This window comes from Nothobranchius furzeri, chromosome 1 (assembly GCF_043380555.1).
Source record: "Nothobranchius furzeri strain GRZ-AD chromosome 1, NfurGRZ-RIMD1, whole genome shotgun sequence".
Lineage (NCBI taxonomy): Eukaryota > Metazoa > Chordata > Actinopteri > Cyprinodontiformes > Nothobranchiidae > Nothobranchius > Nothobranchius furzeri.
The window spans coordinates 38,448,421-38,520,509 of NC_091741.1; the positions used below are offsets into that span (position 1 = coordinate 38,448,421).

Genomic DNA, 72,089 nt, shown 5'->3' on the forward strand with positions numbered 1-72,089 from the left:
AGAAAATAGAACCGGCGCGAAAGGGCCGCGACATGCTGCTCCTGAGACGCGGCTGACTCGTGCTGCTGACGGCTCCGATGGAAAGGAGGGGTCAGCGTGGCGGGATTCTGTTAAGCGGAGAGGACGCAGAGCGTTGATCGTTGGTGCACCCGCTGCTTCCGGCGCACGATACATTCTCAAGGTGGTGCAACAAAACATTATTATTAACACATGATCATTCATTTCTGTTTATATCCTCCGGTACTCCGTCTTTTAATCGTTCCTGACGCGCTCCGCTCATCGTGTGCTGCGGTGATTTCACCTCACTGACGCAGCATCGAAAGGCGCTCTCCGCTTTGCGGTCAGGAGATCTTTGATCTGCTCAAAAGTAACTGATGAGGTGAAAAAGTAAGAATCCAGGAAGCAGTTTTTCTGGAGAGTTTAGAGGAGATGCAGGAAGATGAGAGACAGACAGGACAGGAAAATAGTTAAATAAAAACAAGAAAACAAAACAAAATGTAGGTAGATTTATCTCCACTACACGTTTTTACCTGTATAAAACAATAAGTGATACACGTGTAATATTTATACATCTGATACACTTCAGATCACCTTCAACACTCAGTCACACACCCAGGGCCGTCTCAAGACATTTTGGGGGCCAAGGCAAAACGGAGCACCCCCCAGAAGCCTCTGTGTAATTCCTACCCTGTCCAGGAGTGTTAATTATACCGTGTTTGTTAAAACACCTCAGACATCACTGACATGTTCTAACGTTGTCCAACCAAAAACAAAATTGTCGGACACGCCGTCTCATCTGCTTCTTTTCTAAACTCACACAAATCTGTCAGTAACAAAACCATCTGAACGAGACTATTTGTGGATTCTCTGAAAGTTTCCATGGAGTCCATTACAAGATTTTTTTTTTTATCATTGACCCGATCGTCTAATCTCACAGCTGAAACAAGCATCCTTAATAATCTGTGCAAAAATGTATCGTTATCGAAATGTCTGACCATTATCGTGATAATTTTGCCCGTGTCAATAAATTTGATAATGAAAAATGAACAGATGTGTGTAGGTTGGCAACAATCATGTCCCTTTAAGAAGCTGGACCACCTTGAGTCAGGTAAAAATGTGACTCAACGTAACACGTGACAGCCCCATCTAGTGGACAACTTGTGTGTCTGTGCATCCCCGTAGTTATCGTCCATTTATCGTTATCGAGGTTAAATCCTCAATATATCGTGATATTGATTTTAGGCCATATCGCCCAGCCCTGGTGTGACATCATCGATGGGCACAGATCTCCTGTCCTCTTTTATGGAAATGGAAATATGGTCACTCTACTATCTCCAGCAATCTGGACAAGTAGGCGGGGTACACCCTGGACAGGATACCAGTCCACCACAGGGCAACACACACACACACACTGCTCCTCCGTGCAGCCCAAAATATTACAATCTATTATTATTTTTATATTTTAGTTAGTTTTAGATTAGGTCATCAGCTGTGGTGGTTGTGACGCAGTGAATCTGTTTGTCTGAAACGAGCGATGAATTCAGATTTAAATGTTTTTCTAATTAAATCCTGTAAACATTTTTTTTTTCAGATTAAAGACTTCCTGTCGTACCTTCAGCCCGTTAACATCCTGCCAAGCGTCGTCCCGATCGGTCGCTCGCTGACTGAAGTCACTCACATGTGATTCCAGTTTAAAGAAAACTGACACATTTTGGATTGATTGCTTTGGTCTGAACATTAATCTCTGCTTTTTCCTCAGGTTGAGGATGATGAGCAGGAAACGATCTGATGAAACGATGTTTATCTACAAACCTCTGGGAGTCCTGAAGCGTAGCAGAGTGCAGCGGCCGTCTAACAGTAACACACACACACGCGCACACACACACACAAATACACACACACACGTCGGTCGCTCAGAGCTTCAGCTCTGATAAAATTCACAACAACAAACAGGATTCTCAGACTTTGAACCACTTGGATTATTTATAAAATATATTAAATGTAAATAAAAAAGGAGAAAGTATTTAAAAAATAATTTCTGAAGTAAACATTCAAATAAGCTACGAACATGTCCGACTAAAACTGAAACCCATCAGATTTTCAACAGATTTTGTTAAAACATTTTTGGTTTAAGAAACTTTTCAGGTAAAAGTTGAGTTTATTTGTGATGAGATGATTTCTTTACTCTCTTTAACTCGAGCCTTTTGGGAAGTTTTTAATGTTTACTGATGATGATTATTTATTTATTTTCTGTTCAGACTCTGAGAGCGACAACGAGCTGTTTGAAGGTTTGGACCTGGTACCACCGAGGAAGAAGATCAGCATGAACCAGGAGGCAGAAAAAGGTGAGTTTGGAGTAGGGGTTGTATCAGCTAGTCGACTTCACTGCTCTGTAGTGACTTTTTAAGCCATTCATCGACTAGTCTCTGTCACATGATGATGACCGACGATGCAGTCCTCGGAAAAGACAGCAGGTGACGAGCTCCTGCGTGTCGGGAGGCGACGCGCTGTGTCACAGCATCGGTATCTGACGCCCGCCGTAAAACGGACATTTGACCGATTTTGACCTTTACCCTCTAGCAATGTGACCTTCCCCTCACCCCCATCCTAACCTTAACCAGCTTGCGCATGCAAAGCTCTGATCGTTGACGCGCTCCAGACATCTGCGCCCTGAGCACGGCCACAGTAACATCAAATCAGGTGTCGTCACCTCAAAAACTAATTTAACACGCGATCGTTCATGTCGGCTCATTTCCTTTGATGTTTTCTGTCTTTTCTTCTTTTATTTGCGCCTGATGCGTGTCGCTGCTGTGGAGCGGGGCGCATCACCTGTTTTGTCCTCCGGTGTTTTCACCTCACTGAAGCGGCCGGCGTGCACTCCGCTGTTTTTGCGGTCGGTAGATCTTTTAGAACTGCAGTTCAAAGGTAACTCATAAGGTGAATATATATGAACCCAGGCAGCAGTTTTTCTTTAGGATTGAGAGGAGACGCAGGAAGATAATAAACAGGCAGGACAGAAAAATAGTCAAATAAAAACAAGTTAGTTTTTGTACCTGCTGGTTGCAACAAACAGACACCATTGAAGGTAATCAGATGTGAGGAACAGAAAATGAAATAATTATTTTAATGTTTAGAGCAGCAGGAACTCTGAGAGGCTGCAGGCGCATCAGTGAGTTTGCACACACACACACAGGAAAAAATACCCAAATGGCCCTGGGCCGTAACAGTCGACTTAAAAAAAAGAAGTCTTGCAGCCCCTAGTTTGGAGTTTTTTTTAGCTCATTTGTTCGCTGTTCAATTCAGTTTAGTATAAGAAAAGACTACACACACACACACACACACACACACACACACACAAATATAATCTTAAAGATGATCTCTATATTTCAACTTTAGAACCTCCATGACATCCTGGATTAGTGCAAACAACGAGTTGAGCTAAGGAGTTACTCCAGCATCAGGAAGATTTATTCTGGTAAATTGTCGGTTAAATATTTTCCAGAGTTATATCAGTAAATACACACACCAGTAAAACTGTAGATTACTGAACTATATTGGGACACATGATGGAGCTAAGACCAGCTGAGAACTCGTCAGCTTAGAGCTCCCAGTGGAGCACAGAAATGAAATATTCAAGAAAAGTAAACAAACTGTACCGATTTTGGTTCTGAAGATGAACAGAATCCTCCTCTGTGTCCAAATCAGGTCGCAGGTCTTCTGAGTCAAACGGTCTAAAACATGTCTGCACCTCTGGTAGTGATATCCAGCTGGCGGGGTCAGAGTTCGGTTGAACTTCTCCGGTAATCCAATATCTGTTCTTGTCGCCGTATCCCAGAGAAAAAACAAATCTGACCGACTAGCAGAGGCTGAAGCTACATCTGACTGATGACACATTGTTGTCTGCTATAACGCTAACGCAGAAACAGCGGAGCCAGACGTTGTTTACTACAGCTGTTTCAGCAGAGCTCCATGTGAAACGTCACCAGCTACCCAGGGCTTAGACCGGACGTTAGTTTCTGTTTTTCCCGCGCCGGTCACAAACATCAGATTTTCTTACAATTCCAGACGTCAAAATCCAAAAACCTTTTTCATCTGAGGTTTTAATACACATTTACACATGCTGTTCAAACGAATTTTGCCTCTGGCCGATATCTTTAAATGAGTGAGTGAACCCACTACCAAAGATGAACTCTGCTAACTTTAAAAATCAGCTGCTCTAAATAAGCATGAAGGTCAGAGAGGAGCTCTAGGATGGACATGGATAAAGGAACTGTAATGTAGAGGTAAAGTAGGGCAGGGCCGACGTTAGCAGCTGTCGTACGGTCCATCTGAAATGTTTGACTGCATTTAGCTTGTTATGTGCCAGGTTAGAGCACAGTCTCATGTTAGAGTTTTGTCATGCGAACATTGAGCTACCTCACACACTGATGGCATCTAAAAATTAACTTTTTTTTTTTCAAAATAAAGAATAATTTTAATCACAATTGAAACCTACAATCTGAGAAAAACTTCGTCCAGTCAATGTGCACGTCCTGTTCTCACTGATTGGATAGAAATCCTTCCATCAAGCTGTGTGTGTGTACATGTGTGCGCACACACGAGCGTGTTGTGAACTGGTGTTGTGGTTTTGCACTGATGTAACCATCTTTACGCTGACAAAAATGTAACTAAGTAACTTTGAGTACATTTTATTTACGATACTTTTCACTTTTACTTGAGTAACAAATTATGAAAGTACTGGTACTCGTACTTAAGTAGGAAACTTTAGTACTCTTTCCACCTCTGGTGAGCTAGCACTCGCTGCTGTTTAAAGGCTCAGAACTCCAGTTCTCTGTTTGACTTGATGAATCTCCTCAGATGTGAAACAGAACATCAGTGATCCAGTAAAAACATCATTTTAAGCTAAAACTTTGATTCATTCATCTGTAGTTTCCTCAGTAAACCATTCTTTCTTCTTTTGGTGACTTTAGAGGAGCTAACGGAGAGAGTGGCGCCCCCTGTGGCCGGCGAGGAACCGCAGGTTGCCTCTGACATGCAGCCTGTGGGACTGAACTTCATGGACTGCACCGAGTCCAACGGCGAAGAGGAGGACGACAATGAGGAGGAGGAGGGACAGGGAGACACGGTGAAGAACAAAGGCCCCAAATGGGAGGACTTCTTCACCCCAGAGGTTCTGAGTGACAGCCAGAACAGCCAATCCCAGTCCTGCTGCTCCGTCAGAAGCACATCCCCATCCAGAGCAACTGGATCACAGACGCCAGAGCTGTTCAGCGAGGAAGAGGAAACTCCCGACAACAACAAAGGTTTCAGCCTGAGTCTGTCGGCATCCAACCACTCCTCTCAGAACCTGGACTCACATTTAGACGACACACTGATCCTCCATCAGGACCAGAACCAGACCTCTGATGGTGTGACGCTCCAGTCAGAGCAGGAGCAGCTGTCAGCGTCGCAGACCTCATCAGACTTCGACATTCCCAGTACGCCGGAGTCGAAGGCGCCGCAAACCGCCGACTTGTTGCACCTGTACAGGAAGTTGGCTTCAAGGGAGGAAGTGGTCCTCAGAGAAGAAGGTCAGGGCTTTTCATGAGAGACGAGCATCAGTTACAAATGAGGAAATGTTTAGTTAAATAAAGTAAGTTTGCACTAAATTTTAAAAGGAGACCAAAAGCAGCTGTGTTTTCATGCTGCTGCAGACCTCGGCACCTCCGACCCACCTGCACATCAACACCAGCATTCCTTCTTCTGTGGTTTCCTCTGCTTCCTGTCGGGGTAAAAGTGGATCAACTGCTCCGAACCCTGAGACTTTTCTTTATGAAGCTGCAATAAATCTTTACTTTCAACTAAACGGTCGTTGTTGGTGAATACATAACTCCGCTGTTTGTGTTGCATCTGAATATTTAGATTCTACCACCGGGGGGCGCCAGAGATGAATGCAGCTCTGAAGATCTTTAGAAGAAGCAGTCAGAACCTGCAGGTGCTGAGGCGAGTGGACTTCCTGGTCCAGATGCAGCACAGCTGGTCCTGAACAGAACCAAGCCTCCGGGAATCAATTATCATTATTCCTGGAAAATGATCTATAAAGAGTTATTAGAGATGAAATTGTATTTAGCTTTATATTGAACAAGTTTTAACAGTAAGCAAAACAATGAGGCATCTAATTAAAATAAAGATTTTATTCTCACCAAACTTTTATGGAATAAGGACGAATAAAAGCAATCTTTTATATTATTTTTATTTGGAACTTCCTTCCAGAATCGGGCTCAACAGACGTCCGTTTACATTATGTCAAAACATGGAGATTTTTCACTGCAAGCAAACAGAAATGATGAGAAAGGCACCGGGGTCAGAGGTCAAAGGTGTCCGAGTGACCGAAGCCTGCAGTCACAACAGATCCAACATGGCACAGAGGAGCTCAGAGGCAAAAACATCAAACTGCACATAGAAAAACAAAAAGTTTGATTTATGAATCTGTTTAAGATGAATAATAAACCCAGTTAAAGCTTAACAGAATCCTCTCATTGGGACCAACAGAGTCAGTAACTACGGGTCCTGCTGAGGAGAGGGATGCTCTCCAGGATTTGTGTTCCTCCTTAAAGGTTTGTTTTTATTCTCATGGATGAAGACCAGAGCGTCTGCATCTAAACTCGCGTAGTGATGTTTAATAATCTGCTCCAAACTACTAATATTTAAACTTTATAAGGGTAGATTATACGAGGCACAGGCGTGTCTTACCGGCTTCTAGCTCCAGAGGGCCTTTCGGCCTCCGCTTAGGTTTCACTATTGAATTCTGATTGTTCTAGTAAATAATTTCTCTTTTGTCTGTTCAGCGTTTTGGTTTTAGAGCCATTAATGTTCTGAATGTTTGGTATTTTTCCCTGAAAACAAACCAACAGGTGTTGAAGCACAGCTGAGGAACAACAAGTCAAACGAGACAAAAGACTTTCAGAAACTCGGATTAAAATTCAAATAAAAAGAAAGAGAAGTGTATAAAGTGTTTTGTTATTTAAAAATAGTATTAATCTCAATTTGACTAATTAAAAAATAGATTTGGAAATTCTGAAAAACAAAGACCAGCTCCGGTTGATGGCGGATTTGTCCCACAGACTCGTGGTATAATCGCTCAGCTCTCTCCTCGCTCGCTGCTTTAAGCCCTTTTCTCTGATTTAAACTCGACTGTCTAAAAGCAGCACTCTCCTTTCATGTGCTAATTTTAAAGTGCTCCTCCTCACAGATAAAATTACAGTTACATCCAGCCGTAATGAATCTCAGGCCAGACGAAGCGTCTCAGCAGGAATGACTTAAGTCCTCCGTCAATGGAGCTTTTTCCTGCCGCTGCCGCCTCCCTGATGCCTTTTGAAGAGAGCAAATGCAGATTTAAACCTTTTCTAATGCTCCCGTGTCAGCACAGAGCTGCTCTTCGGGTCTCAGCCTCCTTTATTTGAGCTCCATTTGTAGTTTTTGTGCCTGATTTCTAGTGTGTTTATTTACCCACTCATGAAAAATAAATCTTTAATCAAAGTTCTGGAGATCCCTGTTATCCCATGCTGATGGGTAAAGGTAAGTTTTTCTTTTAAAACGTGGTTATCTCCTGTTTTAGAGCATTAAGTGTTATTGTGGGTGACATTGTTACCATTAAATCATCAAACAGGCAGTTTGAAGACATCTAGCTAACGTGTTAGCTTTGTTGGGTGGATTTAAAAAACCTTCAGCTGAGAAGAATGAACAGCTTTAATAAAAACCTGTTCCAAATGAAATTTCTCTATTTTGTTGTTAAACTCATCAGCTTTGCTACAGGGCTTTTTGTTGATTAGCAAATGACCTCGTCAGACTTTTAATATCAGTTCATTTGTCCTGAGATTAGCTGTCAGCTACATATGCTAATCAGCTAGCTATATTAGTAATCAGCTAGCTATGCTACCTGTCAGCTGTATAACTGACTGGACTTCTAATAACTACTTTGTGTTATGTGAATATGATTTGGTTAAATGTGTTGTACATCCAGACTGAAGCAGTTTGTGTGCAAGTATCAGCTCTGGCTGAGACTGACGGACTTCTACCACGTCTAAAGCAGCCATCTTGTTTCTGGTGATTGTAGCTCTGCTCATCCTTGCTTTGTCAGCAGTTCATCAGTTTGCTCCTGAACTGGGTTTATGGAGCCAAACAGCTGGAAGCAAACGCTAAAACCAGTCTCCAACGTCAGCAGACTCTGAGGGATTTAGTGGGTTTTGGAGTTTGACGTTTTAGTCCAGTAGATCAAAGATGCAACCGCCAGACGCCATGAAGACTGCTGGTGCTGAGATAGCTTCAGATGATCAGTGACCGCAACATGATCAATAAGCTGAGCCCCATCATCAGCACGCTCCACCTGGGCCCGGTCATGGCTCCGCCCCCTCGCTGGTTTACCTTGTAGTTACAGGTAGTGAGATTAGCCTGGGTGGGTTCAGCAGGGGGCGTGGCAGCCCCCGTTGTAATGCGTTGCAACAGGAAGTCGTGTTTCAGAGCGGTGTACCGATCCGGACCGTATGGGATGTTGAAAGTTTCTGTCAGAACCTCGTGATCCGGGTACCTCACCTGGCCAGAAAAGAGAAACAAAGCAATATTTAGCATCAATAGCATTGTAAAATAATCAAAACATTGTAAAAGCACTATGGCGCATCACCAGTGTGTGAATGAATGAATGTGTGGGCAAGCACCCCGGGGGGTTGTACAACCCTGTGGTGTTATATAAATAAAGGCTATTCATCAAGTTAGCATTGACTTTGATTTGACCAGGTAGCATAGCTTAATCTGAACATGTAAAGGCATGAATATAACACGTGGGATGGGCATTAATGGGCTTTGGCTTTTGTCCATTCCATTTTTGATTACACCGTCTACTCTTGGTCTACAAAAGCTCAAAAAGGTGCAACAAAGCATTCATTCGTTCATTCATTCATAATAATGGAAAATATTTACCCAGAGAAGACGCATCAAAGGTGGAGTCAGATGCTTTTCTGGAGCATTCTTTCTACATAGCTTGAAATGGTTTTCACATACCGATGGCAACCAATAAATTAAATGGCTTTCCAAAATAAAAATGTAATCACCCTGGAAAAACCTCATCCATTCATTGTGAATGTTCCGTCTTTAATGATTGGATCCTGAGTCATCCATGAAACTGCCTTCCAACCCCTGTTGTTTGTTTGTAATTGTTATTTATTTCCTTTGCATGTTCTGCTTAGAGTCCGGTTCTGTTACTGATGATGACAGGGTTACGGGAGAAAAGGTGCCAACAACCAGGGGCGGGGTCAAGGGGTGGCTTCATGGGCTCAAGCCCCAGATCTTTTTCAATCCTAAATCCGCGCCCGAGTCAAATGTAAAAAATTACCCCTCGGGAACAGGTGTGTGTGTGTGTGTGTGTGTGTGTGTGTGTGTGTGTGTGTGTGTGTTTAGCTTGCTTCAATGGCAAAAGAATTCCACTTTGAAGACATTCTGTTGTTTTTATCTCATCAGCTTGGAGAACCACAGGTGTTTACCTCGAAGGTGTAGGTTCCAGGCAGCAGCAGTCTGTAGTATTCTCCATACTGATTAGATCTGAACGGACACATATTCTGATGACCTTTGACCTCCACCACAGCGTCCTGCACCGGCACACCAGAGCCATCAAACACACGACCTTTTACCCCTAAATTAAACACAGACAGATTTATTCATGGTCCTCAGGTGAGGACAGGTGAGGACATGCATACAGGTTCTTACCCAGGTGGACCTGCTGGATGTAGGCCAGCAGAGCCTTTCTGTTGTCCATCCACAGAGCAGGAAGTTCATCAGCAGGAGGAAACTTGCAGCAGGAAAGCTCCAGAGTCAGCTCCAAACACTGAGCCCACACGTAGTTGTAGTCCTGCATCCCACCTGCAAACACACGTTTCACCTTCTGTCAAACGGTAAATCAAAACTTTACAGAGGTCTGGTAAAATGGCCGAACTCTTTAAGTGATGAAACAAATCTCACACTTAAGCGGCATGAGATGTCTAAGCTGCAGCTGTTACACACCTGCTTAGATTATTAAAACCTGGATGGCTGGGAGCTTTCTTCAGCTGAATGAAGATAAGACTGAGATCCTCATCTGTGCCCCAGACAAGCTGGTTCCCAAAGTCAGAGACTCTCTTGGTCAGCTTGCTTCCCCACACCAAACCTTCTGTCAGGGATCTTGGCGTGACCTTTGACCCAGCTCTCACCCTGGATTCTCATGCCAGTTCTCTTGTTCGCTCTTCCTTCTTCCATCTCAGGAACGTTGCTAAGCTGAGTCCCATTCTGTCCCGCTCTGAACTTGAGACTGTTCTCCACACCTTCATCTCCTCACGCTTAGACTACTGTAACTCTCTTTTCACGTGTCTGAGCAGAACCTCCCTGAACCGTCTACAGGTGGTTCAGAACACCTGTGCTCGGCTTCTGACCAAGTCCTCCAAACACACCCACATCACCCCGCTTCTCCTCCAGCTTCACTGGCTGCCGGTCAACTTCAGGGTTCATTTCAAGATTCTGGTTCTGGTCTATAGGGCCTTACATGGACAAGCGCCATCTTACATTGGTGATCTTCTCAGTCCCTACACCCCCAGCAGGTCCTTGAGGTCCAGTGATAAAGCCTACTGGTTGTGCAGCGCCAGGCTAAAGGTCAAAGGTGACGGATCATCTGCTGCTGTGGCCCCCAGACTCTGGACCTCTCTCCCCCTGAGCCTGAGATCAGTGGACTCAGTGGTCTCCTTTAAACTCACCTGTTCAGGCTTTGTGTGACCTTCACCACCCTCTCCTAGTTCTGCTCTCCCCAGGATCCACTGATTTCCCTCTTTTCTATTCAATCTCTCTCTTTCTTTGCATGTTTTAATCACAATTGTCTATTTTTGATTATTTTAAACATATTTTTAATCATTTTCTAAACTCTTCAAAACAGTTATATGGAAAACAAAGCCATTATTAAATTAAGATAGAATAAAACTTTATTTTAGGACAGCATCTGGCCATCAGGGTGTGCTGAAAAAGCTCCAGCCCTTGAATAAATGTAGCTGAGGACCCCTGGTTTAGATGGACCAGATCCATACCTTGATCCTTTGGGCCATCTGTCCTCCATCTTAACACCACTCAGGAACCAGACACCCCGCTTTACCTCCTGAGCTACTGCTGTCCACCTAAGACCAGGAAGAGCTGACTCCAAAGACCTCCAACAGAACCACATCACATGCAAAAAGCAGACTCTGACTCTCCCAAACCGTGAGCTTCGGTCCAGATTACCAATCTTTACGGTTTGTGTCTGACGATCCTTCATGAGTTCAGTTTCAATCAATCAATCAATCAATCAATCAATCAATCAATCAATCAATCAATCAATCAATCAGTCAGTCAGTCAGTCAGTCAATCAATCAATCAATCAATCAATCAATCAATCAATCAATCAATCAATCAATCAATCAATCAATCAATCAGTCAATCAATCAATCAATCAATCAATCAACTTTATATAGCACTTAATCATACAAAGCATGCAACTCAAAGTGCTTAACAAATTAAAAAGGCTCCACATACCCACATTCCCTCCCATCCCCAGAATTTTAACAGTCTGACAATAAAAACCCCTTCACAACACTCATCCTGCGGCACACACGCACACACACATGACCCCTTCCCCATGGAAAAAACACGATGGACTGAGATCAGATGAGCCAGACCAGCTAAGAAAAGGATAAGGAAACGCCATCAGGGGAGCCATCCGCCCCGACAGCTGCAGATCCACAGCAGCAGCCGAGGCACCGACACAGGGCGCCCAGGGCAGGGAGGGCGGAGACCTCCACCTCCACCCAGGCACACCTGGAAAGCACCCAGGCCGCCACAGCCGACCACCGCCCCCAGGGCAGAGGGCTCCCACAGAGGAAACAGATGGAAGGAATCAGATTACTTTTCGCTCAAATTTCTGCAGCAGGAAACCAGAGAATGTCACCAGTGAGTCACCATGACTCATCATGTTTCAGGAGTTTAGGAAATGCAATTTAACCAAAGATGTGAGGTGTAGCTGGCCCTCTGCTGGACCTGGGAAGTACTTCACGCTTCTCTAGCTTCTTGAAAACCGAGGAACACTTTAGGAGAATATCACTAAAATATAGTGAATTTAACCAGATGTTTTTTTGTCTGAGCCTTCCTCACGCTGACCTTGCAGCGGGTACCACTGGAACCCGTTTGTGATGCCGTCCTGGAATGGTCCACTGTCTACACAAATGTCCCCGCGGTACATGGAGGTGTGATTGTAGGAGTACACCTTGGCCAGGTAAACAAGCACTTCGTTGTCAGGACTGATGCCGGCTCCGACCAGCTGGTCTGTGTCAGAAAACAGGAAATGACGTTTCTTTAGTTATTTAAGAGACTTTAAGATTTATTTGTGCTGCAAGCTACCAGCAGGGGGCGCATGACTTCAGACAATTAACCAGACTCATCTATAAATATCACCCTCCCTGGTTTTATTATTGTAATCTGAGCATTATTTATAATCGCTGTACTTCTGGTACTTGGTAAAAGAATAAGTTATTTTACTCGGGTTGCCGTTGTCGTAGGGATAACTGGCCACCAGCGCTCCTCCATGGATGTTGGCTGAAAGAACAAAAGTCTCCGTCTGTAACCAGTCAACCACAGCCCTCACCTGTAGCAGAAAAAAACACCTGACTCAAAAACTCACAAGTCATCGATTTAAATAAACACATTAACATAAGTCTGTTTTTGTTACGACAGATTTGGATTTCCTGTTATCCCAGCAGATCCGTGACACTGCCTGGAACAACAGAACAGAAGCGTCTTATTTTATGACACGAGTTTAAAATTAGCTCGACGTGTTCCAGTAATTCCGGTTTGTCCGGAAATAGGGAACAACTCCGGAGGAGGAGGTGACTCGTTTCAGCCGATGAATCATTTTCACTTACTAAATTGGAGGCAGAACTATATAACTGCTATAAAAAGGGAATCTGAACGCTTTTCCTTTTTAGCGGGAAGCGAGGCTGGATGTTTCAGCTACATCATTAATAAACTTGAGCCTGGAAACTTCCAGCTACTCACTAAAAACCTGACGCTGTGTGTGAGAGCTGGAAATGCCTTTAAACCTAGACTGTGATGGGTCAGAACCAACCTCAGGCTCCATCTTCTCCTCGTTAATCTGCTGGTTCTGGAGACTAGCAAACGCGTCGGGAAAGCCCCTGTTCAGATCCACTCCGTGGTAGTTGAACCTGAGAGGAACAGAACCAACATCAGACACATTTAACAGACAGATGCTTCTGTGTCTGGTTGGGTGAGCAATCATCCTCCTGGACAGAATTAAAATGGGGAGTTCCACAGGGCTCTGTTCTTGGCCCTCTATTGTTTTTTTTCTATCTGGTGCCATTAGCAACAGTCTTTTGTAAGGATGGCATTAAGTTTCATGTATATGCAGATGATTGTTGGCTATATTTCTCACTGCAGCAGGAGTCAATAGGCTCAACCCAGTCTCTTTTGGATTGTCTGGAGGATGTAAATCCTGGACGGCCTCAAATGTTTGGATGTTAAATAAGAGGAAAACTGGGAACTTAGTATTTAATCCTGGGGAGACACAGAATATGAATCATGGGACCAACCTCCTAGAATTCGGGCCTCTTGAGAAGGATGTGGTCTTCAACTAAGGAGTGAATTTAGACGCTTCTCTTAAAATAAAGATAAATACCGTGGCTTGGATGTGTTTGTTTAATCTTCGTTGTTAATCTTGGATTATGCTTCTGTTGTCATGCTATTCTATGAAAACGGTGATACATGTTTTCACTACAGCCAGATTGGATAATTGTAATTCCTTATGTGCTGGTCTGGGTCAAAATAGTGGCACGATTACAACTTCCCATTCAATACTGCATTGAGAGAGGAAGATCAGAGGAAAGAGAACTACTAGTGTGTGTGTGTGTGTGTGTGTGTGTGTGTGTATGTGTGTGTGTGTGTGTGTGTGTGTGAGTGTGATAAACATCAAGTCATGGGGACTCATTTATCAAACGTACCTACCCACAGATCTGTGCGTAGGAACAACTCAACACATTGTGTGGTATTTATCATTTTGTACTTTTTGTGCGTAGAAACGTTCCTAAATGTAACAACATCTCTGACCGTGTGTAGGAACAGCATCTAGTGGGAAATGCATACCGAAGGTCTGTCCCGACCGCGTTTATAACCTCAATCTGCAACTTGTTCGGTTCTTTTGCGCTTCGGCAGCCAGTGTTTTAATCTTGCTGTCAATAAAGTTTTTCTTATTTTTTTCGGGAAAAAACATGGAATCCCCTCACGTGCTGAAGATGTAGTGTGACCATATATGGTTAATTGAGAGCGTTCCTGCATGTAAATGACTGAGAACGGACATGAGCACCTGGGTAGCACAGGTGGGATTTATCATCAGACGGTTGTGGAGGAACGTGCGCACGAGCGGCTACCGCACGTTTCATAAATCAGGATTTTGACTGTTCGTACACACATTCTAAATTTAGGTCGTAGGAGGGAATAGAGGACATTTTACGAACGTTTGATAAATGAGGGCCTAGAAATTTAATATCCATCCATTCTCTTCCGCTTATCCAGAGTCGGGTCACAGGGGCAGTAGCCTAAGTCGAGAGGCCCAGACTTCCTTCACCCCAGCTATTTGGGTCAACTCTTTCAAGGGAATCCCATGGCGTTCCATGGCCAGGTGAGAGACATAGTCCCTCCAGCGTGTCCTGGGTCTTCCTTTAGGTCTACTCCCGGTTGGACGTGCCCGGAAAACCTTAACCGGGGGGCATATAGGAGGCATTCTACCCTTTTCCAACTCAAAATCATGGTCTCAGATTTAGAAGAGCTGATTCTCATCCCAGCTGCTTCACACTCAGCTGCGAACTGCTCCAGCAAAAGCTGGAGATCACGTTCTGATGAAGCCAACAGGATCACATCATCTGCAAAAAGCAGAGACCTGATCCTCAGGCCACCTAAACGGATGCCCTCCACACCTTGGCTGCACCTAGAAATCCTGTCCATAAAGGTAATGAACAGAATCGGTGACAAAGGGCAGCCTTGGCGGAGTCCAACTCTCACTGGGAACGAGCCCGACTTACTGCCGGTAATGCGGACCAAGCTCTGACACCGGACATACAGGGACCTAACAGCCCGTATCAGAGGGCCTGGTACCCCATACTCCTGGAGTACCCCCCACAGGGCCCCCCGAGGGACGCCTTCTCCAAATCTACAAAGCACATGTAGATTGGTTGGGCAAACTCCCCACCCTCCAGGACCCCCTAAGGGTATAGGAGTCTAGTGTTCCACAGCCAGGACGAAAACCACATTGCTCCTCCTGAATCCGAGGTTCGGCAATCCGACAGACCCTCCTCTCAGGTAGCCAGAGCAAAGAGGGTAAAACCGGCATAATCTGAACAACGCTCAGCTCCCACACATGATATTTGAGCTCAATGTCAGCTGAACCAACTCAGCCAGAGACAGTTTGTGTTTGCTAACTCGGTTTAGCCACCTCGAACGGAAGAATAAGCTTCCAAATCCTCTAGTCTAAGAGAACAAATGCACTAACAGCCTAGTTTAGTTCACTTCCTGTTGCTTCACACAACTAGAAAAAACGTATCGATGTGACTCAATTCTCCTCCCCCAATAATATTGAGGACCCCCCCCCCCCCCCCGATTATCCTAACGGCTCTAGAGATAATCTTATCAGATGTGTGGTGTGTTAAGAATAATCTGGTCTGCTCTGAAGCACATCGGCCTGCTCCAATCATAAATCAGGGATATTAAACATGTTCCACTGTCTTGGTTTGATATCAAGTACAAACACATGCTGCCAGGCAAATGTGACATGCAGCTAATCATAGAGCGAGGTGACGGATGCACGCTGCATGCCCCTTTTCCACCATGTTTGGTTTGATCTCCAGAGGTTTTATGAGAAACCAGAGGATGTGTGTGTGTATGTGTGTGTGTGTGTGTGTGTGTGTGTGTGTGTGTGTGTGTGTGAAATCGATTCCTGAGTAGTGTGGGTGTGTGGCAACACACTGTGGCATCGCTACATTAGACAAGTGTTAAAATAAAGGAAAATATTTCATATTAGTTGCACAGAGGATATGAGAAAAGGGTCTAAAACAATTACCAGAGTTTACTTGTAAAACTGTGCCACTGTGATTTTCTTTTCCACTGTGTGTGTAATTGGGTGAGTCGGGGTTGTTCATGTATTCATCAGTGTATTTGTGTTGTTTGCCACACCCGAGCTGTTAAGAGAGGGCTGCGTCAGGCGTGGAGGAGAGGAAGAGAGAGAAAAAAACTGAGCACGGATGGGTGTGGTGCAGGTGTCAGCGTGGCTCTGCTGCAGCCTGTTTAGTTATCAAACTAAAAGTCTACCACGTAACTGAGTGAAGAAACTCAGTAGGCCTATGGGTGACGGGTTAAGGTTAGATACCTGCACTCTCCAGCTGAATGACAGGAAACACCCCAGACCACCTGCATCACCGCCAATCAGCGGAGCCAGATCGGTGGATGGACTGGGTCATTGACTGCTGGACCCGGTGAGATCGACCCTTTTTATTTTGTGGTATACCACTTATTTTCTATTTAGCTAGCGGCCGCTTTCCTTTTTTTCACTCCTTTTTTTCCCCTTGGACTGCTTCGGTTGCTTTCGGGTCGGTGCGTCAATCACCAATCGGAGACTTCCTAAGCGCATTATGGCGGCGCTGTAGATGGACACTTAGGGGATTCATTTCCAGGGGGATTTACACCAAAGCCATGTATGAACGTCACGTGATTCAAGTTGAATAACAACATAAGTATACGTGGGAGATATCAAGTGGTTGGTGTTCCATGTCTCATTTGGAAGGGAAGGTTGTACGGAAGTCCTTCAGTGCCAAGAGAGGGTGATCCTGTATTTAAATATGTTGGGTTCAATGGTGCTTTCAGAGGACCCCTTATGTGTGAATTAGCAATCCCTCTCCTGGACTCAAGTTAGGGGGTGAATGTTATAACACCGTAGGACCAAAACTGATTTTCTATCGCCACACATATAGCTCTTTTCCATCGCCTGGTCTGGAACCTGGTCAGGTCTGGGTATTATGGACCGGTATGTACTGGTATGGGTCTAGAAGTTGTCCGGCAAGCGTCTCTATTGCATTCCAGGCTCCAGTTACCAGGCGGGGTAGCGTAATGCGTCACACAGCGCGACGAGAACGCGCCAAAACACAACAACAATGGAGTCCAGTCAGCAGCGGGTTCTTTCCGTTCTTGGTGTAAGGTATATTCTTTACACCCACATCACGATAGCGTTTAGAGCTATGCTGTGCGCATACTTGCAGGCATTTTCGCACAAGGAGTACAGCCAAACACAAACACTGGAACTCTGGGATTGTCGCGGGTAGTTACGTAATTTCTCCCCCAATCAGAGGACTCTAGACCTTTTACGCTGTAGCTCCGCCCAGATCAAAAATCTCTGGACCCACAACAGAAGGGGTCGCGCTCTGGCCCGCTACTGGCCCGGTCTGGGTGGGTTTTCTGGACTGGTTTAACAATCAAAACAAAATATTTAGCGACCCCATCCTTCCTATTCCATGCCAGTCTGGGCGGTGGAAAAGGCCCTATAGAGTCTCTGTTGCCATGTAAACTGGATCTAAGGTCTGGCCAACGTGACCTGAAACATACCACACACGCTCTGGTTTTGCCTGAGACTCAAACCTGCAGGTCAACGAGGCGAGTCGACCCGATGAGTCTGAGCGAGGAGACGGTACCACCCATAACACAGCAGAAAGCACGTCAAAACAAAGATAATTAAAGGCTTCAACTGCCTGTAATCAGTGTGTGTGTGTGTGTGTGTGTGTGTGTGTGTGTGTGTGTGTGTGCGTGTTTCCTGCTAATTACAGCACTTGGGCGTTGGAGCATTGCAGGTTAATATTTACGCAGTAATCATGCTGATTACATCAGAACTTTGAGCTCTGTAGTCCTAAAAACACATTTCTTTAATTTTCTTTAGCTGATTCAGCAGAAAAACACCATTATAACAAAATGTTTTTCACCCTGCTGAAAACGTCCCACCGACCAGAGAAATGGATGCCTCTGACCCGTTTGTACGTCCAGCGTTGGGTGTAAAGAACAAAGGATGTCTTGGGGTCTGTTTTGAGACCGTTTTACCTTCCTTGGCTGTAGATGCAGTTGGTGTCGGCTGCATCGAAGCCATCAGGGTTCATGGTGGGCAGGATGTGGATCCGGGTGCTGTTCAGGAGGTGCAGAGCCCACGTCTCATTGTTCCGGAAACCTCGAACCAGCTCGTCAATCAGCTGGAGCAGCAGAACCCGGCCCAGAACCTAGACCAACAGCGGGGTTATGTAGACATTGAGAAAAGGCTGAAAAAAAAAATCCCAAAATACATCTGGAAATTTGAAATGAAAGTTAGTTTTTGTCTGCTCTATTTTTTTCTAGTTTTTGTAGTAAAGCTACAATCAAGAGTTTTCCCACTTTCAGGATTTGTGGAACGAACTTCATCAAAGACAGCAAAGCTGAAGTTTTTTGCACAACTAAAGACACAAACTACCCGGGTAGTTAACTAACATATGAGCTCTGATAAAACTGTTTTTTCTTCATTCATAAATACTTCATGTTTTTTTGTGTGGACTAATTCAATTCAAGTTTATTTATAAAGCACCAAATCAGGACCAGAGTCGTCTCAAGGACCTTCACACAGTAAACATTCCAATACAGTTCAGGTCATTAAGCCAATCAGTAACAAGTTTCCCAAAAAAGGAACCCAGCAGGTTGCATCGAGTCACTGGCTGTGTCTCAATTCAGGGTCTGCATCCTACGTCGGCCGGATTCGTCGGCCGGGTACGTCACAGCGCCGCGACTCGGCCTGTCCCAATTCGAAGACTCCTTCAAATGCGGTCGACGAATGCGGCCTTCTTTTCGCCTGAATGAAGGATGGGTCGGGTGTATCCTTCAACAGGTAGCATTTCCCAAGATGCCTTGCGAGCCGGCCGGCAGAAAAACTTAAAAACAATGGCGGACAGTGAAGCGGGAGCTGTCGGAGAGGATTGCGCACATAAATGTCAGTATAAACTTGAAAACTGTTAGGTTAAGGACTTTTTGTGATACACGAACGTTATTTTAGTTAGAAATGTTACAGTAAAAGTGCTTGTATTGCGGTCTCGGCGCGTATGTTCGGCTGCTCGGTGTCGTACTTCTCCCGCTACGTTTCCCCCTGATTTTAATGTGGCAAGGTGGAGAAACAAGGGCCCGGGCGGGATTCGATCCCCAGACTCCCGGGTGAGAGTCATACGCTCTAACCAGTCAGCCAAAGGGACATCCCCTTGGCCAAGTAGCCAGGGCGCATGATCAATCGGGACACTGTGACAGGACACTCACACTGTCACATCAATAGAAGTTTGTATTTTAGGAACAAAAGAGAAAACCAGGGAATTTATTAAGCTTAGGGTGGAGATGGACCACATGATCACTGGAACAAAGTATTCGGCGGCTGTGGCATGGAGGTACAATAACATCTCATATTTTAAAAAACTCGTTTGAGTTTATTTTTTTCTGCGAAAACATGAAAGGAATAACCCGTTGTCCTCTTTTCTCTATCTGTTTTTTTTTCTTACTTGTTTGTTAAGACTGTTCTGGAGAAAATGGGCATCCAGGGGAAGGTGCCAGCGATGACCAGCTCCTGGAGCTGATCAGGGAGGACATGAGGCTGCAGAGGGAGGCAGAGCAGCAGAGGGCCCAGAAGAGAAGGAAGAACTTTGACAGCTTTTTACTTTGCTAGAAAAAAATGGTTAAGGAAGATTAAACATGTACATATAAAAGAAATATCTAAATAAAATCAGTTCTGCATTAAACTCTTGGATTTTATTTTTGTTTACAAATGAGAATTGTTTACTAAAGGGTATCCGCTGGGTCTTAAAGGCTTAAAAGGTGATCAATCGGTTTTGGTCAAATTAAGACCCTTAGAAAGTATTAAAAACTATTATCACATCTTTGCTCAGGCTCAGCTTGTCGAAAGTATTTTCTCTGAATTAGCTCTCCAACAGTCAAGGAAATGATTAACCCCCAGAGACCCACGGTTGTAATATTACAACATCAGATTTAAGTCTACAAAAATAAACCTTCCCCATTTTTTTTCCTTTTTAAAACCACATTTACATTGCTAATAGGTCCTATTGTTCAGTTCTGCAACACTATTGGCTGTTAAAATGTGTAAATAGGCCTGTTTATCTGGCCTCCTAGAACAACATGTGAAAGGTTAAAAAATATTTTGCAGTTGTTTTCTAAATTTGGGTTTCTGGGGGTTAAAAAGCTAAAAAAAACATCGAGCTCCATCGTTTAAAGTTCCTTCTGCCCAGCGGTTCCACGGTTGCTAGGCGATGGAACGTTCGCCGAGGGAGTTCATGAAGGCTAGGCCTGTCCAAATTCACAGCCGTTAACATCCGGTCTACCCGGCCGACGGAGGACGCAGCCCACGTCGGCCGGGTGGGCTGGGTCCTTCGAAGGATGCAGACCCTGAATTGAGACACAGCCACTGACTAGTGTCAGAGTCTTTACAGCAATCCTCATACTAAGCAAGCATATAGCGACAGTGGAGAGGAAAACTCCCTTTTAACAGGAAGAAACCTCCAGAGGATCCTGGCTCAGTATAAGCAGCCATCCACACACACACACACACGCACGCACGCACACACACACACACACACACACACACACACACACACACACACACACACACACACCAAGTAATGTTTCTATGGTTACATTGTTATTTCTTAGTAAATGCATTTTTTCTTCTAGTTTCTTAAGAAAAACTGTATTTTTTGACACTTTACTTTTCTGTTTCTGGTGCTGTGAAGCTTGGAGGATTTTTACAGCAGTTTGTTTTACTTTTTTCACTTTTTGAGCATTTGTTATGATGCGTAACCATGGTAACAAGTTGGTTTACAATCGGGAGCAGCTGATTAACATTGGAAAGGCTGAAATAATACCTCAACTGAAGCCACAAATCCCAATTGAGCTAAAACGCTAAAACGCAAGAACCGTGGGTGCAGAGCGGGAGCAAAACAGAGACAGAGAAAGCAAAAATTCAAACCATCTCTTCCATCGATCATAATGGCGCAGGGACCTGAAAAGGCTCAACAGCCCACAAAAATTGGTTCTGTTCTGGGGATTACTGTGGAACCGCTGGAGGAGATAATGCAAAGAAGGATTCTCCAGAGAATCAAGAAAATGATGGACAACCCTGAGCGTTCTCTTCACAAGACTGTCCGACAACGGACGAGTGTCTTCAGTCAGAGGCTTCTTCAGTTTGGCTGCAACACTGACCGCTACTGGAGATCCTTCCTGCCAACAGCCATTGTAATATACAACAACTCTTTGATGACTTGATTATTATTATTATTCTGAGCTACTACAGCAATCAATTTCCCTCTGGGATTAATAAAGTATTTTTGAATTGAATTGAATAGAATTTGAACTGAATTACAGGGAAAGAAAATGGTAATATTTGCTCGGTACAATTGTCAGTAACGCAATAATTACAACGCATTTTTAAACCCAGAATCAAGATGCGGGTTTCCTAAAAATTCAAATTGCGGGAAGCCTGAAAAAAGATCCAGTATCCACATATATGACGTCATTTATGGACTCAGCTTTGCGGGCATTCTGTGAGCAGAGAGGACGCGGCAGTAATGGCTCAAATACTCCAGCTGCGTCCGGCGCGCGGCCGCTGTTATATTCACAAAATCGCTCCACCAAAACAAAGTCATTTGTTTACGATCGTTTATATCCGCCCATATTCTCTGGTACTTCATGTACTTTTCAGCTGAGTTCATAATCTGTGCCCCGGTGATTTCGACTCATTGCTGCTGGTTTGGTAGATCCCTTTGGCTGATTAGTTAGAAAGTAGGAAGTCTAGGAAACAGTTTTTCTAGAAGACGGAGAAAACATGCAGCATGCAGGAAGGTTAGAGAGAGAAAGGGCCGGAAATTATTCACATAAAATCAAGAAAACAAAGCAAAGTGCTTGAAAAGAAAAAAAGTCGGTAGATTTATCCCCAATACACTTTTTTACCAGAGAAAAGCAATAATATATCAGCATTTAATATTTATACATGTGATAGAATCAGATCACCCCAGAAGTCAGTCCCACATCCAGGGCCGTATCAAGGCATTTGGGGACCAAGGCAAATATAGGCTTGGAGCCCCCACCACCTCACTCCCTGCTCAGTTAATATATGGCAGCGTGCTGAGAGTACAGATTGTTGTTGCTTTTATTTAATAAACAATCATTTTAAAGCACCGTTATTATATCTGACTGTTTTTAACAGCAACCCTAGCTCAGACACCACATCACTTTCCATATATATGTCATGAGCTCACTGAGCGTCAGATTACCAGATTCATACTGAAGTTGTTTTGGTGAAAGTAACTTAAAGTAATGTCAAAGTAGTGTAATGCCTTACATTTTAAAATCAGTAATATTGTAATGTAATGAGTTACTTTAAAATGAGGGTAACAAGTAATAAATAATGCATTACAGTTTTGAAGTAACTTGCCCAACACTGGTTGCTAACATTAGTTTAGGTTATGTCCTGTTGATGAGGGTGACTGTGTATCATATCATCTACTTTTTCAGGCTTTAGGCTCAGCTTCATTCATTCATTCCTTTCTACCCAGATCTTCTTCTCAGAGACTCTAAAGGGGAGCGGTGCTTCGAGTCAGCGAGGAACCAAAAGGCAAACCAGAAACGAGTCGAGGAACATTTGTTCTGGGACGGTGGTGGGTTGTGACTTTGTGAATGGATGAATGAATGCTTCAGGAATGAAAAGGAGAGAAGGGTGGGAAAGGTGGGAAGGCTTTAGAGACACAAGTCGGGGCCGGCTCTGCCTCTGGCCATCGTCCTCACCTCCTCCTCTGTCGCTGAAACACAAACCTGTTCAGCGTACAAGAGATACCTTCCTTTAACATGAATGATTTCTGTCTGGTGTGTGTGTGTGTGTGTGTGTGTGTGTGTGTGTGTGTGTGAACAGGGGTGGTCCTGAAAGAGCTTGGTTTCTAACAATCTTTAAGGACTTCAGATCAGACAAGAACAACCAAGACAGAAGCTACAACGATGTTCTGCTGAGCTGTGGTGGCCTCATGGAGGGGGCCATCATCTAGCACACTGCTGCTAACCACTAAAACATTCTCCTTCTTCTGATAATAACTTTTTGCTTTCCTTGATGTTGGATGTGCTACTACTAGTTTACCTGTTTAATTATAGATCCACTAGGATAAATACAATAAAGTTCATCTCTCACCAAATAGAATATTTTCTAAGAAATCACAATGTAACCATAGACACATTGTGTGTGTGTGTGTGTGTGTGTGTGTGTGGATGGCTGCTTATACTGAGCCAGGATTCTCTGGAGGTTTCTTCCTGTTAAAAGGGAGTTTTCCTCTCCACTGTCGCTGCATGCTTGCTTAGTATGAGGAGTGCTGTAAAGTCACTGACACTAGTCAGTGACTCGATGCAATTTGCTGGGTTCCTTAAATAGGAAACATTATTTCTGATTGGCTTAATGAACTGACCTGAATTGGAATGTTTATTATGTGAAGTGCCTTGAGACGACTCTTGTCGTGATTTGGCGCTATATAAATAAAATTGAATTGAATACCCAGGTGTAGATCCTCGCTCCATCTGGACTCTGCGGTTCTGCCGCTCACACGATGGATGTTTTACTTAGCTGTATTATTATAACGATAAATAAATGATCTCAGCTGTTGGCATCTAAAGTTTTAGACCCCTCTGCTTCAGACAGTTCTGACGGGTTTAGAAGATTTAAGTCTTGTTTATCTTCAACAGCTGTGAGACAAGGCTCTGCTTTGAGAAGAAATGAAGGTGGGTCCACTTGAAGACATCCACAAAGAGCGAGGACAGAAGAGTCTGAGTGGTCTGCAGCTGAAACCCACAGGAAGACACTCCCAGCTTCCACACCGACAGAAACACAATCTGCCCGTAAACGTCTGGAGCGGTGACGAAGCGTTGCTGACACCAAAGAGTGTCGTGGTCAGAATGTTTTTTAAATTCCTCTGGCCTGTTTGAGTTTGAAGCCTTTCTTGAGTTTTGGTCCAGTCAACCTTTGTGTCAGAAAGCTTTTATTGTGAAAGGGCTTTGGTTTTTGTGCCTTTATTTTGGTGTTTTGTTCGAGTCTGTGGTGCTTTCAGAACTTGGTTGGCTGAAAACAACCCCCAACATGAACGTTTTATCGGCACCAGATCGTGTAACTTTAACCACACCATACCATAGTTTATTTATATAGCACGTTCAAAACGCAGCATGGGAGCTGCCCAGAGTGCTGCACAGGCTAAAACAAAACGTGATCATTCTAAGGAACTAAAACAGAGGATAAAAATCGCGATCAAAAGCAGATAAAACATGATGAATACTAAGAACACATTAAAACAATGACACAATAAAACACTAAAACGAGTCACTGCCTAAAAGCCTAATTGTAAAAGTGGGTCTTTAAACGAGATTTAAAAACCGCTAGTGATGGAGCCTGCCGAACTCCAATGGGCAATGAGTTCCACAGTTTTGGGGCAGCATGCTCGTTCACCCCGCGATTTGTATCGCATCTGCGGCGTACACAGCAGCAAAAGGTCAGCCGACCTCAACGTGTGCGTGGGTACATACGGAGTGAGCAGGTCAGAGAGATAGGGAGATGCCGGTCGTTGAGTGATTTAAATACAAAAGCTAATAACTTAAAATGTACTCTAAAAATGACAGGGAGCCAGTGAAGATGTTGCAGGACAGGGGTAATATGGTTACGTCGGTGTGTATTCATCAAGAACCTGGCAGCAGCGTTCTGGACGACCTGCAGCCGATTCAGGGCAGAGACCAGAGCACCGACTAGGAGGGTGTTTGCGTAGTCAAGGCGAGAGGTAATGAAAGCATGGATGTCTGACTCCAAATGCCTCCGTTTCAGGATTTGTCTGAGGCGAGTCAGGCGGCGAAGCTGATAAAAGCTAGCCTGGCAAGCCAGACTAAATAAATGTATTATTTAGTCTGGCCACGCTCCATTGACGACTCTCGGTTGTGGGGCGGGTTCTACCGTTGTCTTTCAAATGATCTCCGCATTCCACTGGACAATGAATGTGACATACTCTTGTTTCACTCTGTTGCATCATCCCACCCACCAGGCTTATAGAGTGCCCTGATTGGCCCACAAAGCGGATAAAGCTCTGTGATTTGTTCACTAAGCAGATAGAGCACTATGATTGGCCCACCATTATGGACCAATCACAGATCTTTATGTGTTTGAAACCCCTCTAGAGAGCTGTGATTGGCCAGCCAGAGTCCTGGTAGGAGCTGCGGAGGTTCCAATGGAGCATGCCTAGACCAAACTTTGCAAAGCAAGAATTTGGTCTAGTTCACTAGGCTAGATAAAAGCAAGACCTCACTACGGAGTTTGTCTGTGGGGCCATTGTGAGTCCAGCATCCAGCTTGACCCCGAGACTTGACTTACACTGTTTGGGGTTGGGGGTTAAAAGGTCACAAACAGGGTGAGAGCCATGGTGGTTGCGGGGGTCAAAAACAATAAACTCAGACTTCTTTTCATTTAAGAAGTTGGATGCCAGCCAGCCCTTCACGTCATCTAAACATGCAGCCAATCGCGAGCCTGCATTCTTCTCATCCATTTCTACATAAAGTTACGAGAAAGATTTTAATCCTCAACAATCAAACTTTAGTTTTTGATCTCCGAACATTCAGAATTTGTTCAACATCCTGCAGAAATCTGAAAGAAAACTCATCAGCAAAAACAAATGCATGCGTTTATTAAACCCCTCATTCACTCGTTACTTTAATCTGGTGTGGTCTCTAGAGTAAATGAAGAAGAAGAAGAAGAAGAAAATATCATTTCTATAGCACCTCTCAAGATAAAAATCACGAGCTTCACAGAAATAAAAAATGTAAAAATATAAAAAGAATTTAGAAAATGATTACAAATATATTTAAAATGAGCAAAAAATAGACAATTGTGATTAAGAAATGTAAAGAGAGTGAATACGAAAGAAGGGAAATCAGGATGATGAAGGTCACACCAAAACCTAAACAGGTGAGTTTAAAGGAGACCACTGAGTCCACTGATCTCAGGCTCAGGGGGAGAGAGGTCCAGAGTCTGAGGGCCACAGCAGCAAATGATCTGTCACCTTTGACCTTTAGCCTGGTGCTGCACAACAAGTAGGCTTTGATCACTGGACCTCAGGGACCTGCTGGGGGTGTAGGGACTAAGAAGATCACCAATGTAAGATGGTGCTTGTCCATGTAAGGCCCTATAAACCAGAACCAGGATCTTGAAATGAACCCTGAAGTTGACTGGCAGCCAGTGAAGCTGGAGGAGAAGCGGGGTGATGTGGGTGTGTTTGGAGGACTTGGTCAGAAGCCGAGCACAGGCGTTCTGAACCACCTGTAGACGGTTCAGGGAGGTTCTGCTCAGACACGTGAAAAGAGAGTTACAGTAGTCTAAGCGTGAGGAGATGAAGGTGTGGAGAACTGTCTCAAGTTCAGAGCGGGACAGAATGGGACTCAGCTTAGCAATGTTCCTGAGATGGAAGAAGGAAGAGCAAACAAGAGAACTGACATGAGAATCCAGGGTGAGAGGTGGGTCAAAGGTCACACCATGATTCCTGACAGAAGGTTTGTTGTGGGAAGCAAGCTGACCAAGAGAGTCTCTAACCTTGGGAACCAGCTTGTCCGTTGCACAGATGTGGATCTCAGTCTTATCTTCATTCAGCTGAAGAAAGCTCCCACCATCCAGGTTTTGATAGAGTCTAAGCAGGTGTGGAACAGCTGCAGCTTAGACATCTCATGGGGCTTAAAGGAGATGTACAGTTGGATGTCATCTGCATAAAGATGGTAGGAGGTAAATGGCCTGTATCTGATATAGCCCCTTCCACATTCCTGGAACCCCCCAAGGTGCCTTATAACACAATCAAGTCATTCACACCCTGGTGATAATGAGCTACGATGTAGCCACAGCTGCCCTGGGGCGCACTGACAGAGGCGAGGCTGCCGAACACAGGCGCCACCGGTCCCTCCGACCACCACTAGCTGGCAGGGTGGGTTAAGTGTCTTGCCCAAGGACACAACAATAAACCGTGCGGGGCTCGAACCTGCAACCTTCCCGTTATAGGGTGAGCACTTATCTCCTTTGCCACCATTGCCCCATGGATGCCTTGTGAGTAATTTTCTGTGTAAAAAAGCTTTGGCGCTCCTGTTTCATGGGGTAAAGGTTTGTTGGAGGAGTGTGGGGTGGAAAACAGCTGGATTACTAGTCTCACTCATTTAAATTCATGACATCTTCAGACATCTCACCTCTGATTGGCTTACAGCACTGTGAGCCTTCCACTGCCTTCCTTTGTTCTTCTTTCTTGGGAACAGGTTAGCTTCTACTAGCAGAGGTGTTCTCTGCTTTTTCTGAATGCTAAATCTAAAACAGCCTTCCCTAGTCATGAGCTAAGATGAATGAGTTTATGAATACTAATGTTCCCTGAGACGTAGAAGAGACTAGCATTTTTCGACCCAAGCATTTTCCCTTTTATTTTCTTTCTGTGGCTAATGCAGGAAGTAAGGGTTCAGCATGCGTGTGAAACTCAACGTATCTCAAAAAGAACAATTAATAAACATTTCTCAGTGACAGTCACCTTGTTTCCTTAAACATGTTTGGCTAATTAGACTAAAGAAAGCAAGGGGCATTTTGTGCCTTTTTTCCTCAAGACCATGTCAAAAATGGGGGCTTGTCCGGGATCAGGACATGGAACCTCTTGTCTCTAAATATGTTCATATATCAAAGAAGTAAAAATAGCCCAAAGCCAACTGTTGGGTTATTTTAGCAGCACAGGTTACCTAGAGTGAATCACAAGCACAGGTGAAAGATGAAACTTTGTCTCTGCAGAGGGAGAAATGCGAAGACCAAGAACAAACCAACCCAGTGTGGAGTTCGGCAAATCTCAGAGAGCAAGCTCCCTTCGAGCGCCTTTTATTCACTACAGAGCTCGTACATCAGCACATTCCTTGATAAGTTATAAATGACTATTTATTCAGTTAGTTCCTCTCCCATCCTTGGGTGTCCGGTCATTCACCCAGGAAAGGTAGTTGGTCATTAAGGAACATCCTTCAAAAAGGTCACTGACATTAAGTCATGATAAAAATAGCATAGGTCTTGATTGCACTGTAATCAGTTACAATTATCGCTTATGATCTTCTGACATTACCATTTATATTCTGTGACGACATACAGTAGGTGCTTTCCAAGACTATCATCTATTACATATGACAGTTAAATCTGGTTTAAATAGTGTTCATATTACGTATGTTCGTGTTGCGTGCAACATTATCATTAGTTACATGTGATAGCAGAAACTGCATTACCAAATGTTCTCTATCACCAACCACAGAAGCTGGCGGGTTTGGGCCTCTCAACACATCTAAAAATCCTAAAACCAAACTGATGCGTTAAACATTAAATTAACCCTTTGATGCATAATGGTCACTACAGTGAACAGGTACTTAAAATTGTAATTCATTTATTTTTGCTATCAAGCACAGCTATTGAAGACTTTATTGCATTTGAACCCCTCCATTTGTACTTCAGTAAGTCAAGCCAACATATTTCATGTTCAGATTGCTCACTGTCCACTGAGGTGGACATGTAATAAATTATTTGTAAATTAAATTTTACAAAAAATATGTAAATATGAAATTTGTTTCATTCACACCTAAAGATGAATGAAAAAAATTGTTAAAAAAATCATGGTTGAAGATTTCATAATTCATGCATCAAAGGGTTAAGACAGAGGCTCCCAAACCAAACTAAAGCAGGTAACAAAGTTTAGCTAAACACCTTGTTGTCATGATTAGTAAATCCAGGCACACAGAGGAAGGAGCCAACTGGATCCTTAAACTCTCTGAAAAAGACCATAAAAACCTTTTGCCAGGCCTGATTAGCATCTGGTTTCCATGGTTACGGTAGATGGTTGTGAGAGTCAATGGAAATGTCCTTAAAGGGACAAGTCATGGCTGGAAACACAACAGTCACACACACACACACACACACACACACACACACACACACACACACACACACACACACACACACACACACACACACACACACGTGCGCGCGCACACACAGAGTCAGTAAACAGAGTCAGTGGAGTGTGTTGGCTTAGAGGGAAAGTCCAGAAACAACACACACACACACGCACGCACGCACGCACACACACACACACACACACACACACACACACACACACACAGTCACTCACACACACGCACGCGCACGCACACACACACACACACACACACACACACGCGCGCGCGCGCACACACAGAGTCAGTAAACAGAGTCAGTGGAGTGTGTTGGCTTAGAGGGAAAGTCCAGAAACAACACACACACACACGCACGCACGCACGCACACACACACACACACACACACACACACACACACACACACACACACACACACACACACACACACACACACACACACACACACACACACACACACACACACACACTGTCTGTGACCGGTTTTCAGAATAAAACTTTGTGACTTATGAAGCTTTTATTCTCTAACAAACAGAACTATTAAATTCCTTCCTGCTGCACACATGAAGACGTTTCTACAGGCTGAGTGATTTCCTGTCTCATAGGTCTCATGAGTCTCACCCATGTTTTTCTGACACATGGATCCCTTACTGCAAAAAAATAACACATTTATGGGAGTCTATGGGCCGAAAAATGTTTTTTTCTGATCCCGTTTGATGGGACCGGTGGCGCCTGTGCTCCGAAGCCTCGCCTCTGCCACGGCGCTCCAGGGCAGCTGTGCCTACATCGTAGCTCATCACCAGTGTGTGAATGGATGAATGATACACTGCAGTGTAAGCGCTTCGGAGTCATCTGACTCTGAAAGGCGCTGGTCTTTTCAGGCGGCAACAGCTACTTCAGCTGTTGGGTGAAAACACGTAGACGACTCCAGCCGAATCAGACACGAAGGAGAAACGTCTGTGAGTTTAGCGAATGTCATATCCTTCTTCCAGGACAACAGAAGGAGCGTTAAACATGGAGAAAACCTCTAAATCTGGTCATCTGGTCAGTAGCAGCTACGCTGGGGAGAACGTCTGAGTTGTAGTCTTTTTAATTGCCAGTTCTTACAAGCTAACAAATCTCAGATGACATGGGGGGGGGGGGGGGGGGGGTTGTTGCACACGTTCCGCTGCTGTTTCTCACCAGTATCAGCTGATGGAGGGCTCTAGTTTCGTTGCGCCATTCGTGTCAGCGAACACGGTAGGGTTGGGGAGGGGGGCGGGGCATGACGTTTAGCCTGGCGGGTGGGCAGAATTATAAAGCGCTGGGGGAAACCCTGACGTGTGATTCAGGGCCAATGCGGGATAGAAAATAACTTTTATAGCTCCCATCAGGGCCCATGAGCCGACTGGAGGGGGAGGAGCTTAAGGCTCCATGTAGCAGCCGGTCTAGCCAGGGTTAAAGGTCAACACAGACACAGAGTTGAACTCTTTCTCAGTACTTTATATTTTGTGTGTGTGTGTGTGTGTGTGTGTGTGTGTGTGTGTGTGTGTGTGTGTGTGTGTGTGTGTGTGTGTGTGTGTGTGTGTGTGTGTGTGTGTGTGTGTGTGTGTCATCTGGTCGTTCATGAATGCAGAAATAATTTCTTTGCTGGGTAACCGGGCTCAGCCTTAGAGACAGGGTGACGAGCTTGGGCATGTGGGAGGGACTCAGAGAGTCGCTGCTCCTCCACATGAAGAGGAACCAGCTGAGGTGGTTCTGATTGAGTTCTGGATTCCTACTGGACACCTCCCAGAGGAGGAGTTTTAATGGGAGGCCCTAGGTTGATCCAGGACATGCCAGTCCTCCAGACTGATCTGGGAACATCTAGGGGTCCCACTGGGGGGGGCTGCGGAGAAGACCGTCTAGGCTTCCATGTTGGAGTGTCTCTCTCTGAGATCCGTACCCGGAGGAGCAGAAGACACATAACAAGTCAAAAAGAGACAAGAAGGTCTGGCTTTCCAGGAGTTCTGAAGAGACTGGCCGTTGGACGTGAATAAAGGCGGAGATGTTTTCTGTGGCTGCTGTTGGACAAACAGCATCACTAAAGTCCTTCCTGTAGAGTTCAAACCCAAACATCTGTTTTATAGATGTGCTGTTGACTCAGCCGGCTGGGAGCTCTAAACCAGGATCATGTGGACCACCTCGCTGCCTGTTGTCTCCACACAAAGAGTGCGTGGACTGTGTCGGACTCTGAAAGCCTTTTGTGGACGTCTTTAGAACTACTTCCTGTTAACAGCAGGCCCTCTGTTGTGAGGGTGGTGTGTGTGTTGACTCACCTCATTTCCATGCATGTTGGCCACATATTTGAACTCTGGGATTCCCACAGTGTGACGGCGAGGGCTGACGCCCAGGGCTAGCACCCACAGCTGCTGCCCTGCGGAGACGGAGGACAGAGACAGCGTCTGGGTTCACTGTGCCAGTCTTATCCCATTAAAATACACCACAGACAGCGATAAGGCCCTGACACCCGGGGCAACTAACGCATGCTTCTGACTAGAACAGGTGACCTGGACCAGAGCAAGAGTCCAGTCCAGAACTCCAGGTCCAGCTCTCCTTTCTTTCCCAGCAGCCAGACATGCCAGAATCCTTTTAAACTGGTCCTGACCAGGTTTTTTAACGTTTGTGTTTGAAACCGGGGGGATCTGTGGTAGGTCTGCCCTCGGAAAATCGACAAGAACAATAATAAATGTTGGAGGCTGATGAGTCCCAAACCCCGAGCATTGTCCCAGAGAGCCAGAAGTGTGGACTCCAGCAGCAGCTGGGCCCCTCCGGTACCGTCGTCTTATCCCGGACTCGACCGTGTCCCCGGAGCATCGCGCTAGTCAGAAGCTGCTCTTCTGAGAGAAGACATATCAGAGCTTGGTGTCTAAATTTGAAATGGAAATGATCTTTGAGGCTTTAAACTATTGTAAGCCTTCATTTGTTTAGATGAAAAGGACCTCCAGAGCGCAGCTGTTTCAGTTCAAGCACACCTGTTTTATGGGCCATTCCCATCTGTACCGGGTCGGCCCGGGCCGGGTAGCGTAGGTTGTTTACATATCTGGGTGGCCTGGTATTTTTCCGGGCCAACCAAGGCTCATTCTCAGCCCTCTTCTCGAGGGGGTCTGCTTCAGGCCGACCAGGACCAACACACCCACTGCTGACAGCAAATTCACACCTTCCATTAGAGCAAGCCTCTGATTGGTGGGTAGAATCAGCCCACATGGGCTTAAGACAAGGATGTGTGGAATCAACCGGGCCAGGCTGGGGCCGACTGGGGCTACCCGGCCCGGGCCGACCCGGTACAGATGGGAATGGCCCATAAGTCTGGCAGTCGGTCCACTTCAGAGGAGGGCTGGACGATGTAGAAAAAAGCATATTGATTAAAAAAATCACTATCAATAATTATTGATAATAAAAAAAAAGTAGGAAATAAATTTTAGGTGCAGCCCTGTCCATTTGATGTCATTCCTTAATTGACTCTGTACATTTTTAACTTACCACAGGTCGCTGGTGAACCACTGCAACCTGTTTATGGGACAACTTCCGCTCCCGCTCCTCGTTGTCTGTTTTGGTTGGAGGGGGGGGGGGGGGGGGGGCTTGGTGACGAAGTGAGCCTGGGTCTGTTTTTGATTGGTTGGAAGTAAGAATAGACTCTAGTATTAAGCTACCCGATTGGCTAAAACAGAGAAAACGAAGGAAACCTTTTTTTCTATCGTGCCCCATGTCTATTGGTCGATGTATATCGTTGAATAATTGTCCAGCCCTACCATCTTAATGTTACACTCCTGACTTTTAAAGCTCCGCACCGGGACGCTCCATCTTTGAGACGAAAAGAGGAAATATTAGGTGGGACTTAGATTTTTCATCCATATGTGACATGTCTGTCTGTTTAAACACTCCAAACATTAAAAAAAGGTCCACCCGTTTTCTGTTGGTTTGTGAATTATTTGCCTAAAATGACATAAAAAAAAGAGTCACCATTTCTGTCATCGCTGGAAAAAAATACCCTCATCTATTATTATTATTATTATTATTATTATTATTGTATTACTAATATTACTATTACTATTATTATTATTATTATTATTATTACTATTACTATTATTATTATTACTACTATTACTATTATTATTATTATTACTAATATTACTATATTATCATTATTATTACTATTATTATTATTATTACTAATATTACTATTAATAATAATAATATTACTATTATTATTATTATTATTATTATTATTATTACTATCATTGTAAGTTATCACAGAGCTGGAACGGGTTTCAGTCCCAGGTGTGTTGACTCTGACGTTCCTTCCTGGTTGTGGTTTCATGCTTTAGGAGTTTTAATGCTGATTCTTATTCGGCCCAGTTCAACGATCAGTCAGACAAAAGTCTCCATGTGAACATAACGACTGTAACTGTTTAGAGATCTGCTCAACAAACCGACGGAAGGAAGCTGAGCCAGCCTCAGCATGCCTTTAACAACACACACACACACACACACGCACGCACGCACGCACGCACGCACGCACACACACACACACACACACACACACACACACATGCATACGCATGTCCACGCTCGTACACGCGCACTGGAAACAAGCCAGTTGGTGTCCTGGATTAGCTCAGATTAACTAAGTGTGTGTGTGTGTGTGTGTGTGATTAGTCAGATTAAAATGTCCCAGATTAAATGAACCTCCAACTTCAGTTCTGTTATTTGATCCCACCAGCAGAGACCTAGTCTGGTAGCTGGTTTCCATGGCAACGGATACCTGAGATTCACCTGTAAGCCACCAGCTTGCCTCTGTGAATGGAGCAGCCCTTTAAGATGTCATGATAAACAAACTTGAAATGCATGATGGGAACTATTTGTGTTGGGAAGCATCAAGAACACCAAACACACCCGGTACCTGGACAGCAGAAGCTCAGGAGGTAGAGCGGGTTGTCCAGTAATTGGAAGGTTGCTACCGACCAGAAAATCCTGCTGTAATGTCCTTGGGCAAGACACCTAACCCACCCTGCCGGTTGATGGTGGTCGGAGGGACCAGTAGCGCCAGTGCTCGGCAGCCTTGCCTCTGTCAGTGCGCCCCACGGCAGCTGTAGCTACATCGTAGCTCATCACCACCAGTGTGTGAATGTGTGAATGACTGATTGTGTTGTGAAGCACCTTGAGGGGTTGTAGAAATCTAAGAAGGCGCAATACAAATGCAGGTTGTTTACCATTTACCAGCAGGCATCAAATGTTACATGAATATTAAAAATGATAAAAATCATATTAAATCCTTATTTAACAGAATAGAGGATAACACTAATTTGTCCAGATGTGTCATCCATTTTCATCCGCTTATCAGGAGTCGGGTTGCGCGGGCAGCAGCCTAAGCAGGGAGGCCCAGACTTCCCTCTCCCAGCCCCTTGGGCCAGCTCCTCCAGGGGAATCCCACAGCGTTCCCTGGCCAGGTGAGACCCGTTTATGTATTTAGCGGACATTTTTGTCCAAAGCAACTTACAAGTAATAATGAAGCCAGCAGGTTGCCCTTGAGGCTAACACTAATCAGTCAATCCTGAGATACAAAAACAGGACCACATCATCTGCAAAAAGCAGAGACCCAATTCTCAGGCCCCCAAAACGGATCCCCTAAACACCTTGGCTGCTCCTAGAAATCTTGTCCATAAAGGTTATGAACAGAATCGGTGACAAAGGGCAGCCTTGGTGGAGTCCAACTCTCACTGGGAATGAGTCCGACTTACTGTTGGCAATGTGGGCCAAGCTCTGACACCGGTCATACAGGGACCTGACAGCCCGTTTCAGAGGGCCTGGTACCCCATACTCCCAAAGTACCCCCCACAGGGCCCCCCACAGGGCCCCCCGAGGGACGCAGTCGAATGCCTTCTCCAAATACCAACCATGCCATACCAACGTTATTTCTAAAGCACATTTTAAAACAGCGTGGCAGCCGACCAAAGTGCTGTACAGATAAAAAGTAAAACACAATCAATAAAAAAGTACACAACAAAGCAGAAAATCACAGTCAATCAAACAAATACATAATAAAAATAATTAATATAAGTTAAGGGTTTAAAATGCCTGGTCGTAAAAGTGGGCCTTAAGCAGACTTGAAACGGGGGAGGGATGGTGCCAGCCTCACTGAGAGGAAGAGCATCCCAGAGGGATGGAGCAGCGTAGACGAAAGCACGCTGCCCCCACGTTTTGTATTTCATGGTGGGAACGTGAAGCAGCAATCGGCAGATCTCAACGCCCGGTTTGGCACATACCGAGTCACAAGGTCAGACAGGTAATCCGGTGCCAGACCGTTCAGGGCCTTAAAAACAAAGATCAGAATTTTAAACTTCACTCTCAAGTATATGGGTAGCCAATGGAGGTGCGCCAGTACAGGCGTGATACGGTCACGTCTAGAGATGTTCGTCAGAAACCTGGCTGCCGTGTTCTGTCCCACCTGAAGCCTGTTAACTCATTCACTGCCACTGACGACTGAAGTCGTCATTTGAATTTTTTTACTGTGTGGGTGTCGGACGAGCCCCCGCACCGTGAGAACAAACATCTCAGCTCTAAAGCCGAACTTCATCCGCGTACCCCACACATGACGTGACCAGGAAGCAGAACATCCATGTGTTAGGAGATCGCTGTATAAAAAGTGAGGCGTGAACCAGAAAAGCTTCTGCCGATCACAATTCAACAACGGATTATGAAAGAACGAATAACGCTCGAAACATGCGGATTCTTCCTGATGTAAGAGGCGGGTCTCCGCTTTGTTTTGGTCATTTTGGTGTCGACATCATCCTAGCGCGGAACGTTCTGTGACTCTTAAAAAAACAGTAAAAACGGTGAGAAACGCTGGCAGCGAATGAGTTAAGAGCGGAGGCTGGTACACCAAATAAGATGGAATTTGCGTAATCCAGTCGGGAGATGATAAAAGCATGAATTAGGGATTCCAGGTGCGCCCATTTAAAAATTGGTTTTAAGCGAATCAGTCAGTCAAATCCACAAAACCTAAGTAGATTTGTTCAGCAAACTCCCACGCACACTCCAGAGCTGGTCCAGTGTTCCACGACCAGGACAAAAATGGACCCTCCAGAACCTCTGAATAGACTTTAGCAGGTAGGCTGAGGAGTGTGGTCCCCCTGTAGTTAGAACACATCCTGCGGTTCCACTTTTCAAATAGGAGGACCACCACCTCGGTCTGCCAATCCAGTAGAACTGCCCCTGACGTCCACCTGAAATTTCAGAGCTGCTTCAACAGCTCCATAACACCCAGAGCCTTAAGGACGTCTGGGAAGATCCAATCCACCTCAGTGATCTCAGCTCCAGAGATGGGAGAGCCCAACCCAAAGTCTCCAAACTCTGGTTCCTCACTGGACGACGTGCTGGTAGGATTGGGCAGTTCCTGGACTTACTCTGCCCACCAGTCCACTAAGTCCTGATGCTGCCGGGTGTTCCCAGCAGACCCTCACAATCCTTTTGGATGTGCCAGGTCTGACTGGCATCCTCCCTCACTATCAAAGCCAACTCACCACCGGGTAACAGCTCCGCCTCTTTTTTCTTCTGAGTGGGCATGACATCACAGATTAGATGAGATGCGGTGTGTGTGTGCTGTTACCTTTGACGGACTTCCCGATGCTGTACAGGTGAGTGATGTCAGGGTTGGAGGTGTTAACCTGAACTAAGTATTGCTCGATTTCACTGTTGCTATGGTAACGAAACTCCAGCATCAAAGCGGGGATGATGAGAGGAAGGAGGAGGAGGAGGGTCGATGACATCACTGCAGAATGACCTAAAATAAAAATAAAAATGATTTAGTTTAACTTTCACAGCTGATTATTTGTTTCATTTCTAGTTTCATTTTGTGTCAGCAAAAAATAAATCACTAAATATTCTTAAACCAGCTGCTGTCTTTCTCTTTGCTTTCATGGTCTAAATCAACAATTCTTAGTTTGTTTAAAAGTGTGGATCACTTGTTTAATCAATACTTTTTCAGTGATCTCTAGTAGGAATGAATGTCTTGCAGGCAAAACTCAGGGCACAAAAAAGCCCACAAACCTCTGGCCCAACAGTCTGAGACATCAGAGCTGTGCTTCAAACTGGAGGATCTGGAGTCTCAGTTCCTGATATCTGGACATCTCTCCTCTTATTGGCTAACAGCAGCACGACTCTACCACTGACTATAATTGCTCTGGAACGCTGATGTTTAATCTCCATAAATAACACAAGCCTGGAGGAGTTCTGCTGTGTGGTGGAGTTGCTAATGCTAATCGTTAGCTTCTACAAGCCGAGACGTTCTCTGCTGTTTCCTGGACGCTAAACCAACAACAGCCTTCCCCGTCGTGAGCCGAGATGGGTGAGTCCATGAATGCTAAGAGACAGTGTGACATAGATCTATCAGGATTTTCTAATTCTAGAGTTTCACCGTCTGTTTTCTGTCAGAAGCTACTGCAGTAATGTGTAATTCAGGAGTCGTCTCAAGGATCTTCACACAGTAAACATTCCAGTACAGGTCAGGTCATTAAGCCAATCAGTAAAATGTTTCCTATATAAGGAACCCAGCAGGTTGTGTCGAGTCACTGACTAGTGTCAGAGTCTTTACAGCAATCCTCATACTAAGCAAGCATTTAGCGACAGTGGAGAGGAAAACACCCTTTTAACAGGAAGAAACCTCTGGAGAATCCTGGCTCAGTATAAGCAGCCATCCACCACGACTCACTGGGGATGGAGAAGACAGAGCAGACACACACTCACACACACATACGCACACACACACACACACACACACACACACACACACACACACACACACACACACACACACACACACACACACACGCGCACGCACACAGACACATGCTACGTTCCTCTGAGATGCTGTGGACAGTAAAGATGGAACAGATGATTTAAAAGATGCAACAGCGTTGTCAGATGGAGACCGACTATAGTTACTATGGGCTGTGGGCTGCATGGCGGCGCAGTGGTTAGCACTGTTGCCTCGCAGCACGAAGGTCGCAGGTTCGAAACTCGGCTGCAGCCTTTCTGCGTGGAGTTGCGTGTTCTCCCCATGCATGCGTGGGTTTCCTCTGGGTACTCCCGTTTCCCCCACAGATCACAACATGCCCTATAGGTTATAAATTGTAAGTCTCTTTGGATAAAAGTGTCTGCTAAATAAATAAACACAAACATTAACATATAGTGAAATTTACTTTCATGTCTCGAGAACTCAGTTATAAAAAACTCAAAGGTTATCAGAAAGTAGTCCGAGAGGACTAGATTACGTGGAAATATGGTTATTTCCACACACTCTATGCCATAAGTCAGCACAAGGTCTAATGTATGATGGCAGGAGTGGGTGGAGCTATGTATTCTTTGAGTAAAACCAATTGAGTCTAAGATATTACTAAAGGCTACATTGAGGCTATCATGTTCAATGTCCACATGAATGTTAAAATCCCCCACTATAATGACCTTATCAGTATTTAGCACCAAATCGGATAAAAAATCAGAGATCTGATCCAAAAACTCAGAATAAGGGCCTGGTGGACGATATAAAACTACAAACAAGAGTGGTTTTACAGTTTTGCAATCAGGATTAGGAAAACTAAGAATAAGATGTTCAAACGAACTGTATTGGCAAGGGATTGATTAACAGATCTGAATGTAATGTTCAGCCTGCTGTAGCACAAAAGCGGAGCATGGAAACAAACACCTGTGTGTGAACAGCACAGGTGTTTGCACAGCTGGACCAATGATAAAGGGATGAGGTCATCATCATGTGTTCATAAAGCTGCTGCAGATCATTTATCAGTCTGTTGAGGTGCAAACAGCATCAATAAATTCAGTAAAGAAAAACATAAAATGTGAACTATTAAAAATAAATACAGAATAAATGAATTTAAATAATAAAAATATGAATGTGTTAAAAAATACGTATCAGTTCTAAATATAAATATAAACACATACATATAGTATATATTTTAACAAGTAAAATGTACAATTAAATTAACTATAAATATTTAGTAGCTATATAATTCATATACAATAAAATTATTTGAAATATGCTTATTATAATTTATAAAATATTACAGTTTCTGAAAATATTTTAGATTAATAGACTGTCTTTGCACAGAACCTGGAGAAAGGTGAGATTGTTCTGTTGTTGCACATCTAAAAAATTGTAAATGAACAATTGGTTGTTTTCTTGTTTATTATGAATAATGTTTAACTTTTTAGTTTTTCCGGTTACTGTTAAAATTCAGTTTTTGCTTTACACAGGTTCCTGGAGAACCACGTCGCTCTTCTAAAATCAGATTCATTACTCATCTGTCTGTCTGCCCAGTCGCATCAGCTAGACGGCTGGTGTTTCTCCTGCTGCGGTTCCAGACGCCGGCTGTTTGTATGCTTAAATATTAACACTTTTAACAGAGAAAAGCTTCAGCTGTCGATCATTTAAAGCTTCTGGTGAAAACAGGGGGGTCTGATTCTCAGTGTTTCAGCTTCACACAGAAAATCTAAATAAAACATAGAAAATAAACATTTTATATGAAGTCAGTGTAAAAACAAACAAACAACTTGTTTGACAAATTAAACAAGTTAAAACTTAAAAGCTTAAAACTTTTCATACAGCTGGGATTCAACTTAAAAGGAGTCCAGGTTACAAAACTTTGTGGTTCTTAAAAGATAAATGTTAGTACCAGTTATGTTAAAGTGGTGTAAAAAACCTTCTTAATGTCTTCATTTTTGTAAAAATTTGTAAAAATAGTTTAACTCGTCGGTCGCCATTGTTGTTAGCGTCGCAATGCACTCTGGGTAGTGACGTCATATGGTTGTACCTCGGTTGCACCGGCCGGCTTTGGGATCCTGTAGCGACTGTTCAGCGACATCAGCATGTCGTCTGTTCAGCCTTTTCACTTTGAACCAGAGCGAAACATTAATGATGACATCACTGTCCGTGTTTCACTAAACGAGCGTCAACATGAAGAGCAGGAAGGGCGGGATGAAGCGAGAGCAGCACAAAACCGCTGGTGCGTGTGCGGCAAACGGGTCTCCATGGTAACCGAGAGGGAGCGTGCTCACATTTGTGTCAGCAGAAGTTAACGGTAAGCTATCGTGTGATCAGACTTATTAAATTATGAATGATTTAGGAGAATTTTAGCATCCAGAGCTGTCGTGTGCTTTATAGATGATTAGCATGTTCAGTGAAACCACTGCAGATATTGTTTATGTGGACAACACTGTGTTGCTACACTTACTGCTTGTTTTACTGACGGGAGCGGTGAACGTTCAGCTTCATCCGTGACGAGTGGCGTGTCCGATGGTTGGCTGAACGTGACGGAAGCGGCGGCTGCAGGAGCGGGTTGTCGGCTCAGGAGGGCGTCCAGCGTCTCTCGTCTCCCCGAGGGCGTTTAGGGAAAATGGTCGGTAAAGCATTTAGTTTCCGCCTTCTCCTATACCCAGCCGCTCTGGTGAGCTCTTTAAGTCGTTGTGGTCGACTATAAGCCTCAAACGCGTCAGGAGAAAAATGTTGGGAACACAGCCGCGGATCTTTGGGAAGTTGTGTCCGTCCACAGGCGTCTTCCCACTGCTTTCTCCTCTTGTTGCCAGTGGGAAAGCTGTAAACTCACATCACTCCCCTTGCTGCCCTCTGGCTGGAGATTACATCCAAAAGCAGCACAATGCGACATTTTACTTCATTATTAATACGGTGAGCACGCAAACAAACACTAGCATCAATAGCTGTTCTTCCAAGAGCAACCAATATACGTCATCGCCCCCAGAGTGCATTGGTGCGGTAAACATGGCGTCCTACGTATGTCAAATATACACTAAATATGACAGATTTATGAATAAACAGCAATATTTTGTGTTTCTAACAACATACAACAGGAAACTTGTGGCTTATTAGTGCACACGTGTCCTCATAGCCGGAGTTCCTTTTAAAGACTCGAGTCCAAAGTCACCAAAAACAAAAGATCTGTGAACTATAAGCTCATTAAACACATATTTAATGAAAAGCACAAAGTGGTAGTTTTCAGTAACGGTTAGAAGCTGTGAGCCATAAAAGGTTCTGATAAATAACTAAATACAAGCCTGTAAACAGGATCCGAGTCACAGTTTAACAACGGCGCTCACGTCTGTTAGTAACAGTCAGAGAGGGTTCGTGCTCCGAGGTACCAGGTAACCTGGTGAAAACTTTAATAAGTATATTTACATTTATTTCTATTTTTTTTAGACCTGTTAAGAACTGACTAGCTGTTAGCTTATCAGTCCTGATGGATACAAATGCTGTTTCTCTGCACTGAGTCTGTTTAGGTTAGATATGAACTAATTATTTTTACACAGAAACACTTGAAAAAACATAGAAATCCCTTTGATGAAATAAATTGACCAACTGTTGCTCATTAACAAGTAAAACTCGTTATTTGTAGCTTTAGTCATTTTTATCTGTGGCGTTTTAAAGAATTCAACAGTTTAATATTTTCTTTACTGACTGACAGAATGATATAAATAATTCTAGTTCTAGAACATTAATTTTGGTCATTAATGAATGAGTTTATTATCAAGTAAAACGGATAAAGTCAGTTCTTTTTTTTATTAAAAATGTCGCTTAAACACTAAGAAAATGATTTATTCGTGTTGATTAAAGGGACAGAAGGGCAGAAGTTTGCTTTAAATTCTCTTTTCATTCTAAAACATTGAAATCAGACCAATAATAAAACATATAAATGTTTATTTTACATTTTATAGCCATGAACTTTAATATTGTCTCTATTAATGACAGAACCGGTACCAGGACACCGGTACCGACTCGGTTTCAGAAGAATATTATAGAAGCATCAGCAGTTACCTCCTGACCCGGAGACCACCCGTGGATCAGCGGAACCGGAACCGGAACGCTCAGGTCGGATCGGTCATCAACCAAAAAGGTCCGAGCCTCACCTGTCCGCCGTCTCCCGCTGAGCTCAACACCGGCAAACACCGGCGGACCGACGCTTCTGTCGTGGGTGTTACTTATTGACACCCGGACCTCCCTCCCTCTGTCCCGGAGGGGCGGGACCTAGCGCTCCCGCTGTCTCAACAAGTTTATGAATGAAACAGAGCAGCGATTCATTCTGTTCAGGCACAAGAAGGCTCAGATATTCTGTGATTTATCTCATTAATATTCCGGTTCACATGAATGAGGACGTTTAAATAAAAACAGAAGGTGCATTAATGCGTTTTAATGAGAAGAAACCAGTTTACTTAGTGAACAAACCAACAACATGGAGGCATTTCCCCATCACCCAGAAGGGTGATAATAATAACATAAATCCAAAGGTAGACATCTTCCTCTACATCTAAACTGTCTCTAAGAGCTAATGAGTTAAACAACCTGCCCCCTAGAGGCTGGCTGTAGTACACATCAAAAGCCCCGCCTCCTCCACATAAATGAATTGCTGTCGCAACTAATGTCACCAAATGCAGATGGGGGTCCGAAGTAGCCGGCGCTGCACAAAACCCTATTTACTTTGGTGACTGAAATTCTATATGTTCTGCGGTTATTACGATCACTCCAATCGGGACAAAGACAAACGTTTTTGTCATGTTCTGAATGTAGAGCGCCACAAAGGACTTCATAAAAAAAACATACTGAAAGAAGACGGCAGAAGTGAATCAGTAATCTACGGCTTAAAACAGGAGCTGAAACAGACAACGGGAGGACATTACTGAGTGTTGCTTAGAAACAGCCATAAAAAAGACAGGTTAATAATTTTATACTGTTTTCACATGTCCTCATTGCAAATAGCTTTCACAGTGCTAATGTTTTTAGCAGTTAGCTTAGTGTTGTAATGTGGCATTTATACCTTACTGAAATCAAACGTACCATTTGGATCTTAAATTTATGAAAAGTTGGTTTCAAGTAGATCCTAGCAAATACTCATCGTTAGCGTTAGCGATAGCACCATGAGCTATATGGCTCATAACCTAAAGGAAGATGTATTTTGTCGCGATATCACATCTGTGCCAGCTCATTTAAAGCCTTTGGAAAAGTGCTTTCCTCCATTATCGCGCTGTGTTTGTTGCGAAGCAAAACACTTCCTGTCCCCCGGCATCAGACTGATGATGTTTGCAGCCGCAAACAAAACGTTGCTGGTAATTAAACCTTTTCTGTGTTTTAAAAAGAACTGAAAGATGGAATTTGAAACTAAACACAGCAAGAACACACCAAAGATCAGCCTGACAAGTATTCAAACATGGTGTCATCAAATAATGAACAATAAATATAACTAGAAATATTTGCATTTCTTGCACAAATGCTGTTTGAATGCTGGATAGCTGAAACTGTAAGCTGAAGCTGCTGAACAGCTGAACTGAAGCTGAAACTAAGCAAAAGTGTCAAAATGAGCTGAATGTCTTGAAAGATGTAGAAGCAAAAAACACTGACAAGCAAATAAAGCACAAAAAGTAAGTGAAGAATGGAGAAAAATAATCTTAAACTGAAATCTGTGAACACTGTATAAAAACTGGACAGCTAAAATGTCTAAACACTTGTTATTTCAGTTGGACAAGTTTAACAGTTTAATCTTTACATTTAGCTGAATTGTGAAATTAGCAGCTTGTGCTAAATTTTGTAACTGATTGCTGAAGTTGTTGAACAGCTGAACTGAAGCTGAAACTAAGCTTAACTGTCAAATGAGCTGAATGTAGTGAAAGATGTGAAAGCAAAAAGCACCAACAAGCAAATAAAGCACAACAAGTGAAGAATCAAGAAAACTAACCCTAAACAGCAGAAAACTGAAATCTGTGAACATTGTTTAAAAAACTGGACAGCTAAAATGTCTAAACACCTGTTATGTCAATAGGACTAGTTTAACAGTTTCATTTTTACACTTAGCTGAACTGTGAAATTAGCATCATATGCTGAATTCAGAAACTGATTGCTGAAGCTGCTGATTAAGTTAAGTGAAGCTGAAACTAAGCTAAACTGTCAAAATGAGCTAAATGTATTTAAAGATTTAGAAGCAAAAATCACCAACAAGTGTAATAAAGCTCAGAATATAGGTGAAGAATGGACAAAAATGCTAAATATCAGAACACTTTAATCTTTGAACATTGATTAAAAACTCAAAAGTTGAAATGTTAAACAGCTGGCATTTGAATGAGAATAGTTTAACGGGTAAACTTTTGCAATTGGCTGAAGTGTGAATTTAGAAACATTTGCCAATATCTGAAACTGATAGATTAACATATGTTCAGACTTGATATGGGATGGATGAATAGTTGGATGAATGAAATGATGGATGGATTGTTGGATGGATGTTAGATGGTTTATTGGATGGATGGATGGATGGATATATAGAAGCATGTATGGATGTATATGTGGATGGATGGATTCCTTAGGCCAAGCCGATCGATTTGATGTATCACATGTGTGGGTGTGTAATTCCACTTAGCCAGAAGATGATTGACCTCTGTCGACCAATCAGGGAGCTGGGAGGGAGCGAGGCACTTTCCCACCTTCGACGGTCAATCAAATTGAACTTGTTTCTAGTTTTAAGTACAGATAGTTCAAAAAGATCAAAAACAGGAGTCTGTTATTGGCTCAATATTCAGCTTTTTATATTCATTCCTATGAGACTTGATTAAAGTGATTTGTAGTTCCTTGTGTTGCCACGGTAACAGATGACAGGAGTCTGCTTTAATAAAGCATTGTACAATGTCACATGACTCTTTTAAACTTTGAATAACATTTCTATATTAAAGTATGTTGATGGTTGTGTCTAAAATGTTATTAAATGTTGTTGCTAAGCATGTTGCCATGGTGATGCAGAACACAATATCAAGTTAATACAAGACTCCTGGGACCAAGCAGGTTGAATTGATGTATCATATGTGTGGGTGCATATTTCCTTTAAGGCAGAAGATGATTGAAAACCCTCAGCCAATCGGAGAGCAGCAAAGGAGGAGGGGGTGGTTCCTACCTTCTGACTAGTGTTAAAATGTCAGCTATGCTGCTAGTTTTAAGTGTATAGAGCTCAGAAAGATAAGAAACAGCAGTATGTTATAGCCTCAATATTAGTCTTTTCACATTTATTTCAATGAGACTTGTTTGGGGACATCCTTATGCACTTGTGTTACCATGGTAACAGATGACAGAAATCTACTTCAATAAAGTTATGTTCAATGTGCCATGACCTTTTTAGAATTTAAAAAATGTTCTTATGTTAAATTACTTTGATACAGTAGTGTCTAAATTTTATGAAATGTCGTTGCTAAGCTTGTTACCATGGTAACAGATAACGCATTTAAAATTTAATACAAGAGCCCTGAGACCAAGTCAGTCGATTTGATCTATATATGTGTGGGTGCTCGATCCTGCTTGGACAGAAAGTGGTTGAACACTCTCAGCCAATCAGAGAGCAGCACTGTTTTCCCACCTTTTCTACGGCTGTAGGAGGCTGAGAGAAGCCTTTAAATCTGTCCTTCAGAAGTGAAATTGGACCTGTCAAACTTCTCATAACCATTCGAAAAGTACTGCACCGATTCGAAAAATTCAAAAAGCGTGAGCGGCAGAAGCCTTTGGTGGTCTTGTGTGTGAAGTATGTTTTGCCTACCATGAATGTTCTAGAAGATATGAGGAGAATTTTTCAGCTGTTCGAGTTCAGTTAATGGCGGAAAGCTGGCACAGTCCTCTTTCTGACGCGTGTAGCACAAAAACCGTACAACTTACAGGAAAACCAAAGACAGCACTTCAAAGCTGACAAAATACCCCACTGACTTGGAGAAAATCATTAGTGTGCTATAAAAGATGTGGTCGGTGGAAATTTTTGTTTCAAGATTTCATAAATCATGCATTTAATAGTGCTCAGCTGCTCAGATGTCATTTCAGACCTCTGACACGTCTCATCACCATTCAAAAACTGCAGCGCTGATTGGAAAAATTCAAAAAGCGTGAGTGGCAGAAGGCTTTGGTGGTTATCTGTGTGAATTTTTGTGTGCCTACTTTGAATTGTCTAGAAGCTATGATGAGAACATTTTAGCTGTCTGAGGCCGATCGGAGGAGAAAATCTCAGTTTCTTTTAACGTGTTTCAATGAGGGATAATCTGGGTCCCTCCTCTTTCTGGGGCTTGTAGCGAAAGAACGGTAACACTTACAGATAAAATAAAACCCATTCTGAAAAGCTGACAAAAATTCCTACTTTTTGAGTCCAAATGGTCTGAGGGTAGTAAAGAGCTGTTCATAGAAGATGTGAAGATCAAAAGTTAGAGCGCGGAATTTTCAGTTTAGAGTGGTAGGAAACATTTTTTTTAAATTTGATTATTCTCAAAGAAATGAACCGTACAACCACAATGTTTGGAGTACAGTCATGAATTATAGCTCAAAACGAAGGTATATTCGTTAGCTGTAAGCCAGCATGTGTCTCATTTCAATCTGACCTACGGTTCTCTCGGGACAACGCCAGAAATGGAGCAAGGGAGGGCCACCGTTCCTATCTTTCCCCATTATAACTTTTCTGAAAATGTCAACTCGTACCTCAACTTCCACCTGCGATTTTAGAAAAAACGTAAAATATATCAAAAAGCCTCTTTAATATGTTAAATAGGAAAGTCTTGTGAGTTTGTCAAACTTTGAATGAAGTCTCTAAGTTAAAGGGAACTCAATAGAGTTTTAGGTCAAAAAAGTGATAGGAATTTGCTGAAAATTGATCAATGCCATCCATTTCAATGGGAAAATTTTTGCAGAAAAAGCTTAATAACTCGAATTTTTTAAAGATATCATTACCAAAAGTAATGGCCAGAAAGAGCTTAACGAGCTGAACGTTTTGATGTAAATTGTTGAAATAGTTGAAAATTTGAAGGAGTTGAAAAGGTTCAAAAAATGTACGGATGCAGAATAAGAAGAATAAAGATAAACAGGAAAACAATATTTGAATTCAACAATAAAGATAAACAGGAAAACAATAGTTTGAATGCAGCATTCAAACTATTATATGTATTTGGACAGCTGAGGGACCATCTAATGGTGTCCTTTAGGTGGCAACACTTGTTTTATCTCATGTTTGTGATTAACAGATGAATTAAAAACGTTCATGTTTCATCCTGAGCCTTGAACTGTTCTGTTCAGAATCCCCGTTTCTCTGAACTGAGGTTGTTCATGGTCCTACCCTTCTACAGAGACCCATGTTTGGATCTGGACCCTCTGCAGCTGATGCAGGACGAGTGAGAACTTCCTGTTCAGGCAGAATCCAGGTGAAACAACCACAAACCTGGCAAGAAACGTCCAATCAGCACCTCCACATCAACGGTACTAGCAGGTCTGAACCCGCACGTCCTCCGAGAAGCTCCACTAATAACAGCCTGGAGGTTTCTGCCATCATCGCTGCTGCTGACTCATCAGAACTCAGAACAAGTGTCTTCTGTCCATGTGTGATGCCGCTCTGCTGACTCATACCTGTACAGGTGACGTGGAGCCAGAGGTGACAAGGTTCTGGTCAGATTATCAGGTCTTACAGGTGGGTCAAAGGTCATCCATCTGTGGTCTGCAGCCTTCTCACATCTAATGTCTGTTAAACAAAAACATCACCCTTTTTATAACTAACTGTACTTTATATTGTCTCATGTTTAAAAACATTGTCTTTAGTTAGTCTCACCTACTGAAATTATTTATTAAAACACGTTTTCAAAGTAAAGTTTTATTATAACTCGAGTCATCGTAGACTTGTCCTGTTTCGTAGAACCTCGGGGACTCGTGTTGTTCCTGAATCTTCAGCAATCAAATAATAAAAAGCTGCAAATGTTCTTTAAATAACGAAAAGTGAAAGAATACAGTTAGAATCCAGTCTCCCTAAATAAAAACAGGTCTAAGCTGAACAGAATATGTTTTCTGGCACCAAGCAGGAGGAAGAATCTCATCTCTGTCGATCCAAATCTGAAAAGATTTCACAAATTATCTACAAAAGTAGGTTTGAAGCCTTTATCTCCTCTGGCTTCACAGATCAGCTACAGGTTTTTCTACTGCAAGAAAAAAAAGCAAAACTAAGAATCCAGGTGGACGTGTGGCGCCCTCTGCTGGTTCTGACTCCTAACTGCAGCTAAACAACCCGATTAAAATCAACCTACCTGCTGTTAAAAGCAACAGCAACAACAACAACAATAACAATGATAATACCACTAATGATAATAATAATAGTAATAGTGCAGCAGGTAACTCATCTAAAACAACGAGGTAAAGAAATCAACATATATTATTCAGTCTGGTTTACAATACAGCTGATTACTGGGGGGTTCTCATCCCCAGTGTGGGTACTGATACCTACCCTGGGTAGCGGGTACACGAAGCGCCTCCTGTTTGCCAGAGCTTTTTATTGAAGTTGCTAGCAGGTGCAGGACGGCCCGGAAGTTATCAGTGGGATTAAGGTCTGGGGAGTTTCTTGGACCTTGATCCAACATGTCAATGTTTTTTTCCCCTGATCCACTTAGTTCTGACTTCTGGCCCACTTCTCCATCCCCCTGGAGAAGACATTCATCACCAACCTGTTGGGTGGTTGGAAGTGCTTCTCTTCTCTTCTCCCTCAGCTGGATCAGCTTCAGGAGACGGTTCTGGTGCTGCCGGGCTCTCCTGACTCAGTGGAAAAGGGATTTTTTTTAGGTTGACAGCAAAAAGGAGCTTTGTGATTATTTGTCAGAAATGTGGACTGAAGAGTTTTGGGGCTCTAAGGAAGTACAGGAAGCAGTAATGAAAGGCATCTGTAGGCATCTACCTGAAGAGTCTAACGTGTGAGACTTCAGGTCAAAATGTTTGAACTCCGTATGGATCCTGGAGGTTTGGGGATCTTTACAAAAGTCCACAAGCCTGGTTCACATGGGGAGATACCAGATTCCTCCCTTCCAGCGCTCCGGTCTGCTCGGCTGCACATCAGGATCGTAAATGATGGATTTTCAACATGTTTGAATGTCTTGGATTGACTTCAGAGACAAACAAGCGTGTAGAATGTGACGTGTGGCCAATCAGAAAGCGCTCTCTTCCTCCACCATGCTTGCTTCCTCTGAAGTCACGTTTGACCAAAAGGATTGGTGAGATTTTCCCATCTGATGGGAAATGTTGCATGAAATCGGTCTGCGTGTATCTGTTACCGTGATGCCAAACAACACGCAGTAGGACCTAACCTGTTGTGTTCATCCTTTTTTATCAGCATATAGGGTATGTGTGGTAAACAGACAGTATTATTTAACTAATGTTAAAGTCCACCAGCAACCATCTCTAAACAAGGAACACAAGTCAGATTGTTTTCTCTTTTGCTCCAGTTAAGTAGAAATTGCGGTGTTTGGCTCCTTCTGTGTGGAAGTGGTGAGCTTTTTGAACGCATTCTCCCACCAAAGTGCTCTGACAGCAGGGAGGCTGGCTCTAATCCTCTGTAGTGTGCACCGAGGTAATAATATCAGAGTAATTGCAGCTTCTGAGGCAGAGCCGGGTGATTGACAGCTTATTTAATTAGACACGGTCAAGAAGAGGAGAAGCAAGGTTTAGAAACAGGAAGTTAATGAAGCTGGAGGGATGAGTGATAGGTACAGCAAAACCGACACACTCATCTGTCTCTGTTTAATTGAAACCTTATTTAGTGGAACAGAGGGATGCTGATGCAACACTTCTACAGAAGTCTCTAGTCCTGGTCCAGAGGCTGCTGAGGAGGCTCAGGCGGAGGCCCAACACAACCGGAAGGTTTCCTCCATTACTCATGATGTCACCACAGATCAAAGTCCCGAGAACGACTCGGATTCGTCCCTGAAGGTGAGCTGGTAGAAAGGTGTTAATAATCCACCGGAAACAACAACAGATATCTAAAATATGTTGAGTTGATTGGATGAGCAATGTTAATTTAATTAAACTTAAAATGCATGAGTAACATTTATTAAGAAATTTAAGTTTCAAAACTCCAAAATTTTGAGGCAGTCGATTGCCTCAAAATTTTGGAATTCTGGGAACTTATTCAGGTTTACAGTGCGATGAAGGCAGGCTGATGAAGAACGCCGGAGCTCATGCTGCTGACACTTCGGATCAGTTCAAACACAAATCACCCCCCCCCCCCCCCCCCCATACACACACAGAAAACCCTCACTCATTCATCCTGATTTGGGCGGGGAGATGTCAGCCAACTAAACAACTACATTTATATCCATAAATTTCATCTGTCGTAAATAACAGTTTTGTCTTTTTGTCGTCTCCTAATCTAATCTGTGTGGAATATTTCTGATTCCTAACAATAATTCGGATTTGTGAATGGGTTGTTCTGGTTTACTGGGCCTCTGGGCTTTGGCCCAATGGGCTCGTTATCCATAACGTCTCTTTGCTGGTTGGTGTTAAACATTATTTGGTTAAAAACCTAAAAAAAATCAACCAGACTAAAGGTGTATTGTAAAACTTCCGGATCCAAGCTGAAACTTTTAAAGAATAACAATATAATGATCCCAAAAGCCAAACGGACTTTGTAGTTTTTTGTTGTGACGTTCTGACCAAAGCATCGTGTTCTGGTTAGGTTACCTGACCCCGGACAGAATCAACACTGGAGACCGAAGTACGAGTAGTGTCAGATCATGACACAAAGATGGCTCCGGTAAATGGCAAGCTTCCTTGAATTCTTCTCAAACTCCTGCGCCATTTTTAGGACGTTCTTCCCAAAGTGCACGGTAGTACTGTTGAGTAATAAACTCACACCTGGAGGCATGGGACCAAAACAGAGAACAGGTGGGCGTTGTTGGGGACCCGTTAGGACCATCAGCACCAATGACATCAACAGGGTGCCAAACAGAGGGAGGAGCCAAAGACTTGTGTGACCTTGAAGGCCTCATTAGTAATAACAATGACATCATCAGTGACTGCCCTATCAGCATGTTTGCTTTAGACCACACCTTCTAGGCCTCCAGCTCCTAACCCACGTCTAAGAGCTGAATTCAAATTCAATTCAAATTCAAAGATACTTTATTAATCCCAGAGGGAAATTAGAGTTTCAGTACACACAAATCAGAGATCAGACATACATGGGCAAGACACATGACAAGAATTAGTGACTGTGGTCATTCGCAACCCTGAGTCGCGCTACCTTAATAGAGATCAAAGGGGTTTACATGAGGATTGGTTCAGGTGGAGGGAAAAAAGGCACTTCAGAGACAGAGATATGCAACAGACTTCAGACATCACACAACATAAGTGTCCACTAGGTGGGGTGGTGGGTTTGGGACTATCCACACTTCAGTTCCTGCTGCCGCTACAAGCAGCGCATGCCACCTCAGTCTGAACAGGGGGAGGAGCATTGAGGGTTGCAGTGATCCTGGAACGATTCAGCTGCCTTTCCTTCAGTCCCGCCCAGGCTGGGATAGGAGACAGAGTTGAGTTGCCATAGCGACGGCACATTCCACATATCTTCTGAGGGGGGAGTTTTCGTCAAGGGCGCCAGATTCCAATTAGAAATTGTTTTGGGGCCAGACAGAGATAATTTCCTCTCTGTCTTAAAGTTCCTTGGTCCTCAACCTCTCAAAATCCCAATGATGGACATAATCTATCCCAATCCGTGCTGATTCGTCCACTCTATCCTTGATGGCATCCATCTTTTGTGCCAAAAAATGAATCTCCGCCAAAGTTCCAAGCTTACGATTCATTTTGACAATTATGTGAGTCTGTGAATTCACAGCGCGGTACAAACCATCTCTGAGCTCGGGGATCAGGCCAATATTCCTCGACAGCTCATTAATTTTCTGGTAAGCCAGGAAGCCTCCAAGGCCAATGAGCAGGAAACCCGACACCAACACCACGAATATCCATACGTCTTCAGAGTCCTCCACAGACAGCTGAGATAAACAAATCAAGTTCCACTGTTTCCAGGAGTCCATGATGTGTCCAACTGGGTCTGTATCGGCAGGGCATCCGGGAGCCCCTTCTCCCGTTCTCATCGTTGAAAAAATGTTATCAATCACGTTGAGAGACCAACTGACGAGGCCCATTTTAGTGATTTCAGTTTCCAGTTTCCAGAAAAAATGCAGAAGCAGCCGTGCACCCAGCACACACAGACAGACATAGGGCCTTGAGGATAAGATATGGAGGAGAGGAGGAAAAAAGCGTCTGCACCCTCCGAGAGCCGGAAGCTACATGGAGAGGTGAAACGTCTTCAAGGAAAAGTCCAGTTGTTCCAACTAAACCTTCAAGATTTTCACCCCTAAGTATTCCTATCAGCATGAAGTTTACCATTTTTACATTCATAAACAACCCACATTCTTTCTCTGGTACTTTCTCTGCATCACCATGTGCAATAGTGTCCTCCATGAAGTTTATAGTCTTCTGGTCCTTTTTGAATCTGCGTTGGAGGCTGCTCAAACGGTGCTCTGCACCTGACATGTTTTTAGGAGGGTTTGGTCTGCCGCTTTTGAAAGGTATTTCACTCTGTCCATCCTGCTTTTGCGTGCTCCCTTCTTGCAGCTGTGAAGCAGAGATCTTCTTGTGAAATGCTCGTCGTTTCCACGGCTCTCTCTGAAAAGTCTCATTCAAGTGCTCTGACTGGATGTAACGAGTTTCATTCTTTAGCTTTGCAGTCAGGTCGGTCTCTGGTATGACTTGTTTTATGATGACTTACTCCAGTCACATGACTGGCTGCATGGCATGGACCACAGTAACTAATGATGTCATGCCCTTGGAGTAGCGATGGGACTACAATTAGCAGGTATAACTTAGCTCAGGGATCAGTAAACAAGTCTCTCTGTCATCTATCTGTAGAGCTCACAGTTTGGCGCGTGGTTCAGCTGTTTTCCTTCCTTCCTTCCTTCCTTCCTTCCTTCCTTCCTTCCTTCCTTCCTTCCTTCCTTCCTTCCTTCCTTCCTTCCTTCCTTCCTTCCTTCCTTCCTTCCTTCCTTCCTTCCTTCCTTCCTTCCTTCCTTCCTTCCTTCCTTCCTTCCTTCCTTCCTTCCATCCATCCATCCATCCATCCATCCATCCATCCATCCATCCATCCATCCATCCATCCATCCATCCATCCATCCATCCATCCATCCATCCATCCATCCATTTTCTGAACCCGCTTGTCCACGTATTTTCTGAACCCGCTTGTCCACGTAGGGTCGCGGGGTGAGCTGGTGCCTATCTCCAGCGGTCAATGGGCAATCAGGCAGGGTACCTGAGACTGGGAGATCAGGGTTCGATTCCTGGTCGGGTCATACCAAAGACTTTGAAAAAATGGGACCCAATGCCTCCCTGCTTGACACTCAGCATTAAGGGGTTGGATTGGGGGGTTAAACCACCAAATAGTTCCCGAGCGCGGCTATGTCTGCTGCTCACCGCTCCCCCAGGGGACGGGTCAAATGCGGAGAACAAATTTCGCACACACACCTGTGTGTGTGACAACTAATGGGACTTTACTTTTAACTTTTACACCCTGGACAGAGTGCCAGTCCATCGCAGACAAGTTACTGTTTTCTAGACAGTTGGAGCTTAACTTGGACTCTGGTTGTGTCCAAGTTGAGTAAAGGATCACTTTGTGTGTCCAGCAGAGCATAGATCAGTACTTCTTCATGTGGCTCATTTGGTGAGGATACACAGAAGGTACTATGGCAGACGTTTGTGTATTTTTACTTTCATGAGTCACTCTATTAGATGTACTCTCCCTCCCTGCCCGTGTCTTGTGCTGGTACCTGTTGGGTTCCTTTGGTTGCTGCTCTCCAGGCTGTTCGTTCTTTGTTTCTTGTCTTTCCTCATGCGGTCATGTGAGATGTGTTGAAAATCATCCGTTTGCTGCAGTTCTTGGAGAAATCTTTTAACATTTAACCAACCACAACAAAGTTTTTCACTTTGAGCGAACTTGACTCTCAATAACTTATGTTCACTGGCAGGACATGTCCACTTTTCACTCTCTGTCCGGGGTGTCGGGGGGGTCCTTGTACTGATGAAAATGTCCGGTTTTTCATCCAGGAGCAGGGATCAAGTTATTGGGGAGCTGGATATCCTACACATCCAGGGAAAGCCAGAAAAAGCGTTTTCTACCTATATTACATCATTTATGGACTCTCAACGTACCGGGGGTTCTTTTGAGCAGAGAGCACAGAGAGCGGCAGAGCAGTGATCGTTGGTGAGCTCCAGGCTGCTGCGTCCAGCGCACGGTCCATTCTCAAAGTGGCACAACCAAAAAACTATAATGAACACACAATCTTTCATGTCCGCACATGTTCTCTACTTTCTGTCTTATTGGTGCCTGAAGCGCTCTGCTACTGCGGAGCTCATCACCTGTGCTGCGGTGATTTCACCTCACTGACGCAGCATCGAAACGCGCTCTCCGCTTTGCGGTCAGGAGATCTTTGATCTGCTCAAAAGTAACTGATGAGGTGAAAAAGTAAGAATCCAGGCAGCAGTTTTTCTGGAGAGTTTAGAGGAGATGCAGGAAGATGAGAGACAGACAGGAAATAGTTCAATAAAAACAAGAAAACAAAGTAAAATGTAGGTAGATTTATCTCCACTACTCATTATTACCTGTATAAAACAACAAATTCTACACATATAATATTTATACATTTGATACAATTCAGATCACATTCAAAACTCAGTGACACACCCAGGGCCGTTTCAAGACATTTTGGGGGCCAAGGCTAAATGACCCCCCCCCCCCCCCTAACTGGGCTCCCCAGAAGACTCTGTGTAATTCATACCCTCTCCAGGAGTAGTTATACAGTGTTTATAAAAGCCCCTCAGACATTACTGACATATTCTAATATTATCAGATGAAAAACTAAACTATCAGACATGCTGTCTCATCTGCTGCTTTTCTAAACTTGTAAAAAGTAACAAAACCGTTTGAAAGCCACTATTTGTGGATTCTCTGAAAGTTTCCATGGAGTGTGTGACAGCTTATTTTTTCATTGATCCTATCGTCTAATCTCACAGCTGAAACAAGCATCCTTAATAATCTGTGCACAGGAAGCTTACCGATGCTGTAGTAAAACAAAAGGTATAATAATTTATTATTAATAAAACCTTGTTGCAGCACTAAAGCAGAAAAATGAGATTTTGCACTAAATTGCAAAATATTTACATATGAATTGTTTTAGAGCCCTTTTATTGGCAGAATCTGATATTAATTTAGTTCTTACAAAAAAAATGGGTCCCAACGGGGTTTGTGTGGCGTTGCCGTAGTGTGACGTCATAGGCACAGATCCCCTGTCCTGTTTTTGGGAAATGGAAATATGATCACCCTACCCTAACTTGTAATTTGCTCTTTAAATGCTAAATCAAGGGAAGTGGACAGGCTTTCCTGAAAACGGGTGGTGTTGGAGTCATGTCACTCATTAATTACCTCAAGGAAGACTTAGAGGAAGACGTGCTTGACTCCAGTTATTTTTAGTTGCTGTGCCCAAAGAAGTCCATGATTAACATCCAAACACGAACGCACAGAGGACACAACTAAAGTTCAGAGTCGAAATGGCCGACTGTCTGTTGATGTGAGTTTGAGGCTGAGGTCGTCTCTGGAGCTAGCTGCCTACGCCAATTCTGATGCTCCTGCCACGCGTCAATCAGATCTAATCACTCATGTTTCAAGCATTTAATTACACCTAAACAGAAGAGTTACAGAAAAATGCACATGAATGTAAAGTGGACCTATTAAACCTAAAATGCTTTTGTTGAATCCGGCTGTTTACATGTTTAATTCGGCTGTGAAGTTGGCATTTTTAATATGGCTGTCAATCAGGATTTACTCACTTCTGGTGCCATGCCCTAGTGGATGAGGGTGGAACTGCAATTTTTCTGACTTCGGTTGCTTCACACAATCCAGACCAAAATGGCCTTTTAGCTACAACGCGGTTCACCTTTTGTGTCCTCACACTTTAACAGTTTCATTTTTTTGTGCAAATTTACATGCTTTTTTTTATATATACCACATGACCTTTGACCCATTTGGGACCCATTTGGGACCCATTTTTTGTAAGAACCAAATTAATATCAGATTCTGCCAGAGCTCTAAACCAATTCATATATTGACCTTTGAGAGTGTTTAAACAAGAGAGAAAAGTGTGAAATTGGTCATGCCTGCCTGAGAAAAGTGTATTAAGTGTGTAGTGAGGGGTATGACAGTGTTAAAACCTTGTGGTAGTGCGCTGGTATGAGCACATCTGCGGTGGAGAGGAGAGCGGCCATGCTACGGCTGGTGCGCATTAGGAGTCAGCGTAACAACACGACGACGAGGCAGCGAGAGCCTGAAACGCTGGAGTGAGTGCGTGCCACAACTCACAAGCTGGAAGTAAAACTGTTGTGGCCCAAAACTGAGTACACTAAAATAATTGTAAAAAATGAAGCTATCCACTGCGTGAATTTCACCTATTGTGAGTTATTTGTCGAACATAACCCCGGTTTCACACTGCAAGCAGCAGCGGAACGGAACGGCAGCGAAGCGGCACCGCTTCAAATAGAATCCAGTTATAGTCTATGGAGTGTTTCAAACCAGCCGCGACGCGGCAATTTCCAGGCACGCCCCAGAAGCGGCATGCTGCGCCGCGCCGCTAAAGATAGGATCGAGTTCTATTTTTTTCCAGAGCCACTTCTGAGACACGTCAATTTCCGCAGTTCACACAGTTCGCGAGACAGGAAACCACACACGGTTTCAGCGTAAAATCACCAGTTATTTTCAAAATAAAATGCAAAGTTGCGATGGTATATATAGCTTACGTCAGCACGTGTGACCGAACGGCTTTGTTTACCACCAGTTCCTTTTGAGAAGTGCAGCGGCGTGATTCCTCGCGGGGGTTGTGATCTCTCGATGAAGAAGGATGGCGGTAATCTCGAGGGAATTCGTTGTCTCGCAGGGAAGGTGTCGGAAGTCCTGAGGGATTTTAGAATCTCGCGGGTACAGCGAGGCGCAGTGAGGAAGCCGTGCCGCGGCCAAGACTCTCCCGGTGTGAAAAGGACCGCTTCGAAGTTTGCGAGTGAGCCGCCCCGCTGCTGTTCCGTTCCGCTGATGCTGTCAGTGTGAAACCGGGGTGACTGTTCCAGCCTTGGTTTACTCGTGCATGTTTAATGACGAGGAGACAAACTTCTACAGAACTGCAATGAAAAGATAACAAAAAATTTATTCCACAGCTTGTAATCTTACAGGAGTGTCCAAAAGTAAGTTTTCCTCCGTTAAAATGAAACAATGCTACGGTAAGAAACCTTCCTCAGTTAAAATAAAACAATGCTACGGTAAGAAACCATACTGCTCTACACCTCACGACGCTCAGCTGGATGGAACCGGTTTTACAGCCCCACCACCCTTGTCTGCTTTTTTCTTAAAGTGACAGTAACCTATTTTCTACTCTACATGAATTGACCAAAACAAGACTTCTTTTAGCAAGTTAACGTTTTTAAATACACAAATAAAATTGTTTTTAGCTTAACTTATTTTATGAAATGACCTATTTATGACTTGTCAACAAAAATGAAATACATCGTATACCAAAACACACAAGAGTAACTTATTTATAGACTTAAGTGTATATGAAGTCCAACTCGGCTCCCACAATAACTCCTGCATTTAACAAGGGACCCCTGTAAAGGTTGGTTTATGCTTGACACGTCTGCGAGGTCCGCACGGCTCCGCGCGGAAAAGTTGCGTCATTTTGCGTCATTTTAACAACCACGCCCCTCCACCGCGTCTCCGCAAGGCTCAAAATTTCCGCAACGCGCACCTCGGAAAATTTCTAACCACGCGGACGGACGGACGCGGAAAAACATGGCGGACCGGCAAGAACTAGTATGGCAGAGGTTCGTAAATACAGACATTTGTATGATTCAACTCTCAGAGTTCACCGTGATCAACATGTTGTTAATAATTCGTGGAGAGAAATAGCTCGCACTGTCGGAAAAGACGAGGACGCTGTTAAAAATGCTGAAATGCCGTGTTATAAACAGTAATTTCTACTTCTACTATGGTGTAGTGTTGGATGCATGCCGTAGAGCTCCATGCTGCCCCCTGCAGTTTGGGAGAATATCGGCTCACCGCAGAGACAAGCCGCACAAACCATAAACGCTGCGAGTTGTGAAGCGCGTTCCATCCGCGAGCCGCATCACCGCGCGGAAAGTGAATGCGTCAAGCATAAACCAAGCTTTAAACAAAATGTACTTGTAAAAACTGAACTACAGTACCCACATTTGACCAGAGGATGTCACTCTTGCACGTTGCACCATCACGCCTGGATCACATCAGACATGGAAGCGTGACGACGCGCCGCCAAGCGGCGTGGAACGAAGAGTGCTTCTTTTCGGCGACCTCGTTAACCTACGGTCTCGAGCACATCGGCTGCGAAGCGCGACAAAGTCTCGTGCCGTGCAGCAATCGCTTCAGCGTGTGCTCCATTTTTTTCATGATCCGCGTCAACTCTGGCAGGAAGTCAAACCAAAACAGCAGAGAGGCAGGCTGGTAAATTTAACAAAGTAAAGAAAATTTTCAAAATAAAACACAGCGGTTGATTTGTGTATCTAAACACAAAACTAAGACTAGAGAGATGAAAATGATAAGAATAAAAACAAAAGAAACCGTCGTAAGGAAATGACGCCTGATTGGACGTGAAACCGTCCCACAGCTCTGATGACTCATCAGTCCTGTTTAGTTCTAATATTTGAGTTTCTGTGATGAGTTGTGTGATTCTGGTGTGAAGATAAAACTTTCTAATCAGCAGAGTTTGTGTGGAGACACGAGAAGAGATGATGAGCAGAGAGAAAACTGAAAGAAAGCTAATCTGTGTGAGCTAAGACTCTGAGTCGGACGGCTTTTGGAGAAAATCTGAACATCATATTTCCATAATCTGCTGAATATTCTAACAAAGCTCGTCTCCACCTGATCGCATTAACATAATCCAGCAGGTCTGAGCCGCCGCTGAGCTGCAGGTGTGCAAAAGCAAAGAGCAGCTGACATCAAATGAGTTCTTCTGTTTAAGGTTTTAATCACTTCAACTGAAGCTTTTTACCTTCATATCAGTCTTGCTCTTACTCAGAGAGTTTCAGAAATAAACCTTACACACCAAAATAAAGCAGGTCAGACACAACACACAAGTAAAAACACTGTTCCCGCTGACTGGCGCTAACACTGGGATCAACCAACATGATGAGAAAAATCAACACAAAACAAAGAAAAAACCTGCTAGAATTCAACCATCAAGTCCTAAAACGTTGTTAGACTTTCTGTTTCTACCGGGTCGACATCACTCGTTGTTCGTTCAGCTGGTCCTGTGGGATTTCTAGTGTGTTCTGGGTCAACATCTGTTTCATCTCGGGATCAGACGGAACAAGGAAAAACATTCCTTCACAAACAGAGATCAACAGTAAAGAAAGCAGTTTGGCATTCCCTCGTTGGTTCAGCACAGCTCATGGTGTTTTCTTAGTCAAAACAAAAATCCTGTGGATTTAAAAATGTGTGATCACGTGTTTCAGGCGTTGCTGTGAGTTTGTTTAACCCGAGATGAATCATCTGCAGCTATCTGACCTGCTTGTTCTCATTTGAAGGTGTGGTTCACTCGTCTAATCAGCAGATCAGCAGTCGTCTCTAGGAATCAATGCCTTGTAGCTGTAAAGGATCTTGGGTATTTAATGCCAAGGAACCTATCCTTGATGTCTTGGCCCCGCCCCGGTTGCCTAGGAGATACGTCATCGGGAGGCGCCAAGACACATTTCAGTGTTCATGTTCTACCGAGGCGTGTGTTCTCCGTTTGTTAGCCGTTTAGCTAGCTGAGCTAGGATACACGGGAGGTGTCTTGTAGCCAAGCCTTGGTCAAAAATTACCCAGAATACACCGCGGTATTTTCAAAAGGATGGCGGATCAGAAGCCAGCAGCTACTTTGGGGACAATTTCAAGTTTAAAAGTAAGTCAGCTAGTTTAAAATGTTTTTTTAGATCCAAAGAAGTTATCTATGGTTGGTTAGTAGCTTAGTAGTTGCAGCTTCGGTGGCTAGCGGGTAGTAACTCACTTATATATTTAATTTAACAAACATATACACAATTTAGAAAGTAAAAGTCTTGTTATATATTTATATTGAAACTAATACGTATAAAATATAACGTTATCTCCCGTGTCACGTGACTGCCGTGGAAGCCGCGGTCACGTGATGCAAGTCTGTTCCATTTAACCGTTTTCTTTGACCAAGGAAGGACCGTGTCCTCGTAAGCAAGGCGCCTTGCCTCGCAAGACATTGCCTCACAAGGCCAGGCGCCTTGACTTTGAGAAACACCCATTGAGTCTTATTTCCTGATATTTGGACATCTCTCCTCTGATTGGCTAACAGCAACACAGCTCTACCACTGACTTTATTTGCTCTGCAACATTGATGTTTTATCTCCTCAAATAACACAAGCCTGGAGGAGTTCTGCTGTGTGGTGGAGTTGCTAATGCTAATGGTTAGCTTCTAGTAGCTGAGATGTTCTCTGCTGTTTCCTGAACGCTAAACCAACAACAGCTCGGTAGTGGAACCTGTGGCTGGAAGCCTTGCAGCTCAGGCAGATGCTCACCTGCTTGTCCTTGCAGTAGAGCTCCAGAGGTTTCTTGTGTTCAGGGCACATGCCTTCAGACGACATTTCCGCCGACATTTCCCAGCAAGACAGAAACTGATGAAAATGGACGCTAGCAGCAAGACAGAAAATGAGAGACATCAGGCTGAACGCTAACAGGTAGAACTTTAGTGTCATGCGTCTGGGTCTAGCAGGACGACCATCAGAAGGTGTGATGGTGTGGTGTTTCCTCCCAGCTGACTGTCAGTAGTGAGCAGCCAGCTCTTAGATGAATGTTTTCACCCCCAGCTTCTGTTTCCTGTCCACTCGCTCCTCACACATGGGGCACCTCCGGGCAGAGTTTGAGTTCAGATGCTCAACGATGCAGCTTCTGCAGAAGTCGTGTCCACACGCTAAGGTGACGGGATCCGAGAAGACGTCCAGGCAGATGCAGCACCAGAGCTGCTCCTCGGTTAGGTGGCAGCTGGTGACGGACATGACGACCAACGACAGACAGACATGCAGCTGAAAACACGATCCTAAGTTTCTGCTGTCAGGGAGGAATCCTGCTGGGAGAAAAGGATTTAGCTATTCGTTAATGTTGGCTTCAAACCTGACCGACGGCTGAATCAGGACCTGAACACGATGAACCGTGCAAATATTCACAACATTCTAGTTTCAACCCGTGAAACTGCTGTGAATAAACAGCTCAGAAAAAGTCAAACAGCTCTCGCCTGTGTGTGTGTGTGTGTGTGTGTGTGTGTGTGTGTGTGTGTGTGTGTGTGTGTTGGAGCTATGCCACCTGGCATTCTGTATGTGTTTTTGATATTGACTGTTACGCACAAGCCTCGTCCCTGGCAGCTGCAGGGACACACCCACTAGTTAATAAGAAGTGAAACAATAACATGACTTATGTTCCCATCAGCCCAAGACTTTCACTCTGGTTGTTCCACATTTTCTGGTTCAGGTCAGGAGCCGAGAAACAAAATCTGGAGCCACAACCACGGGATGTTTACTCATTTATCAGAGAAAAACAGCTGGGGGGGTCTCCTGGTTAGTGTTCGCAGCACCATGGAGACAATTACAGAAAAAATGAGTTCAGTCAGGCTCAGACCCAGTGTTGTTTGTGATGATGATGTTGGGCGAGCCAGTTTTGGCCTTCGTGTCCATCGGTTGTTTCTTAAGTAAAGGTCTGATTACAGCAACCTTAAAATCCTGTGGTACATATCCATTTACTAAGGATAGACTGATTATATCTAGAACGGGGGCAGTAACCAAAGGAAGAGAGTGAACAGGAAAGAGGGAAATCAGTGGATCCTGAGAAAGGTGGAATAGGTGGGGAGAGCAGAATAAAGAGAGAGTGGTGAAGAAGGTCATACAAAAGCCAGCTTGAACAGGTGAGTCTTCAGCTGCTTTTTAAAGGAGACCACTGAGTCCACTGATCTCAGGCTCAGGGGGAGAGAGGTCCAGAGTCTGGGGGCCACAGCAGCAGATGATCTGTCACCTTTGACCTTTAGCCTGTTGCTGCACAACCAGTAGGCTTTGATCACTGGACCTCAGGGACCTGCTGGAGGTGTAGGGACTAAGAAGATCACCAATATAAGATGGTGCTTGTCCATGTAAGGCCCTATAGACCAGAACCAGGATCTTGAAATGATGATAATGTTGATTTTTTGAGACACTACAAATGCTTGTTGTTTCTGGGCCATGAATGCAGAGCATAGTTAAAGAGCAAGTCACCCCCAAATCAACTTATTTTTCTGCTAAACTATATAAATGCGTGTCTAATCGTGCTGCAGACACGTGTAGTCAACAGTTTTGCACTTTAGTGCATTTTAGTTCAAATTTAAATTTTCCGCCTAAAACTGTCAGTGTTGTGCCGTTGTCAGGTAAAAACTCTGCACTGCATTTGAATTTAAATCTGCCATCGCTATTGGCTAAGAGGTACCCTAGAACGTTAGCTGGTACCATATGATGTCACAATGTTGTTGTGAGCCTGTGTGTGTGTGTGTGTGTTTGTTAGCAGCTCCGCCCTCTCAGTCTGCTAGGATTTTTCAAACAGGAAGTGGGAGTGGCGTAAGACTCAGGTAGGGGGTGACTTGCTCTTTAACCAAAGTCCGAACGAGGATAGAAACAAACTGGTGTGTTTGTCCGTGATGCTTTTTATTCAATTCATAATCAGTTAATTTCAGATTTCTCCCAAACTTCATGATGGTGTTGCATTAAGAAAGGCACGCAATGCCAAAGGTCATCAGGCCTTACACTGCCCAGCCGCCTTCATTTGCTCTCCCAGTCAAAACAAATGATCTGTGTAGAACCATCTCTCCATAAGCCAGCCTCGCCACCGCAGGAACCGCCATAACAAAGTTCCTCTCCTGCTTCCTTTTCTCTGCTGCAAGTTACGACGTCTCCAGGAGAAGACGGGACTCTTAATAAAATAATCCTATTCTTTCTACACGATTACTTACTTACTACAGATGAATTACAATCATAGAACAATGAGTGTTCCATCTTAGGTGAATTTAACAAGACTTGACTGCTTGAAAGTAGTGACTGAATCAGAATAACTGTTTATTGTTGAAATGCGTTATTTTAATGAATATTAGTTTATAACGATGACAGTTATACCATACTTACAGTGAAACAGTTCCTTATAAGTCTCTCAGGACAAATGTGGTGCAGAGGATGCTTCAAGACAGACAGTGATGGACGCAACGTCACAAGATCCTAATGGGGCCGCGGGTGCCGTGCTAAGGTCCATCGTGGCAGGTTCAACTGATGGTGGACTCTTCGTTACGACGGAGGCATCTCGCACCCCCGGCTTTTGAAGAGATGAGGACAACCTCCTCATCCTTCGGCGAGGCGTCCACCCAGTCACAAAGCACAGATCTCAGAATGGACCACAGGTCGTCAGGGGACACGTGGTCGGAACCAGCTCTTGAGCTTGGAGCACCAGGGCTGTTGCAAGCATGGTCGTGAGGAACGGCGTGGTTCATCCGAGAGGGACGACCGCCCCCTGGAGGAGTAGCGAGAACCCCTCCCTCCAGAGTAACCCAAAGACAACCCCCTCTTTTTATAGTATTCTCGTAGCCGTCCACTTCCAGGACACGAGGTCTTAAACTTGGTTTATGCTTGACGCATTTACTTTCCGCTTGGTGATGCGGCTCGCGTTTCACAACTTGCAGCGTTTATGGTTCATGCGGCTTGTCTCTGCGGTGAGACAATATTCTCCCAAGCTGTAGGGGGCAGCATGGAGCTCTATGGCATGTTTCCAACACTACACCATAGTAGAAGTAAAGATTACTGTTGTTTACAACATGGCATTCCAGCATTTTTAACAGCGTCCTCGTCTTTTCCGACAGTGCGAGCTATTTCTCTCCAAGAATTATTAACAACATGTTGATCCCGGTCATCTCTGAGAGCTGAATCATACAAATGTCTGTATTTACGAACCTCTGCCATACTAGTTCTTGCCGGTCCGCCATGTTTTTCCGTGTCCGACCGTCCGCGTGGTCAGAAAATTTCCTAGGTGTGCGGTGCGGAAATTTTGGGCCGTGCGGAGGTGCGGTGGAGGGGCGTGGTTGTTAAAATGACGCAATTTTGCCGCGCGGAGCCGTGCGGACCTCGCGCGTCAAGCACAATCCAAGCTTTACGGTTCCCATCACTGGATGGCAGGGAACCCCGAGCTTTGGTGAAATCTTGAGCTAGAGAAGATTTATCAGCCCTCTGGTCCTGCGAGCGCAGCCCAGGCCGAGAGCGTGGAGTAGGAAACACGTCTACTAATGGAGGTACAGGACGATCTGAAGAAGCATCGTAGATGATGGTGAACATTAAAATATAAGTTGTGAGTAGATTAAGCTGTTCTGCTGAAGCTCGTGATGTTTCACCTGTCTGCACAGATCCCACTCTCCACGAACGCATACATTCAATAAGTTTTGCTGCAAGGCTGTTAAAATAAATTGTCACCTTCACTGTAAATACATGTAGTGTGGATGTGTGATGGCAGGGTGTGTGTGTGTGTGTGACTGAAATTAATTGGCTCCCCGGGGGATTTAGAACTTTGTCATATTTCTGCAGAAACTCTTAGGTTTGCAGAAACACTTGAACTGAAACTGAATTGAACCAATCACGTGCCTGCTGGAAGTTTCCACCAATCAGCACATTTTCCACTAACAAGCCTCGTTACAGAGAGGGGCAGAACACACCGACTCTCCTGTTAAACCCTGGTAATAGACGAGAGTCACTGGATAATGTTTTCTGCTCCATCAGACAGCTCTACTTGGTTTGATTATTAAACATCAAATAGCCCCTCCCCCCTTCTTTTGTGGGTCACGTGATCAGTGCACGTAGAAACCATTAGCGGCGTGAGACTGTTAATCACATTCATTTTCTCAGCCGTCCACCATGTTTTATACGTGTGAGCGTTTCTCTCAGCTGATCCGATCTGCAGGATGATCCGGCTTTCACTAGAGAACAGATCGTTCAGGAGAACACACACACACACACGCACACACACACACACACACACACACACACACACACACACACACACACACACACACACTCCCCTGCCACCTGAGGCCTTTGGTCAGGACATTTTGAAACAAAGGCTTTATTTTTAGTTGAGTGGTTTGAATCGGATCTAAAGTGAAGCCGGTTTGATTTTCTATCACTTTCTGATAAAAGTAAAACTAAAACAGTTCAAAATAGAAACTTCCAACCACAAAATTAAAGGAGGTACATAAACTACAATGACTGTGGTCTAAACTACAGATGTTCATGAAGTTCTCTGCTCCAAATCCCTCTCACATGCTGGCCACGCCCACCCACCATCTGATTGGCCACATTAAAGAGCAAGTCACCCCCTACAAGAAACTTACTTCACTCCCACTTCATGTTTGAAAAATGCAACAAATGCTGTTGCTTGGCAGACCGAGAGGGCGGAGCTGCTAACAAATACACACACACACACAGGCTCACAATGGCATTATGACATCATAATATACCAGATGACATCATAGCATACCTCTTAGCCAATAGCGGTGGCAGATTTAAATTCAAATACAGTGCAGAATTTTTCCCTGACGACGGCGCAACACTGCCAGTTTTAGGCAGAATATTTAAATTTTAACTAAGATGCACTGAAGTGCCAAATTATTGACAACACGTGTCTGTAGCACGATTAGACACTCCTTTATATAGTTTATCAGCAAAAAAAAAGTGATTTGGGGGTGACTTGCTCTTTAAATTTGGGGAACTATGGGTCACACTCCTGCTTTCTCACCCAACAGCGTTGTACTTAAAGCTCTGTGCGACATCCAAATGATTTAAAACCAGAAATCACTTGGTCTGAGTGCTTCAATCTGATATTAAAGGTTCAATAATATTAATGATTCATATTTTTGTGGGACGTTATACTTTACTGAATGCGTTTCATATGACGGTTTATGGATTGTGATCACTTAAAAACGTTGCACAGCCATGATGGGTTTTAAACTTTTTCACAAGAAACCAAACTTGTAGAAAACGTTAGGAACAGATGGAATTCAAACTAATGAGGGAATTAAGAAGGAGGAACCAACCTGCTGTGGTCCTAAAGCCTTCACCTCCTACCAGCCACCGGTACTAAGTACAGCAGATGAAGGAGCAACTGGAGAGCAGAGGCATCCCACACAGGTCCAAACCTGATCCTCAGGTTTCCTCATCACAGATCAGCCTAGACCTTTATGACATTCGTGGCCTGAAGTGATGACAAGTTCTTCTCAAACCAAAACCCAGCAGGCAGAAAATCCCACACGTTGAGCCCAGATCCGACGGTAACCTGGATTAGGTTACCTCCTCCTCAATAAGGAGCCTCAAGGTTTCTGTATACATCACCGTCTCACACCCACATCCTAACCTTTACCCAGTTTCTCATCCTAAACTTCCTGCTAACGTGTTGGAGAGTGTAGGGTTTGGTAAATTGAGTGCTTTGAGAGCTCAGTATATATATTACCTCTACTTACGACCAATAAGCTGTGATACTCTATCTAAATATTCAATTCAATTCAATTCAAGTTCATTTATATAGCGCCAAATCACGACAAGAGTCGTCTCAAGGCACTTCACATAATAAACATTCCAATTCACAGTTCATTAAGCCAATCAGAAATAATGTTTCCTATATAAGGAACCCAGCAAATTGCATCAAGTCACTGACTAGTGTCAGTGACTTTACAGCAATCCTCATACTAAGCAAGCATGCAGCGACTGTGGAGAGGAAAACTCCCTTTTAACAGGAAGAAACCTCCAGAGAATCCTGGCTCAGTATAAGCAGCCATCCTCCACGACTTACTGGGGATCGAGAAGACAGAGCAGACACACACACACACACACACACACACACACACACACACACACACACACACACACACACACACACACACACACACACACACACACACACACACACACACACACACACACACACACACACACACACACACACACACACACACACACACACACACACACACACACACACACACACACAATATATATGACCCTGCCTGGTCTTTGTTGTGCTTTAATCAGAAGATTCTAGGATTCTTTATTAGGGGATTGTAAACACTTCGTTTGATTCAGAAAAGAGTCAGGTTTATAAAAGTAAGAATTTATTTTACCAACAATTAAAACATGATAAGTTAACTAACATTTACTGTGATGGATGGAACTAGATGTAATGTATGAACCTGTGTGTGAATGCGATGTTAGTCAGAACTTCTGTATCTAGGAGAGCTGAGTTCTGGATGCAAAAGAATTTGGTTTGCGTTAAGCTATGAAGCTGATTGTTATCAAAAATTCATCAGACGCTGTCTGTGTGTCTACTTCACCCGTTTTCAGAGACCCTCTTGTGGATCCAAAGTTCAGAGACGTCAGATGACCCCTGGCACCGGAGGGCTGTAGAATACCGTGGCACCGACCCTTCAGTCCACAGATGTCTCGGGTCACGACAGACGGATGGAACCGCGTGTCTGGGACTCTTATGGAGTCTAAATAATCTCAGCTTGTTCTGCAGGAACCGTTTGCTTTATCAGCTGCGCAGGTGCAAAAAGGTTTTGACGACGGATCAAAAGCTTTGGTGGTTAAAGAGGATTTTGCTTCAGGTGGCCGGTCTGAAGCTTTCTCTAAAACTGAGGAAAAACCCGAGTAATCTGGTTTTAATGTTCTCATGTTATGATTGTGTATGATTGTGTTACCAAGAATCTCAGAAACACGCCTTCTTTGATACCGGATGCTTTGATCTGGGGTAAAGGCTATTCATGTGTCATGAGTTTAACTTTACCTTACTTTGTTCTTGTGTGAGTGCAAATGGTGATGACCTTGTCAACTAAACATGCAATCAATCAGTGAGAACAGATTAATGAAACATGTCATAACTTCATAATTATTATAAGTAGCAATAAACAAATGTTCATTTAATGATTATTTAACTTTATTAGTTGTGGAAGTTCATCTTTAATTTTAAAATCTTCTTTCTTCTGTGAAGCAACGAGACTTGGATAAGAAGGTGCTCTGTGAGGGACCTTGAGGAGAGAATGTTATTGTTATGATTTCGTTATCTCTGTCAGAGCTGCAGGCTCTGAGCTCCAGCTGGTGTGATGGAGGCAGGCTGATTTAGAGGGGACACATACAGTCTCGAGTCTCCTTTTTGACCAGATGTTGGATGGTCAAACTGTGCCTAAAATCTGACCATTGCTGGATGTTACAAGAGGGACGTCACAACTAGAAACAAAGCTCTGCATGCGCAAAAGGGTTAAGGCTAGGATGGAGGTGTGGGGAAGGTTAAATAGCAAGAGGTTAAAGGTCACAATTTGGTGAAATATCCATTTTACCGAGGCAGTCGGGATAAAAAGCTCGGTCAACCATCATTGTTTTTCGATCAGAAGTTCTGATCCAAACTAAATACAAGAGGGACGACTTCCTGTTGATCCGCTCATAAACAAAACCACCTCTGATCCGGTAAAACGATAAAAAGCTACTTTCTCTAACTGCCTGAGGTGAGAAACGGGAAAAGCCACAGAGGAACCCAGAAGAACCCTTCAGAGACGTGTTTCTAACCTTTTAACACACTCAGGCAGGAGAGGAAACATAATTCATTCAACACTTCATCACTTCTCCGTCGAGGCGAGAGGCTCATTTATCCTCATCAGGAGAGCAAAAGAGAAACAGGATATCATGAATTAGCTGCATCAGTGTAATGAAGCAGAGCTTTTCTAGAAAGTTTACAATGAAAAGTGTGTGTGTGTGTGTGTGTGTGTGTGCATGTGTGTGTGTGTGTGCATGTGTGTGTGTGTGAAGTGTGTGTGTATGTGCATGTGTGTGTAAGTGTGTGTGTGTGTGTGTGCATGTGTGTGTGTGTGTGCATGTGTGTGTGTGTGTGTGTGTGTGTGTGTGTGTGTGTGTGTGTGTGCATGTGTGTGTGTGTGTGTGCGTGTGTGTGTGTTTGCACATTCAGTAATTGGAGTGTGTGAGAATTGTGTTTAAGAAGTTTCTGGCAACAGAGGTGTGTTTACTACATTGTGTGTGTGTGTGTGTGTGTGTGTGTGTGTGTGTGTGTGTGTGTTCTTGTACATACTACATACTGAGGACCATTTAGACCACTTTCCCTACAAAGTGAGGACATTTTTTTGTTCCACACTTTTTTAGAAGCATACCAGAAGCTTACTATACCAGTTAGAGGTCTGGTGTGGATTAAGTTTTAGTAAAGGTCAGGGTTAGGAATAGATCAGCGTTGGTTAGGGTTAGAGTTGGGGAATGGGTTAGGCATGGTGAAATCACAAAAATGAGTGGAAGTCAATGGAGGGTCCTCACTATGATAGAAAGACAGACGTGTGTATGCGTGCATGTGTGTGTGTGTGTGTGTGTGGGGGGGGGGGGCTCTTCCAGCAGCCTCTGGGGGGTGCTGCACATCTGAACATTGAAATCTGATCAAACAGGAAAAGGAAATAAAGAAGCAGTTTTGATGTTTTAGTTATTTGTCTGACATTTCTTACATTTTTCAGCCTTTTTAAGTCACTTTGCTCTTTTGGAGCTCTGTTTCCTGCTTGACTCGTCTTGCCTCTTTCTTCTAGGTGTCCAGGTTTCCGTTAGTCACATCCTCATTTAGCTTCCTTCTATTTGTTTTCCTTTAGTCTTCTTCGTGTTTTAACCTCTACTTCCTCTCTCCGCTGTTGTGTTAAGGAGTGGCTACATATTTATCGAAATGGCCCATAAGATGTGATACTTCCATATAAATATGAAACATCGATCAGAGAGACTTTGCAAAGTCTGGGTTGTAAAATAAACTTGGCTGTCTGGTAAACTAGACACTTATTTATAAAAACCGTCCGATGCAATCTGTGTCGAATCTACCCACGCTTGTGTGGGGATCCTCGTGCGATCCAGGGGGTCAAGAGGTCGTGATGGAGACTGCCGGCGGACCTCTCGGTATCAGGAACCCGTAGATTAGCTCCGATAGGACCCGTCCAGTCTGAGATCTCTCCAGGTGAGTGCTTGTTTGCATCTGTTTGTTGACTCATAGAAGAGCCGTTTTCCTGATGTCAGCCGCAGCGTTGCAGAGAGGCTTTGACCTGAGGTCAAAAGATGGGATGGTTTCAAATGCTTGTTCCTGAATTGGCCGGTTCAAGAGTCAGCTAGAAACTGAATTAATTCTGGAAACATTTCTGTTTAATCCAAAATTATTGCTTGTAAATTTGGAAAATGAGAATTTGACACGTTTGAGAGTTTTATCCAAACATTCCTCAGAAGCCCCTCCTTCCTTCAGATCTTCAGAGAGACTCTTTGTGTGAGAATGCTTAAATCACTTCTGTGAAGTGGAAGTTAACATTAATAACAATCTTATTATAATGTGTATGAGTGTATAGATATTGATTAAGGCACAGATTCTTCAAACATTTGATTTAAACATCTTATTCATTCAACACATTTGATTATTTCAACTTACAGGTTGTAAAGTCACGTAGGAACTTAGAAGTGGGCGAATCGCTTCCTTTAGAGTGAGGATGCAGCAGTCGGACTTCTGCTGGAGGCCTTGGGCAGAGATGTTATGGCGTCTTTGCCATAGCAAGACCTGGGGAAGAACTTTGTTTTGGATGGAAAGCTAGAATGGGGATTTGAATATATTCCCATACATTTCAAACATGATGTAGAAACTCCTGAAGACCCTGCTCTTCAGAGAGCATCTTCTTAACTAGCACCTTCCCTGCACCCGTCCCCCCTCTCTACTGTCCACTCCATGTTCCCTCCTCTCCACGACTGATGTCAATGTTGTTGTTATTGTTGTTGTTAGCCTCAAGGGCAACATGCCGATTATCACTTGTAAGTCGCTTTGGACAAAAGCGTCTACTAAATACATAAACATAAAACATAAACATAAACATGTAAAAATTATGGAATCAGTATGCTATTCTAAAATTTTGTTTAAGTTCAAAGGGTTTGGGGGGCTGGGCTTATAAGCTTATGCTTCTGCCTGCACCCATTCTTAGCATTGGGTAAGTTGTGTGTTTGCTTGTAAACCTTCAAATGTTTCTTTGTTATATTATATTGTACTATTGATTTTAATTTCTCATTAAACTTCTCATACTCATTCTCAAAGATTTGGAGGCCAGACAGATGGTGTTGTCATATCTGCAAATGAAAGGTTAACCTATAATACTTTCATGAACATACTGTTGACTTTGTAGAATAAGAACTGTAAAATGATCAAAATAGGAGGTAATGCCAAGAAAATTAACAAACCGTGGATGACAAACGGCATAAAAATGCCTGCAAGAAAAACAATTATTTATATATAAGGTTTTTGAAGCTTAGGACAAAAGAATCAGAAGTGAGATATAAAAAATATAAAAGCAAATTATTATGGATCATAAAACATCAGAAAAGGGAGTATAAAGCTTGGTTTATGCTTGACGCATTTACTTTCCGCGCGGTGATGCGGATCGCGGATGGAACGCGCTTCACAACTTGCAGCGTTTATGGTTCATGCGGCTTGTCTCTGCGGTGAGCCAGTATTCACCCAAACTGTAGGGGGCAGCATGGAGCTCTACGGCATGCATCCAACACTACACCATAGTAGAAGTAAAAATGACTGTTGTTTACAACATGGCATTCCAGCATTTTTAACAGCGTCCTCGTCTTTTCCGACAGTGTGAGCTATTTCTCTCCAAGAATTATTAACAACATGTTGATCACGGTGATCTCTGAGAGCTGAATCATACAAATGTCTGTATTTACTAACCTCTGCCATACTAGTTCTTGCCGGTCCGCCATGTTTTTCCGCGTCCGACCATCCGCGTGGTTAGAAAATTTCCTAGGTGCGCAGTGAGGAAATTTTGGGCCGTGCGGAGGCGCGGTGAAAGGGGCGTGGTTGTTAAAATGACGCAATTTTGCCGCGCGGAGCCGTGCGGACCTCGCGGACGCGTCAAGCATAAACCAAACTTTACAGTCAGTTGTTAGTTAAAAACAAGA

The 72,089-nt window shown here is 43.8% G+C and overlaps 2 protein-coding genes across 3 annotated transcripts in view; one reads left to right on the forward strand and one right to left on the reverse strand.

The window, feature by feature from the left end:
- dclre1c (DNA cross-link repair 1C, PSO2 homolog (S. cerevisiae)) overlaps nucleotides 1-5,845 on the forward strand; it is a 21,733-nt gene extending 15,888 nt beyond the window's left edge. The window contains exons 12-15 of the mRNA XM_015961497.3: nucleotides 1,592-1,680; nucleotides 1,760-1,857; nucleotides 2,259-2,345; nucleotides 4,971-5,845. Of these exons, the coding sequence (XP_015816983.3) occupies nucleotides 1,592-1,680; nucleotides 1,760-1,857; nucleotides 2,259-2,345; nucleotides 4,971-5,587 (891 nt within the window). The 3' untranslated portion in view covers nucleotides 5,588-5,845. The remainder of the gene's footprint in view (nucleotides 1-1,591; nucleotides 1,681-1,759; nucleotides 1,858-2,258; nucleotides 2,346-4,970) is intronic.
- A 2,231-nt stretch (nucleotides 5,846-8,076) lies between these two features.
- cpm (carboxypeptidase M) lies at nucleotides 8,077-42,099 on the reverse strand. Of its 2 annotated transcripts, XM_054739805.2 has the most exons (11): nucleotides 41,967-42,050; nucleotides 38,069-38,240; nucleotides 36,735-36,908; nucleotides 31,405-31,502; nucleotides 18,166-18,338; nucleotides 13,145-13,241; nucleotides 12,559-12,664; nucleotides 12,181-12,345; nucleotides 9,739-9,891; nucleotides 9,516-9,664; nucleotides 8,077-8,571 (listed from the first exon to the last, which is right to left on the reverse strand). In XM_054739805.2, the coding sequence occupies exons 2-11, from the start codon at nucleotides 38,187-38,189 to the stop codon at nucleotides 8,305-8,307; spliced, it is 1,503 nt and encodes a 500-aa protein (XP_054595780.2). In that variant the 5' UTR covers nucleotides 38,190-38,240; nucleotides 41,967-42,050; the 3' UTR covers nucleotides 8,077-8,304. The 2 variants fall into 2 exon arrangements, with proteins under 2 accessions (XP_054595780.2, XP_015817005.3); XM_015961519.3 differs by lacking the exon at nucleotides 38,069-38,240 and having other exon boundaries at nucleotides 41,967-42,099.
- Between the last annotated feature and the right edge of the window lie 29,990 nt (nucleotides 42,100-72,089).

Bases quoted from the DNA above. Each gene is read 5' to 3' on its own strand.
- cpm (XM_054739805.2), bottom strand. From the start codon at position 38,189: ATGCATGGGGAGAACACGCAACTCCACGCAGAAAGGCTGCAGCCGAGT. The intron at 13,242-18,165 runs GTAAAACGGTCT...TGTTCCTCTCAG, and splicing joins TGCATCTACAGCCAAGGAAG to GTTCAACTACCACGGAGTGG. The intron at 9,892-12,180 runs GTCAGCGTGAGG...GTGTGTTTGCAG, and splicing joins CCAGTGGTACCCGCTGCAAG to GTGGGATGCAGGACTACAAC.